At 49.3% G+C, this 72,089-nt stretch overlaps 1 protein-coding gene and 1 long non-coding RNA gene across 3 annotated transcripts; one reads left to right on the top strand and one right to left on the bottom strand.

Annotated features, from left to right (window-relative positions):
* Positions 1-19,453: 19,453 nt before the first annotated feature.
* On the bottom strand, positions 19,454-31,597 carry LOC119951248 (gastrula zinc finger protein XlCGF71.1-like; the record flags this gene model as incomplete). Its single annotated transcript, XM_038774304.1, has 2 exons — positions 30,769-31,597; positions 19,454-20,350 (listed from the first exon to the last, which is right to left on the bottom strand). A coding segment is annotated over exon 2 (645 nt), but the record flags the coding sequence as incomplete, so codon positions are not given.
* A 22,822-nt stretch (positions 31,598-54,419) lies between these two features.
* Positions 54,420-70,970, top strand: LOC119951652. 2 transcript variants are annotated; one of them, XR_005457645.1, is made up of 3 exons: positions 54,456-54,529; positions 54,858-56,610; positions 70,889-70,970. It is a non-coding gene; the product is annotated as an uncharacterized LOC119951652 (long non-coding RNA). The 2 variants fall into 2 exon arrangements; XR_005457644.1 differs by lacking the exon at positions 70,889-70,970 and having other exon boundaries at positions 54,420-54,529; positions 54,858-56,479.
* The last annotated feature ends 1,119 nt before the right edge of the window (positions 70,971-72,089 follow it).

The following is a 72,089-nucleotide window of genomic DNA, read 5'->3' as shown; positions in this document are numbered from 1 at the left end:
TAGGTCAATTGGCCATGCTAAATTTCCCCTTAATTGGGGAAAGAACTGGGTTACTCTAAATTTATTTGAAAAAAGATTTAATTATGAGTAATAACCCTAATTCAGTTGGTAGCCTAACTGCACAAACATTGATCAAATAGTCATCACAACATGATTGAATTCAGTGTAGTGTTTGAAAGTGAAAAGCATGTTCCAGACAGTAGAATTTTAGACTTGGGTAAGGCTGACTTTAACAGGATGAGACGGAGACTGTCCACGGTAAACTGGGGAGATCTGTTAATGGGTCAAACAACTGAAGATCAGTGGAGAATATTTAAAGAAACATTTAACAATATTAGGAGAAAGTGGGGGAGTGGACTCCATGGTGACCGGACTCCTTTTTCTCCTTTGTGTTTTGTTTCCACCGTGGGAGGGTTTGTTTTATTGGATGCATATATTGACTGGTGGGCCGTTGTTTGGGGTGGTGGGAGGATGGGATCGTTGTTATTGTTAAGGGTATTGATTTTGTATTTGACCGTTCACTGTTTGTGGGTGGGGTGTAAATTTTGAAGGAAAATGTGAAAATGGAGAATAAAAACATTTAAAAAAAAACTTGCCAGAACTCCTGAAAAAAATTAATAGTCGATAGAGGACAAGGACTTAATACAATTTATGTAATATAGATTAGGTTTATATTTATTGTCACGTGTACAGAGGGAAAGTGAAAAGTATTGTTCTGCAGACAGTCCAGAGAGATTATTTATGAAAAAACATAAGACGCATAATAAATACACAATGCAAATACATAGACGTAGTGTGAAGCAAACAGAGTATAGTGCTAACAACAGTAGGGAAGATGCAGAGATCAGTTCAGTGCATAAGAGGGTCATTCAGGAGTTACCAACACAGGTGGAGAAGGAAGTCAAGAAGGCATACGGAATGCTTGCCTTCATTGGCCGGGGCATTGAGTATAAAAATTGGCAAGTCATTTTGCAGCTGTATAGAACCTTAGTGAGGCCACACTTGGAGTATAGTTTTCAATTCTGGTCACCACACTACCAGAAGGATGTGGAGGCTTTAGAGAGGGTGCAGAAGAGATTTACCAGCACGTTGCCTGGTATAGAGGGCATTAGCTATGAGGAGAGGTCGAATAAACTCGGTTTGTTCTCACTGGAATAGTGGAGGTTGAGGGGCGAACTGAAAGAGGTTGACAAAATTATGAGGGGCACAGACAGAGTGGATAATCAGAGACTTTTTCCCAAGGTTTAGAGGAGATGTACGAGGCAAGTTTTTTTACACAGAGGGTAGTGGGTGCCTGGAACTCGCTGCCAGAGGAGGTGGGGGAAGCAGGGACGGTAGTGATATTTAAGGGGCATCTTGACAAATACAGAATATGATGGGAATAGAGGGATACGGACCCTGGAAGTGTGGAAGATTTTAGTTTAGACGGGCAGCATGGTCGGCACAGGCTTGGAGGGCCGAGGGGCCTGTTCCTGTGCTGTACTTTTCTTTATTCTTTGGTTCTAATACTTTGGGGTGTGTGAGCTGCATTGTGATCCTCCTGTTTGTCTAGAATCGAACCCTCTTTCCCCACTCACTATGTGAAAATGTTGACTGGTTGTTGAATTGCTACCATTTGATCTGGAGGCTCTGCTCTCTCAGAGATCCTGTTCTGAATGAATTCTCAATGTGTTGTTGTATTTCTGCGGCAATATCTCTTGTTCTCTGGGCCCATTTCCCGCCAGTTTTTCTGCTGCTTTCAATGTTTGAAAAATGGTGAAAACAAAAGTAATAAAAATATTGACATTTGCGGGTGTCTGGCGGGAGGGGCGCGGCTTCCCTTCCGACAGGGAGTCAGGGAGCCGCTTCAGCTCTTTCCGTGCGGCCTGGTTAAGCTGCCGAGAGCCTCGGGACTCACTGCTAGGTGCCGCCAGTCGGTGCTGCAGGTCTGCCGGGGAAACAACCCAGTCAGTGACCTTCCTCTGACCACGGCCCGGGGCTGCGCATGTGCGGTGGAGCGCCCACCCCCTGACCTTCCTGCTGACGGATTGACCAATGGGAAGATTAGGAGGACCGGAAGGACTCTGGTCCTCCAGCCAATCAGCACGATGGCTTTGTGAGAATGAAGATTGAGCTTCACACCGACTGAAACGTCCTCCTGTCTCCAACATCTGTGAGTAAAACACTTTCTTTTCTGCCCCTTTCCATTTCTTTCTCATTCTCACCCTCAATTGGTCACTTGCAGCAACTGAAGGGAAAGGAAGTGAATCCAGGGAGGGTGCAGACTCTGGAAAGCTTGGCTCAGGTCTCTCTCTCTCTGAAAGACATTGACATCCTTTGCTCCCTCAGCTTGACATGGGGAGAACGTGCAGACGTCGCACAGACAGTGGGACCAGGCTTTTGGGCAGAATCCCTGGGTGGTTCCAATGTGCTTGGCCCGGCGGTCGCCTAAAGGATCTCTTGTCTCCGACCCACACTTGAGCCGAGATGATTATGTCACAAAGGCCCCTGGGTTAAGGGGGTAGGTCTGCCCGCCTCATCCAGGTAGATTGTACTCGGGTGAGGCCTGAGGGAATCTGAGGTTGCAGATCCCTTGGCCTCCTGTCGGGTTATAACCTGGGAAAATGGTGCTGAGGTAGTGGGGCCAATTATCTCAACGAAAGGTTGAGCCGTTGTGATGGGCCAAATGCAGCTCCTATTTATTCTGTCATGAAGCACATGGTAGCACAGTGGTTAGCGATGTTGTTTCACAGCTCCAGGGTCCCTGGTTCGATTCTCGGCTTTGGGTCACTGTCTGTACGGAGTCTGCACATTCACCCGTGCCTTTCCTCGGGATGCTCTGGTTTCCCCCCACAAGTCCCGAAAGACTTGCTGTTAGGTGAAATGAAAAATGAATTGAAAATAGCTTATTGTCACAAGTAGGCTTCAAATTAGGTTACTGTGAAAAGCCCCTAGTCACCACATTCCAGAGCCTGTTCAGAAAGGCTGGTACGGGAATCGAACCCACTTTACTGGCCTTGATCTGTTTTACAAGCCAGCTTTTTAGCCCTGTGCTAAACTAGCCCCTCAGTGATTTGGACATTCTGAATTCTCCCTCTGTGTACCTGAACAGGCGCCAGAATGTGGCGAATCGGGGCTTTTTACAGAAACCTCATTACAACATTAATGTAAGCCTACTTGTGACAATAAAGATTATTATTATTATAAAGCAGTGTGCAGGGATCTGTCACACAGCCTGAATCAGCACCTTCAGGAACATTGGGAGGGTGAATATTAGATACAGCAGAGTGAGAATGGAGGGAGAGGGTGTGGGATGGAGATTTACAACCTTTAGGAACACAGCAGGCCATTCAGCTCCTGGAGCCTGTCCCGCTATTCACTGAGATCATGGCTTATCTGTGACCGAACTCCATATACCTGCCTTTGGCCCATATCCCTTCATATCTTTGATTTACAAAAATCGGTCTATCTCATTTAAGAAAAATAAACATTTTATTGAGGTATTTTTTCGTTTTACAACAACAACAAAATACACAATATACATAAGTCTATAAACATAGTGCAAAAAAAAGCCAGTTACCTGGCTTTTACCGGGCAGCACGGCAGCATGGTGGTTAGCATAAATGCTTCACAGCTCCAGGGTCCCAGGTTCGATTCCCGGCTGGGTCACTGTCTGTGCGGAGTCTGCACGTCCTCCCCATGTGTGCGTGGGTTTCCTCCGGGTTCTCCGGTTTCCTCCCACAGTCCAAAGATGTGCGGGTTAGGTGGATTGGCCATGCTAAATTGCCCGTAGTGTCCTAAAATGTAAGGTTAAGGGGGGGTTGTTGGGTTACGGGTATAGGGTGGATACGTGGGTTTGAGTAGGGTGATCATTGCTCGGCACAACATCGAGGGCTGAAGGGCCTGTTCTGTGCTGTACTGTTCTATGTTTCTACCTCCCTTGCAGGTCCCGCCTTTATTAACTCAATACTCTAAGCTAAACTACCCCCCCCCCCCTTTGCTGATGATTAATTGTCTGCAAACAAGTCAACGAACAGTTGCCACCTCCGGGCGAACCCCAACAGTGACCCTCTCAAGGCGAACTTGATTTTCTCCAGACAGAGAAAGCTGGCCGATAGCCAGGTCTTCGACTTTGGGGGCTTTGAGTCCGTCCAAGCTAATAGTATCTGTCTCCGGGCTACCAGGGAAGCAAAGGCCAGAATGTCTGCCTCTTTCTCCTCCTGGATTCCCGCATCTTCCGACACCCCGAAAATTGCCATCTCCGGACTCAGTGCCACCCTTGTTTTTAACACCGTGGACATGACGTCTGCAAACCCCTGCCAGAATCCCCTGAGCTTTGGGCATGTCCAGAACATATGCACACCCCTCCCCCCTGCACACCTTGCACACCTGTCTTCTACTCTAAAGAACCTGCTCATCCGGGCCACTTTCATGTGAACCCGGTGAATGACCTTGAATTGTATCAGGCAGAGCCTGGCACATGTTGTGGATGCGTTGATTCTACTCAACGCATCTGCCCAGAGACCATCCTCTATCTCTCCTAACTCCTCCCATTTGCACTTCAGCTCCTCAGTCTGCGTGTCCTCTGACCCCATGACCTCCTTATAGATGTCAGAGACCTTCCCTTCTCCCACCCTCACTCTGGAAACTACCCTACCCTGAATCTCCCTTGGTGTTAGGAGCAGGAAGATTGAGACCTGTCTACGGAGGAAGTCCCGCACCTGCAGGTACCTAAATTTGTTTCCCCTCGCCAATCCAAATTTCTCCTCCAGCTGCCTCAAGCTCGGAAAGCTCCCTTCTATAAACATATTCCCCCATCCTCTCAATTCCTGCCCTCTGCCATCATTTTACTCGCCCTTAGTAAAGGAGGCTGGCGGGCTTCGCTCACTCACTGTGGATGTCTTCTCTGGGTTCGAAACCCAGGGTGCTCTTTGGTCTCAAATTCCAGCATACGTAGTAATTTGCTTTTTTCCTTTCTTCTTGTGATGGTTGTGCCTGGGGAACTCCCAGGTTATCGCTGAAGGGAGCATGGTAGCACAGTGGTTAGCACCGTTTCTCACAGCTCCAGGGTCCCAGGTTCGATTCCACGCTGGGTCACTGTCTGTGTGGAGTCTGCACATTCACCCCGTGTCTGCGTGGGTTTCCTCCGGGTGCTCCGGTTTCACCCACAGTCCAAAGATGTGTAGGTTAGGTGGATTGGCCATGCTAAATTGCCCTTAGTGCTAAAAAGGTTAGGTGTGGTTACTGGATTACGGAGATAGTGCGGGTTTGGGTAGGATGCTCTTTCCAAGGGCCAGGCCAGCGGAGACTCGATGGGCTGAATGGCCTCCTTCTGCACTGTAAATTCTATGAAAACAGATTCACAGTTTAGACCAATTTTATTCACAACTCAACAAAATCTGACTCAGACTCACTGCTGAGCTTTGGGTTTTGCCCACACTTAGTAACGGAGGCTGGCAGGCTACGGCCACTCCATCTGGATGCCTTCTCTGGGTTCCAAACCCAGGGTCCTTTCCTCTTGTGATGATTGTGCCTGGGGGTCTCCCAGGTTATCGCTGAAGATCTGTTTGATGTTCCTTTCTTTATACTGGTGAGCTAGGATTGAGTCATTGGTATACGCCCACCACTGGCCATTGTCCTAGCCAGACCCCAACCTGTTAATGGGAAAGACAGGATATTCCTGTTTATCCATGGTGATTCAATCAAGACGCATCGTCCTCTGAAACCCCCCTTGTCTGACCAGCCATCAGCTCATTATGGAGTCTGATGGCTTCTTTTGTCTGTTTTTGTCCTGCTGCAAAGCTGATCACCTGTGTCTGGAAGTTTGTTACATATTCATAGACTTGGAGTGGGTAATCATAAAGTCCATGTAACAGTAACAGGTCTGTGCCTTGACTTGGGTGCTTTTGCAGATGGTCAGTATCGATTCCAGCCAGGGTTTCATGAGATAGTTTCTGTTCCTGGCCTATGTGTATCTTCTCAGCCTGTTTTCAGTCCCACAATAAAATAACCCCAGAATCTAGGGTACGCAGGCGAGGTGAAAGGAGCACTTTAGGGGACATCGGAGGATTATTTGGTTGTGCAAACTCGGTCCTGAACTCGGTGCAGCTGGCGGAGACAAACAGTTATGCCTCCTGGGTAGCCGCGGATGTCGGAAAAGGGCTACAATATGGGGTATATGGGACGCACTGGCTTCCATACATTTACAGGGAGAAGAGCTTCTGTGAGTCCTGGACGAGGTATCTATGGTATAATTAACACCATTCAAGCACAAGCAAAGGGAAGGGCCTGTGACACTCTTGCAGGAGATTCAATTGAGAGTATCTGGGCCGACATAGAGGACTTTAGGTCTGGGACAATCCTGCCCCACTTATTCACCTCCCTATACAAAATAAACCTCCTTCACATCCACAGGGACAGGAACAAACTGGTGGTTACCAGGCCAGGCGGTGGACCCACTGAGGGAGGGATAAAGTTTAATCTAGCAGTCCCCCAGGAAAACCCATCCAAGGGAACCTTTAAGGACAGCTCTAGGTTTGAGTCATTGGGAACCGTGCAGGAGGGTTGGGTTTATTGGACCGGATCTAGAAGATACCGAGCACATCATAATGACCTGGCACATATGAGCACCGCAGAATGCTGTTCCAATTCAGCACATTACATAGTGTGTACCTGTCGGACTCTCGAACCCTTGTCAATCCACAGCAACGTTACGGTCAATGTTACGCCACTGAAAGAAGCTTTTAAGCCCATACAGGTCGGTCCCACACAGCCATGTTTCATCACACCAGAGGCGGGGATAATCGCGGGTCGCCTCCTATGTGGTATGTAGCCATCTAAGATGGACACCAGTCTACAAAATGGAGAACCGCAAAGAATACAGGGAAAAACAGCCATAGTAAGGACACACAGCTTGCAGAAGCATTTAGCATTTAGCACGTACAAAACCGGTTTCAAGGCAGTTGCAGAAACTCAGCCAAAGATGCAAATAGGAAAGCGATCTGCATACTAATGAGGTGATACCGGCCCAGTCCCAGATACAATAGAAACATTTTAAGTATCGATTGATACTTTTCTATAGCTACCCAGCCAGGATAGCGCCAGAGAAACCAGAACAATGAGCCCTAGGAACCGCCCCAGCCATCGAGAAACGACCCCAGGATAGGGGAGTTCAAAACGTATCGATTAGGAAAGACCCAATCGATGAGGGAACCGCCCCAAGGGGGCCTGGACCTCCTGGGACCTATAAAAAGGTCCCGCACATGATTCGGTCTGTTGCATCCTGACTCCGGCCTAGGTCTGTTGCATCCTGACTCCAGCCTACAAATCCAGCATCCAGACTCCAGTCTTTACCCCGGCCGTCGAGCATCAGCCATCGACTAGTAAGTGCCGAAACAACGATCGCTACGTGACCCAGGCATTGCTTATACTCTTGCCGACTTTTAATACCCAGAAGTTGCAGACCAAGAATGGGACAAAGGCCTTGTTCCCTGACCTTGCATGTTCCTTTCTAGATAAGTATTTAGTCGTTTTAATAGTAGAAGTAAGTTAGCCTTTTAGCGTGTGCATGAGTATTTATTATATTTGTTATAATAAACACTAATTGTTTGGACTTACTAATCGGTGTATAGATTTATTGCTTTGAACTTGACCTTGATAACTTGTGACGGTGTCTCTTACGGCACCTGGCGACTCCAGAGCATAGATACAGATACAGAGCCAAGCCAGTGTTAAGCACACGTCCCTTACTGGAGGCGTGTTAATCACGCTAACAGTAAAACGAGCAACAGGTAGCGGCCACAGCTTCTGCCTGCAGGTAACGGACTCTTTAACACTGAGGGAATTTCACCTCCCCCGACGTACATCAGGCTACCTATTTGGGGCCTGGTGGGATGACTAACTTTACATGGACAAGACACCAGGCAGCACAATCCGATAGGCTATGCACGGAGCAACAGAGCTCACTCAGGAGAATGTCAGGGCAGTCGACAAATCAGATAAGGAAAGGAAAGATCCAGGTAGGCTCAGCTACCCAGACCATCATTCAGGTGGGACTCTCCGGAACACAACATTGGTGGGACATATGTGTTCCCGGGGCTGCAGGCAACTGACTTACAGATGGGTGGGAGCTATTCCGAATAGGAATGACTGTTGGTACAGGCATAATGCTGGTATGGGCAACGGTTATGTGCTGTCTACAGCGTAAGTGGAGAAAACCTTAGACTGTCCTCCAGCAAATCCCACTAGTCGCCCTCGGGGAGCGGTGTTATGGGCCAGTGTTTAGAGAACCCCAAAGTGTATCATGGAGTTCACTTGACCCACAACTTTTAACAGAGTGTGGTTATGGGGAACACAAGGGCCCACTTTACAGGTGTGGTGCAACAGAGAACTAAGAGTATTTTTAAACAAAAACTATGTTTATTCTATGAATCCAATTAACATTTTTAAACACAGACAATAAACATCTTAGCAACCATCAACTAAAATACTCCCCACAAAGAATACAGTACTCTATAAGTAACCCTTAATCTTTCCTTACAACATCTATAAGACAAAAGACCCTTTTTAACACAGAGATCAGATTTAAATTCACTACTGAGAGCAGTTATCACTTTGAAATCCTCAAATGATCTGGAGACAGTCTTTAGATTGTAGCGAGAGATCCTTATACAGCTGTTTGCTTTTTCTGCGGCTATCCAGCTTTCAAAACAAAACTAAAATATACGGTGTACGGTAGCTGCCTGCTCAAAAACGAAAGTGTAAGACAGACAGCCCAGCTCCACCCACACTCTGACATCACTGCAGCTATCTGACAAACACCCATTTCATAAAGGTACACCTAATACAGCTATTCGAGAAACACCCATTTCTTACTCGCACATGACACCTCCCCCAAGAAAAAAAAACCCATCAACTTCAACATGGTTTCAATTTTCACCTTTTCACTTTCCTTTAAGAAATATGGACAATGAATATACGTTTTTTTTTAACAAAATACACAAACATTTAATAATAAGGTAGTCCATTTCAGTTCTTCTTCCTCCAACTGGAATCCTTCTTGATTGACAGTCTCTCTGGACAAGAAGGTCTCTGCACGATCCATCGATTTCTCTACGCCTTTGCATTTCTCTTTAAAGTCAGATAAATTAGTTCAATCTGATCACAGAGCCCCTTGTAATTCTCCAACACAGGAGCATTGGTTATCACAGCTTTCAGACAGTCAAATGCCTGTTGAAACTCCGCTGTTCATTTAAATTTGCTACGCTTCTTTAGCAAGTCTGTCAGTGGAGCAACCGCACTACTAAAATTTCGCACAAATTTCTGGTAGAATCCACTCATGCCAAGAAACTGCATTATTTCCCTTCTTGTCGAGGGTATTGGAAACTCCCCAATAACTTTTGTTTTCACATCCAGTGGGATCATTGGACCCTGTCCGATTGTATGGCCCAGGAAAGTGACTTCGGCTTTTCCAAATTCATTTTTGGCTAGGTTTACCACCAAACCCGTCTCCTGAAGGCGATGGAGTAACTCCATCAGATGCTACAAATGTTCTTTGCATGTCAGGCTGAAAATTACCAGATCGTCGCTGTATACCACATAATTGAGTAGTCATAAATGACATTGTTAGTTAACCGTTGAAATATGGCTGGGGTGTTTTTCATGCCAAATGGCATAACTTTGATTTGGTATATACAATCTGGAGTCTCCTTCATCCTTTCGGATAAAGGTACCTGCCAGTAACCTTTAAGTAAATCCAGTTTGGAAATAGAAGCCGATTGTCCCACTTTCTTAATGCAATCCTCCAAACGTGGGATAGGATAATTGCACTAACACTTCTATAGTCCACATACAACCGTTGGGTACCGTCTGGTTCAGGTACCATCACTATGGGTGAGCTCCATTGGCTGCAACCCACTTGAATTATGCCATTTTAAAGCATACTTTCAATCTCTTTGTTAACCTGTGCCAATTTTAAAGCATTAAGGCTATATGGATGTTGTTTAATTGGAACAGCATTTCCCACATCTACATCACCTATAGCCATTTTAGTACTTCACAATTTATATCCACAAACTTGCCCATGTGATATCAATAACTCTTTCAGGTTAGTAAATTTTTCCTCTGGAAGGTAACTGAACAATTTATCCCATTTTAAAAAAAATTCCTAATTTTCTAATTTAATTTGAGGTATGTCAAATTCACAGTCATCTGGATTTGGTTTGTCACTTTAAGCCTCCTCCTTTTGCTCTCCTGCCCTTTCAAAGTACCTTGAAAGAATATTCACATGACACACGCGGTGAGTTTTCCTTCTATCCAGCGTTCTTACCACACAATTCACCTTACTTAATTTCCTTTCAATCAGATAAGGTCCACAAAACATTGCTTTTAAAGGTTCACCTGCCACTGGTAACAATACTAAACTTTATCTCCACTGGCAAAATTACAAACTTTGGATTTCTTGTCCACTGCCCGTTTCATCAAATGTTGTGCAACCTTTAACCGTTGTCTAGCCAATTCCCCAGATCTATTTAATCATTCCCTAAAATCTGACACGTAATCCAATAATGTAAGTTCCGATTTCTCACTCACCAATTTTTCCTTAATCAATTTAAGTGGTCCTCTTACCTCATAACCAAAATTAGTTCAAAAGGACTGAATTTGGTTGACTCATTAGGTGCGTCCCTAATTGCAAATAGTACGAATGGAATTCCTTTATCCCAATCCTCTGGATAATAGTGACAATAAGCCCTCAATATTGTCTGTAATGTCTGATGCCACTTTTCCAATGCTCCCTGCGATTCTGGATGGTACGCAGTTGATTTAAATTGTTTTATTCCTAAGATATCCAAAACTTCTTTGAATAACCTTGAGGTAAAATTTGATCCTTGATGCGATTGTATTTCAGTGGGTAGTCCATATTGAGCAAAACATTTAAGTAACTCCTCCACAATCTTTTTAACTATAACAATACGTACTGGAATGGCCTCTGGAAACCTAGTAGACACATCCATTATAGTCAAAAGATATTGATTCCCACTTTCTTTTTAGGAAGCTGTCCCATGCAATCAATTAAGGCCCTTGAAAAAAGTTCTTCAAATGCTGGAATGGATATTAAGGGCGCTGGTTTTATCACTGCTTGACGTTTCCCTATCACTTGACATGTGTGACATGATCGATAAAATTTAACTATATCTTTATGTAGTCCAGGCCAATAAAAATGTTTTGGATTTTAGACTGAGTTTTCCTTACTCCCAAATGACCTCTCACTGGTACCTCATGTGCTACTCGTAACACCCCCTTTCTATATCCTACTGGCAATATCACTTGATGAACTTGTGCCCACTTTTCTCCACCTGCATATGTAACGGTCTCCATTTTCTCATCAAGACATCATTTTTACAGTAATAACACTCCAGTATGCACTCAGATTCCTCTTCTGTGTATGCTTTCTGATACTTCCATTTTATTTCTATATCTTTCTGTTGTAACTCCGCCAATTTTCCTGAACTAAAAATAGCCGCCTCATCCTCCACCTTTCTTGTTCTTTTCCAACAATCTGATCAAAAATGTGTCTGATAATTGAACTTCAACTTTATCTTCACTCTGATTTCTCCTCTTGTCTTAACCTGTGACTTTATGACCTTGTTACTACAGAATCTGGAAAAATCCCAGGATATTCTTCCTTCAACACTTCAGTTGTCTGATTTTCCACTGGCTTATCGACCACAGTAGACATCACTCCCACCTGTGATCCAGCTATATCATTACCCAAGATAAACTGTATTCCTGGACAAAATAGTTTCTCTATTACTCCTACTACCACTTCACTACTCTTCACTGGACTTTGCAACCTTACCTTATATAATGGAACACTACTCTTCTCACCCTGAATTCCACATATTACCATCTTTACTGGCAATATTTTTCCTAAACTACATAACTCCTCATCCCTTACCATTAGAGATTGACTAGCCCTCGTAACTCTTAAAATTGCGACTTCTTTATCTGCTCCTTCTGATACATACGAGTAAACTTTACCCACACAAGTAAATTCATTAAAGAGATCTGGCACCTTCTTATCAATCACCTCTTGATCAGGCTGTACAATCTTTTGTACCTCCTTCACTTCACTTGGGCTTTCTTTCACCACTTTAACAACCCCCACTGTCTTCTCCTGTTTTACCACATCAGCCTTCCCAGTGCTTTTCTTCAACCACCAGCACTGTGACTTTACATGGCCTAGTTTATTACAGTGAAAACATTTGAAACTTTACATTTCTCTTCCACCCTCCTGGATTTCTTTTTTAATCTGAGGTGCACTCTCCTTATTTTCTCCTATCAGATCTCCTTTACCTCTAACATTGAGTATTTCTCTTTTCCCCAGTTTCTATCCCTCACCGGCTGAAACTGATGTCGGAAACCAAGCTTTGATTTATGAACTGATCCATAATCATCTGCCATTTCTGCTGCTAACCTCGCAGTTTTAACCCTCTGCTCTTCCACGAGTTCTCACTACATCAGGAATTGAATTTTTAAACTTCTCCAAAAGTCTAATTTCTCTGAGAGCTTCATACGTTTGGTCTATTTTCAAAGCCCTCAGCCACCAATCAAAGTTACTCTGTTTGATCCTTTCAAACTCCATGTGTGTTTGACCAGGTTCTTTCCTTAAATTTCTAAACCTTTGTCTGTACGCTTCAGACACTAGTTCATACGCACCTAAGATAGATTTTTTCACCTCCTCATACGTCCCAGATACCTTCTCCGGTAGTGATGCAAACACTTTACTAGCCCTACCTACCAGCTTTGTTCGAATCAGTAATGCCCACATTATCGGTAGCCATTTAATTTGTTCAGCCACCTTCTCACACAAAATGAAAAAGGCTTCTACCTCCTTCTCATCAAACCGTGGCAATGCTTGGATGTATTTAAATAGATCCCCACCAAGCCTTCGACTATGACGCTCTTTCTCTTCATCCTCATCACTATCCTTCAACTGTACGTTTCCCTTTACATCCGCCAATTTTAACTGACTGTCATGTTTCATGGCCTTTTTCTGAAGTTCAAACTCTCTCTCTTTTTCCCTTTCCTCTCTCTCTTTGTTTTTCCATGATCTGTATCTCCCTTTCCCTTTCTTTTTCTCTCATTGCGTATTCAAGCTGCTTTAATTCTTTTTCATGTTGAAGTTGCTTGATTTGGAACTGAAGTTTTGCCATTTCTAATGAGTCAGACTGTATCTCAGGCAATTTTAAATGCTCAGTTAGCACCGTACGTACCTCTTCTTTTTGTATTCTGTCAGGTAATGTTAACTGCAATGTTTTGGGCAAATCTAAAAGCCTGTTTTTAGTCTCTTTTCGTAAGATACTGCGTGTGACCGTCTCCACCTCCAAAAACTTCAGAGCCTCTGAAAGAGCCATTGTGCACAACACACTACTACTTAAACTGGTATACCACACCTGAAAAGCAACCACAATATGCTCACCCCTCACTGTCTTTAAGTTCACAAAACCAACCCAATAGATAGACTTTTATCCCCGTCGAGCTCCCAATTTGTTATGGGCCAGGGTTTAGAGAACCCCAAAGTGTATCATGGAGTTCACCTGACCCACAACTTTTAACAGAGTGTGGTTATGGGGAACACAAGGGCCCACTTTACAGGTGTGGTGCAACAGAGAACGAAGAGTATTTTTAAACAAAAGCAATGTTTATTCTATGAATCCCACTAACCTTTTTAAACACAGACAATAAACATCTTAGCAACCATCAACTAAAATACTCCCCCCAAAGAATACAGTACTCTATAAGTAACCCTTAATCTTTCCTTACAACATCCAGAAGATAAAATATCCTTTTTAACACAGAGATCAGATTTAAATTCACTACTGAGAGACGTTATCACTTTGAAATCCTCCAATGATCTGGAGACAGTCTTTAGATTGCAGAGAGATCCTTATACAGATGTTTGCTTTTCCTGCGGCTATCCAACTCTCAAAACAAAACTAAAATATACTGTAGCTGCCTGCTCAAAAACGAAAGTGTAAGACAGACAGCCCAGCTCCACCCACACTCTGACATCACTGCAGCTATCTGACAAACACCCATTTCTTAAAGGTACACCTACTACAGCTATTCGATAAACACCCATTTCTTAAAGGTACACCCACCACAGCTGTTCGATAAACACCCATTTCTTAAAGGTACACCCACCACAGCTGTTCGATAAACACCCATTTCTTAAAGGTACTCGCACATGACAGTGGGAAGGGAAAAGGTTAATGGCTGTTACTCACAGCGAGTGGTTTAGGACACTTTCCGTGATCTGGAGGCCAGGCCTCCCGAAGGATTCAGCACCGTGTCCTCAACTATGATCGAGGAAGGAGAGCTTCCATGAGGATAGGCAACGATATCCACAAGGTATAGTTTATTTCACAAGCGGGGTGCACCACAACAGATATTGGTTCATGGCGATCTTGGGTCTATTTTTTACCCAAGAGCCATCAGGGGGGCTGTTGTGGGAAAATATCGGGGCCCATGTTTGTCTATATATATATTTATTCACATGTCCATTCACATCTCCGTTTAATCGCGGGATAAATGTACAAACGCACAAAGGCAAGTCATACCTCACTAGAAAATAGGGACGGGTTAATTCAGACATCCTGGCAGGCAGCAATCAACACAGGCCATCTACACCCACAATGGCAAAAGTCTGAAAAACCCATTTGAATTAGCAAAAGAATCAGGGAAACTGCACTGAGACAGACAGACTGCTCAGAAATCTAGAAAGGTGGTTATCTCCGGATGAACATAGATGGGAGGCTGTTAACACCACATCACAGTTAGAACAACCCTTTGAAATGCTAAATGGGGGCCAGGAATCAGCCGGAGATGCAATTATCAGGTCTGTTTCAAACAATTTCTGTACTTAATGTGATTATACGGACCATCCAGTATTCAGTAAAATAAATCAATGTTAATATTAAGTTTTACATTTATCCAACTATCTGTACTCTGTAAAAACAATTAACGTATCAATACGACATCGGACAATACAACTGGTCATTGCAATGTACAATGGGGGAAGCGACAAAGACTCGTTGGGACCTGCAGCATTCAGGCCCGAGCCTTTGTATGTCTCACATGCATGTGAAACAAAGACTTTTCCTTAAAGTTCACCACAATATCCAGGACTCAACTTTAATTCCCTCCAACACAACTGCTGGTAAGAAAGGGCTGGGTGGGACAAACCTACCATTCCTGCTATGGGACAAGGGCCGGGGGGTGGCGATCCTGATCGGCAAGAGGACAATGTTTAGGGTGACAAAGATGGTTATAGACCCAGGGGGGTGGAATGTCATGGTCAGCGGGGCCCTGGATGGAGCGCCGGTAGTCCTAGTCAACGTGTACGCGCCCAACTGGGACGACACGAGTTTCATCAAAAAGACCATGGCAGAAATCCCGGACATAGCGACGCATCGACTAATCATGGGGGGGGATTTCAACTGTGTACAGGATCCAAAGACGGACAGATCAAACTCCCAAAACGGGGAAAACCTCAAGCATGGCAAGGGAACTCAGTCACTTTATGGAGCAGATGGGAGCAGTGGACCCCTGGAGATTCGCCCACCCGGGGGAGAAAGAATTTTCCTTCTTCTCCCCAGTACACAACGTGTACACCAGAATTGACTTCTTTGTGGTGGGGAAAACAGTGCTTCCAGGGATAGACAAAGTGGAATACTCCGCAATTGTGATATCAGACCACGCTCCACACTACATGGACGTGCGGCTAGAGACGGGAAGGGCCCAGCGCCCCACATGGAGGTTGGACGGTGCCTTACTAGCTGACAAGGCCTTCAGCGAAAGGATAGCGCGGGCCATAGCAGAGTACACGGAGAACAACCAAAACGGGGAGGTCTCATCCTCCACGTTCTGGGAAGCGCTTAAGGCCGTACTAAGAGGGGAAATCATTGCCTTCAAAGCGCAAAGAGATAGGGAGGAAAGGGTGGCTAGGCAGAAGCTGGTCGACTCCATACTGGAGGTAGACCGTAAATACTCCGAGGCCCCGACCGTGGAGCTCCTGGTGGAGAGAAAAGAACTACAAAGGAACTTTGACCTGCTCTCCACCAGGAAAGCAGTGCACCAACTCCGCCAGGCGCGCAGGACCCTGTACGAACACGGAGACAAAGCCAGCCGCCTGTTGGCACACCAGCTGAGAAAGCAGGCAGCCACCAGAGAAATTGCGCAAATCAGCGGTACCAGAGGCACGTTGGAAACAGAACCAGAGAGGATTAACAAAACCTTCAAGGCCTTCTACCAAGAGCTGTACACCTCAGAGCCCCCAACGGGGAAGGCTGGGATGAACCGGTTCCTTGATGGACTGGACATACCAGTCGTGGGAGAGGGCAGGAAACGGGACCTGAAAGCACCACTAGCACTGGGAGAGATCATGGACAGCATTAGCTCCATGCAGACGGGGAAGGCGCCGGGACCGGACGGATTCCCGGCGGACTTCTACAAAAAATTTGCGACAGCGCTGGCCCCGCACCTGCGGGAGATGTTCACAGACTCGCTAGCTAGGGGCACACTGCCACCCACGTTAGCACAGGCCTCAATCTCGCTGATACCTAAGAAAGACAAAGACCCAACGGAATGTGGGTCATACAGACCCATATCTCTGCTGAACGCAGACGCCAAAATACTGGCCAAACTCCTAGCCAAAAGGCTAGAAGACTGTGTACCTGAGGTGGTCACAGAGGACCAGACGGGTTTCTTCAAAGGTAGACAGCTTACCTCAAACATCAGGCGCCTGCTGAACGTGATAATGACCCCCTCCGGGGAGAGAACACAAGGTGATCGTCTCCCTGGACGCAGAAAAGGCCTTCGACAGAGTCGAATGGAAATACCTCATGGAGGTACTGGAGCGGTTCGGGCTTGGGTAAAGCTCCTATGCAACGCTCCCATGGCGAGTGTACGGACCAACAATACCAACTCCCAATACTTCCAGCTGCACAGGGGCACCAGACAAGGATGCCCACTGTCCCCGCTGCTGTTCGCACTAGCAATCGAACCGCTAGCAATCGTGCTCAGGGCAGCAAAAAATTGGAGGGGGATCCGAAGGGGAGGCAGAGAGCACAGAGTCTCATTCTATGCAGATGATCTGCTCCTCTACATCTCGGACCCACAAAGCAGCATGGACGGAATCATCGTGCTCCTGAAAGAGTTTGGAGCCTTCTCGGGCTACAAACTCAACATGAGCAAAAGCGAGATCTTCCCAGTACACCAGCAAGGGGGGGGGGGGGGGCAGCACTAAAGGGGCTGCCGTTCAAACAAGTCCGACACAAATTCCGCTACCTGGGGATCCAAATAGCCCATGACTGGAAAGGGATCCACAAATGGAACCTCACCAGCCTGACGGAGGAAGTAAAAAAGGACCTGCAAAGATGGAACACACTCCCGCTCTCCCTCGCGGGGAGAGTCCAGGCGATCAAAATGAACGTATTGCCCAGGTTCCTCTTCCTGTTTAGATCCATTCCGATCTACATCCCCAAGGCCTTTTTCAAAGTGCTGGACAAACTTATCATGGCGTTCGTATGGGGGGGGGGGGAAATGCTAGGATCCCAAAGAAGGACCTACAAAAAACAAAATCCAGGGGGGGGCTAGCCCTCCCGAATCTACAATTCTACCACTGGGCGGCAACAGCCGAGCGAGTAAGGGGATGGATCCAGGAGCCAGAAGCCGAGTGGGTGCGCGCGGAGGAGGCCTCCTGCATGGGAACCTCCCTCCGGGCCCTCGCCACGGCAGCACTCCCATCCCCACCCAAAAAACACTCCAGCAGCCCAGTGGGGACAGCCACCCTCCAGTCCTGGAACCAACTGCGGCAGCAATTTGGCCTGACCAAAATGTCGGACAAGGCTCCCATCTGCAACAACCATAGGTTCACACCAGCACTGACTGATGCCACCTTCAAAAGGTGGAGGCAGGACGGGGGGGGACACTGATAGTCAGGGACCTATACACGGACGACAGGATCGCAACACTGGACAAACTGACAGAGAAATTTCGGCTAGCTGGGGGGAACGAGCGACGGTACCTGCAGCTCAAAAACTTCCTACGAAAGGAGACAAGGACGTACCCACAACCACCACGGCACACACTACTGGAAGACCTACTGGACGCAAGTATCCTAGAGAAAGGGAACTGTAGCGACATGTATGGCCGACTGGTAGAAAGGGACAACACCGTACTGGACGCAACAAGAATGAAATGGGAGGACGACCTGGGGATTGAGATAGGGTGGGGACTCTGGAGCGAAGCACTGCATAGGGTCAACTCCACCTCCACGTGCGCAAGGCTCAGCCTGACGCAACTAAAAGTGGTACATAGAGCCCATTTAACAAGAAACCGTATGAGTAGGTTCTTCCTGGAGGTGGAGGACAGATGTGAACGGTGCCAAAGTGGCCCGGCCAACCACGCCCACATGTTCTGGTCTTGCCCCAGACTTGTGGAGTACTGGACAGCCTTCTTCGAGGCTATGTCCAAAGTGGTGGGGGTGAGGGTGGAGCCATGCCCGATAGTGGCGGTCTTCGGGGTTTCAGACCAGCCAGATCTATTCCTGGGGAGGAGGGCGGACGCCCTTGCCTTTGCCTCCCTGATCGCCCACCGTAGAATCCTGTTTGGCTGGCGGTCAGCAGCACCGCCCAGAGCTGCAGACTGGCTGTCCGACCTCTCAGAATCTCTCCAAATGGAGAAAATCAAATTCGCCATCCGAGGGTCGGACGACGGCTTCCACAGAACGTGAGAGCCATTCATGCAATTGTTCCGGGGCCTGTTTGTGGCCAACGTACAAGAGGAAGAATAGTCGGGTGGCCAAGAATCAGGGGAAAATGGACGGGAATCGGGGGAAGGTAGCCGGGGGGGGGGGGGGGGGGGGGCGCTACGGGTTCGTTATGGGGGTTTGATGGCTAGCTAAGGTCCAAAACCAAACTGTAAATGAATCCCTATAAACATGTGCCTCGGCCATGTTGGGGAATGTAAAATATGTATGCCGGCTAAAGGGGGCGGCCACAGTTGTTATTACGAAGATGCTTACCTGTAAATATACATGTTAATTTTTGCATGTTTTTTTCTTTTCTCTCTCTAATAATTTGTAATTTGTTCAATATAAAATACGAAAACTCAATAAAAAACATAAAAAAAAAAAAATTCCCTCCAACACCAACTGTCAGAATGAACAAAATGTCGTCCTGGATGTAACTGAAGCAGAAACAGTAACAGCAACAGAATCCAACCCCTGGAATCACTTGTGAAGTTGTTCGTGTCTGAGTAAGTGCGAGGAAAGACAGAATTCCTTCCCACACACAGAGCAGGTGAACGGCCTCTTCCAAAAGTGAACTTGCTGGTGGATTTATCCCTTCCCACACTGAGAGCAGCTGAACGGACTCAGATTCCCAGTGTGAACTCGCCGGTGTCTCCGCAGGTTGGATAAGTCCGTGAATCCCTTCTCACACTGAGAGCAGGTGAACGGCCTCTCCCCAGTGTGAACCCGCTGGTGTATCCGCAGGTTGGATGATTGAGCGAATCCCTTCTCACACTGAGAGCAGGTGAACGGCCTCTCCCCAGTGTGACCTCGCTGGTGTTTCCGCAGGTTGGAGGAATCACCGAATACCTTCCCACACTGAGAGCAGGTGAACGGCCTTTCCCCAGTGTGAATTCGCTGATGTCTCTGCAGGCTGCATAACTGAACGAATCCCTTCTCACACACAGAGCAGCTGAACGGCCTCTCCCCAGTGTGAATTCGCTCGTGTGTCGTCAGGTTGGATAACGTAGTGAATCCCTTCCCACACTGAGAGCAGGTGAACGGCCTCGCCCCAGTGTGAACTCGCTGGTGTGTCTTCAGGCTGGATAACAGAACAAATCCCTTCTCACATACAGAGCAGGTGAACGGCCTTTCCCCAGTGTGAATTCGCTGATGTCTCTTCAGGACGGATAACTGAATGAATCCCTTCCCACACACAGGGCAGCTGAATGGCCTCTCCGCTGTGTGAATGCGTTGATGAAGCTCCAGCTTAGATCGGGCACTGAATCTCTTCCTACAATCCCCACATTTCCACGGTTTCTCCATGTTTTGGTTCTCCTTGTGTCACTCCAGGTTGGACAATTGAAACCTTACCCACACACAGAACACGTGTACAGTCCCTCCCCGCTGTGAATGGTGCAATGTTTTTTCAGGCTGTGTTACTGGTTGAAGCTCTTTCCACAGTCAGTGCTCTGGAACACTCTCACCTGTTTCTGTGTCCCAAGGAATCAAGTGATTCTGTCAGATCAAGACGTGACATTTGAGATTCCTGTCTGTAATTCCTCCTCTTCTAACATCCTGGAAAAACAATTTACAAAAGACATCACTGTCAGTACAGGACAGAAATTCAAAACAGACAATTCTGCTTCCTATGGAACATTCTTTCCTCTCTCATTCCCCAAACGCTGTAAATCTCCATCCCACACACTCTCCCTCCATTCTCACTCTGCTGTATCTAATATTCATCCTACCAATTCTCCTGAAAGTGCTGATTCAGGCTGATAGACAGATCCCTGCTCACTGCTTCCTGTCCTGGACACAGTGACCATAACAAATAGGAGATGCAGTCAGCCATTTGGCCCATTAAACTTGCTGAACCCTTTATTGAGCTCAATTGCCAATCTCCTCAACACCATTTTCCCACACTATCTCCCATATCCCTCGATATCTTCACTATCTCGAAACCTGTCAATCTCGAAATGGAAAATACTTGCTGACAGACGTCTGGAGTAGAGAATTCCAAAGCTTCACCGCATCCTCGAATGAAGAATTCACTCCTCATCTTCACTTTCACTTAATTTTCCGACCTGTTCCCCATGACACTCAACTCCCTCGTCAATCGGATGTCTGTCTAACTTCACGGCGCCGAGGACCCAGGTTTGATTCCGGCTCCAGCTCACAAATTTGCACATTCACCTCGTGTCTCCGTGGGTCTCATATTCACAACCCAAAGATGTGCCGTGTAGGTGGATCGGCCAAACTAAATTGCCCCTTAATTGGATAAAAAATGAATTGGGTACTTTTAAGTTAAAAAATGTTTTGGTCGGGGTGGGCAGTGGTGGACTGGCCAGGGTGTCAGTTTGCCCGATAGCAAGTGGGCCCCCTATATCAAATAAAAATGCAATAAAGAAGCAAACAGAGACAACTGTTTTAGTAATAAAAAGGAATAAGAAAAAAATGAGAACAGGACACAAATAAGCAGTGCATGAAAAGGAACGAAGCAGGGGAGGTAGTGGAAGGATGTGGAATAGGAGGGCCCGGGTCGGGCATAATTAAGGAAATTCCATGTTTTCAGCAAGAGTGTGTGAATTTAAAGATAAAGTTACAATTCGTGATTTGAGATGGTCGGCAACTTCAAAGGATATCAAGCAGTAGTCTTGGTTCAGCCGGTACATCGGTCCGGGGCCCGGAGAGCCAAGAAGGGGCCTGTGAATCTCTGAACGCCCCTTAAAAATTATAATTAATTAGATAAATAAATCTCCAACTTCTTTCCTGAGATTTGTATTCTAACTTAATAAAATAAAATTGTTTTTAAAAAGAGCAATACCAAATAAAAATGCAATAAAGAAACAAACAAATAATCACTCAGTGTATGAAGGAACGAAGCAGTGTTAAACGGATGTGAAAAGGTGTGGAGGGGGGGGGGGGGCTGGTTCACCTGGGTCAGACATAGTTGGAAATCCACGTTTTCAGCAAGAGCGTGTGAATTTAAAGATAAAGTTCCAGTTCGTGATTTGAGATGGTCGGCAACTTGAAAGGATTTTTGGCAGTACATAGGGTCGCGAGGTCACTGAAAAGGAGAAGCGGTACCTTTGACCGTGAATCATGAGGCCAAAGATATTGAAGTGATAAGCCATGATCGGTAAACTCAAACGGTTGCGACTTGTAACACCACACTAGTATCAAACTGGACATGTTAACTTTGGTCATGGGACCATTCTTAATGTCTTACTATAGTCGGACTTCTAAGTTTCAACAGTTGTCTCAGTTGCTTGCTGGTGTGAACACTGGACTGTGGATTGTCTCCTCTTCTGAAGCTGCATAGGCCACAGTAGTATTGACTAATGAACATATCCTATTGAAGTGTAAGTAAGTTATTTTATATTTTTTATCAAGTAGGGGTTTATCTGGCGTTCCTTCAAGTTATTCTTGCAATCATCAATATTCATTTTTCCCAATGTGGGCTATTTTTTATTAAGTTTTTATTTCAGGAATATTACCCCTACCAGCATGGAAAAGAAAAAGCATAAATCTGGGTCACTAAAACGCAAAGAACAAAAAGAAGCAGAAAGGAAGGAATCAGCCAAGCGATGCAGGCCTATTACAGAGTTTATAATACCACAAGCACAATCCACATCAATCTGTGAACCAACCCCAGACTGACCAGAGAAGGAAGGAGGGAGGAAGCTGCCAGCGAGACTAACTTAATGATGATGGACCAGAGAGGCTTGAGGATTGGATCTACAGTTCAATCCAATCACCTTTGGGGGTAGTAGAGCTGAATCCTGGCTATTTCTTGTATACAAACTTGGGTTAATTTACGGATTACCTTTGTTCAATAAAGATTGTTGAACTTGTATTTTGTCCTTTGTTCTCCTCACTATTAAAAGACACCTGGGTAGAACTTTGATTAAAATACTGGTTGACATATCTGAGGTTTTCCAGATACAAAAGGATGCCCTATTGTTATTGCTCTTCCTCTCTTTCCCCTCTCCTGTACAGACAGGCTGCTTGTGGTGCCAGAAACTTGCCTCTGTTCATACTCCCCGGAGGAACCAGCCTCATCAGCCTCCAAAATGGAATACCGATTAGCGAGCGGGACCCCAGGAGACTCCTGAAATACCCGCCTCTTTCTCTTGGACTGCCTGGCGGTCACCCATTCCCTTCCTTCCTCAGGTTCCTTCAGCTGCGGTGTGACCACCTCTCTAAACATGCTATCCATGATGCTCTCAGACTCGGGGATGCTCCACAGCCGCCGTTCGAGCTCTGAAACCTGAGCTTCCAGGAGCTGCAGCTGGACACACTTCCTGCACACAATGCTGGTCCCGGGAACTGGAAATGCACCTGGATTCCCACATGGAGCAAGAGGACCAAACCATGGCTTTGTGCTCTCCTGCCATGAGTAAACCCTTTAAATTAAAAAATTTAAAAGAATACTATATATTTAAACAATAAGTCAACAAAGTCCCTCCCCTTATTATGTGGAGACAGTGATGTAGTGGTATTGTTGCTGTATGAGTAATCCAGAGACCCAGGGTGATGCTGTAGCTATCTAAGATGGACACTGGGCTACAAAATGGAGAACTGCTAAGGCTGCAGGGAAAAACAGTCTTAGCAAGGACAAGCAGTTTGCAGAAGACTAATTTGCATTCTGCACATACAGAAACCAGTTTTTGGCCAGGTGCAGAGTTTCAGCCAAAGGTGCAAATGGGAACAGATCTGCATAGTGATGAGGTGATCCAGATCCAGACCCCGCACAATAGAAACATTTAAGTATCAATGGATACTTTTGCGTAGACGCCCAGATAGAATGGCGCCACAGTAACCAACACAAAGAACCGTAGGGACCGCCCCACCCATCGAGGAACGACCCTCAGATTGGGGGGTTTGGAAGATATCGATTGGGAAAGGCCCAATCGATACATGGCAGGTAAAAGAACTGCCCCAAGGGGGCACGGACTTCTAGGACCTATAAGAATAGACCCCGCATATGGTTCGGTCTGTTTTGTTGCTCCGGCTCTGCTTTGCTGCTACATCGCATCCTGACTCCAGTTCCATCACCGGCCGTTGAGCCACCAGCCATCGAACTGTAAGTGCCAATACAACGATCACTACGTGATCCAGACCTTGCTAGATCCTGACAATTTTAAGAATCTGAGAGTTGCAGACCAAGAACGGGACGAAGGCCTTGTCCCCTGACCTTGCCTGTTCCTGTCTAGATAAGTATTTTAGTTGTTTAGTACTAGAAGTAAGTTAGTCTCTTTAGCATATGCATGTGTATTTATTATATTTGTTATAATAAACACCAATCGTTTGGACTTACTAATCGGTGTACAGATTTATTACTTTGAACCTGACCTTGATATACTTGTGACAGTGTCTAAATACGGCACCTGGCGACTCCGAGCATAATTACATACACAGAGCCATAGTAGTGTTAAGCACACGGCCTTTAAACGGAGGCGTGTTAATCACACTCCAGTAAAACGAGCAACAATGCTCTGGCGACCTGGATTCGAATCACACCAGGGCAGATGGTGGAATTTGAATTAAATAAAAATCTGGAGTTAAAAGTCCAATGATGGACTTCCGGTGTGCACCATGGAGTGAGTGATCACACAGAGGCAGCTCCTGCCTAAGGTTGCAGAAAAGAGCTCTTTTTTGGGCAGCACGGGTTGGAATTTCGATGAAAAGGCGTGGGTGAATGTTCAAGGAGTATTTTCCCCCAGGAATAGGATGTTTCTTGGTTATCAGACCCTCAGAAACAGTGCAAGATTTGTCTGAAGCAGCAGCAAACAAAAGCCTCTGCAAGCATGCAAGCGGGGGAAGGGCCAGCTTATAGGTCTCAAGCTGACCTGAGGGCCTTTATGAAAGCTGAATTCTAGCAGCAGAGGGAAGAACTGTGAAAAGATCTCACCAAGGCCATTGAAGAAGCGGAGACGGACTTCCGGTAGCGGTGATGCGGAGCTAAGCCGCACATTCAGTGGCTCCCACTATTTTCGGACTTTGGGGCTCTTTTAAGGGCTTGTAGTGGTGCTGTTTGGACTTTTCCCCGTGTGGGAACACTCCTTCTCAGATTCTCCACCGGTGGATGGCCTGGACTAGGAGTGGAGCGGTCAGAAAATCGGCTTTGCAGTGCACCGCAACTCCCACTACTTAAGGACTTTTGGGCCGATTTGAGGGCCCCAAACGGCGCTGTCTCGACGAATCCCGGTGGGGGAAGGTGTCTAGAGGAGCATTCCCCATAATTTATGGTGCTCACCCGGAGTGGGGCAAAGGAAAAAGCTGCAGCAGCTCCCCAAGAAAAGCGGGGGAAGAAGGACAAAATGGCGGCCGGCAGAACACCCGAGGACTGGTGGAAGTGGGCGCAGGAGCAGCAAGCCTTTCTTCTGCGCTGTTTTGCGGAGCTGAAGGCTGAGTTGCTGGATTCCCTGAATGTGACTACCAACAAGCTGTTTGGGGCTCAGGCAGCCCAGGAGGTGTCCATTAGGGAGTTGCAGCAGCAGGCCGCTGAGCGGGAGGAGGAGTCCGTGGTCCTCGTGGGGAAAGTGGAGTTGCACGAGGCACTTCACAAAAAGTGGCAAGACCGCTTGGAGGAGCTGGACGTTCGCACGAGGCAAAAGAATTTGAGGATCCTGAGCCTGGCGGAGGGGCTGGAGGGGTCGGATCTCCCGACGTACGTGACCACGATGTTGAGCTTGTTGATGGGAGCGGGGTCCTTCCATTTGCCCCTGGAGCTTGAGGGAGCTCACAGAGTGCTGGCCAGGAGGCCTAAGGCAAATGAACCCCCGCGGGCGGTGCTGGTGCGGTTCCATCGATTTAGTGACCGGGAGTGTGTGCTGCGCTGCGCCAAGAAAGAGAGGAGCAGCAAGTGGGAGAATTCGGTGGTGCGAATCTACCAGGACTGCGGAGGTGGCAAAGCGGCGGGCCGGGTTCAACCGGACGAAGGCGGTGCTGCATGCCAAGCAGGTCAGATTTGGAATGCTGCAGCCTGCGCGTCTGTGGGTGACATATAAGGACCGGCACCACTACTTCGAGTCCCCGGAGGAGGCGTGGGCCTTTGTACAGGCAGAGAAGCTGGACTCGAACTAGGGTCTGGGGACACACTATGGCCGTTGCTGTTTTCGCTGTTGCTGTTCTTCAATTTTAACACGTGTTTTTTTTATGCTGGTTTTCTTTTGCTCTGTTTCCGGGTGGGTTTGTCTGTTGGGTATGGGTGTGGGGTATGTGGGGAACGTTGGGGATATGTGCTTTATATGTTCTCGTCTGTACGGGGCTGGGGGTTGGGGTGAAACTGGATTTTGAGGAGCTGCGTCAGAAGGGTGGGGTGTGGCAGTGTGAAAGCGCGGGCTTTCCTCTGGTTGTCCGCGCTGCGGGGCAGGGGGGGCGGAGCTGGAGGTGGGGGCGTGGCCTCTACTGGTTTTCTTTCCCGCGCTGAAGCGGTGCCAAGGAGGCGTGGCAAGAGGGGGATGACCCCATGCCGGGAGGAGATGGGTTTTGGCAGGAGCTGCCGGGTCAGCAGAAGTCAGCTGACTCACGGAAGTACCATGAAGGGTGCGTCGCGGCTAGGAGGGGTCCTAGCCTGGGGGGCTGGGGGGGGGATACCGGGTTGCTGCTGGAATGGCCAGGAAGGAGCTGGCGTGGGCCAGGGGGTAGAGGAGAGGCGTTATCGCCATGGGGAACGGGTCAGGCGGGGCGAGCTGGCCTGGGGCGAGCAGTTGATAAGCTATGGCTAGCCGGCGGGGGAGAGGGGCAGGTTGCTCTCTGATCCGGCTGATTACCTGGAACGTGAGGGGGCTGAATGGGCTGGTTAAGAGAACTAGGGTATTTTCTCATCTGAAGGGGCTGAAGGCGGACGTGGCTATGCTCCAGGAGACCCACTTGAAGGTGGCGGACCAGGTTCGTCTGAGGAAGGGGTGGGTGGGGCAGGTTTTTCACTCAGGATTGAACGCGAAGAACCGGGGGGGTGGCGATTCTGGTGGGGAAGAGGGTGGCGTTCGAGGCGGCTGAGGTGGTGTCGGACAAGGAGGGCAGATATATTATGGTGAAGGGTAGGCTGCAGGGAGAGAAGGTAGTGCTGGTTAATGTATATGCCCCGAATTGGGATGATGCCGGCTTCATGAGGCGCTTGTTGGGCCGCATTCCGGACCTGGAGGCAGGGGGCCTGATCATGGGGGGAGACTTTAACACAGTGCTGGATCCCCCACTGGACCGGTCCAGTTCAAGGACGGGTAGGAGACCGGCGGCGGCCAAAGTGCTGAGTGGGTTTATGGACCAGATGGGAGGGGTGGATCCCTGGAGGTTTGGGAGGCCGAGAGCGCGGGAGTATTCCTTTTTCTCCCATGTCCATAGGGTCTATTCCCGAATAGATTTTTTCATCCTGAGCAGGGGATTGATCCCGAAGGTGCAGGATGCAGAGTATTCGGCCATAGCGATTTCAGACCATGCTCCGCACTGGGTTGATCTGGAGATGGGGGAGGCGCGGGACCAGCGCCCACTCTGGTGCCTGGATGTGGGGCTGCTGGCTGATGAGGAGGTGTGTAGGAGGGTCCGGGGAAGTATTGAGGGGTATCTTGATACCAACGGCACGGGGGAGGTCCGGGTGGGAATGGTCTGGGAGGCTCTGAAAGCAGTGATCCGGGGGGAGCTGATCTCCATCCGGGCCCATAGGGAAAGGAGGGAGAGGAAGGAGAGGGAGAGACTGGTGGAGGAGCTCCTGGATGTGGACAGGAGATACGCGGAGGCACCGGAGGAGGGGTTGCTGGGGGAACGGCGTAGTTTGCAGGCCAAATTTGACTTGTTGACCACCAGAAAGGCGGGGACACAGTGGAGGAGGTCGCAGGGCACGGTATATGAGTATGGGGAGAAGGCGAGCAGGATGTTGGCGCATCAGCTCCGCAGGCGAGATGCAGCTAGGGAAATTGGTGGAGTGACGGACAGGGGTGGGAATGTAGTGCAGAAGGGGACAGAAGTAAATGGGGTCTTTAGGGACTTCTACGAGGAACTGTACCGGTCAGAACCTCCGATGGGGAGAGGGGGAATGGAGAGCTTCATGAACAGGCTATGGTTCCCAAGGGTTCAAGAGGAGCTGGTAGAGGGGCTGGGGGCGCCGATAGAGTTGGAGGAGTTAGTCAGGGTGATTGGACAAATGCAGTCAGGTAAGGCGCCAGGGCCGGATGGGTTCCCGGTGGAATTTTATAAAAAGTATGCGGATCTGGTGGGCCCCCTGTTGGTGCGAGCCTTCAATGAGGCATGGGAGGGGGGGGCTTTGCCCCCGACGATGTCGCGGGCACTGTTATCTCTGATCCTGAAGCGGGATAAGGACCCCTTGCAGTGTGGATCATACAGGCCTATCTCACTCCTCAATGTTGACGCTAAGTTGCTGGCGAAGATCCTGGCCACCAAGATAGAGGACTGTGCGCCTGGGGTGATACACGAGGATCAGACAGGATTTGTCAAGGGGCAGCAGCTCAACACGAATGTGCGGAGACTGCTAAATGTTATTATGATGCCGGCAGTGGAGGGGGAGGCGGAGATAGTGGTGGCGCTGGATGCGGAGAAAGCGTTTGATAGAGTTAAGTGGGGGTACCTGTGGGAGGTGCTGGAGCGGTTCGGATTCGGGGAGGGATTCATCAAATGGGTGAGGCTGCTCTACGCGGCTCCGATGGCAAGTGTAGTTACCAATGGAAGGAGATCGGAGTACTTTAGGCTCTACCGTGGGACCAGGCAGGGGTGCCCCCTGTACCCCTTGCTCTTTGCACTGGCGATTGAACCTTTGGCTATGGCGTTGAGGGAGTCAGGGAGATGGAGGGGTCTGGTGCGGGGTGGGGAGGAACATCGTGTATCGCTGTATGCGGACGACCTGCTGTTGTATGTGGCGGATCCAGAAGGGGGAATGCCAGGGGTGATGGAGCTGTTAGCGGAATTTGGGGGCTTCGCGGGCTATAAGTTAAATTTAGGCAAGAGTGAGGTATAGAACATAGAACAGTACAGCACAGAACAGGCCCTTCGGCCCTCGATGTTGTGCCGAGCCATGATCACCCTACTCAAACCCACGTATCCACCCTATACCCGTAACCCAACAACCCCCCACCCCTTAACCTTACTTTTTAGGACACTACGGGCAATTTAGCATGGCCAATCCACCTAACCCGCACATCTTTGGACTGTGGGAGGAAACCTGAGCACCCGGAGGAAACCCACGCACACACGGGGAGGACGTGCAGACTCCGCACAGACAGTGACCCAGCCGGGAATTGAACCTGGGACCCTGGAGCTGTGAAGCATTTATGCTAACCACCATGCTACCGTGCTACACCCGGGTGATCAGGAGGAGGGAATTGGGAGACTCCCATTTAAGAGGGCAGTGAAGAGTTTCAGATACCTGGGGGTGCAAGTGGCCAGGAGTTGGGGGACTCTCCATAAGCTTAATTTTACCAGGCTGGTGGAACAGATGAAGGAGGAATTTAAAAGGTGGGACATGGTGCCGCTATCGTTGGCGGGTAGAGTGCAGTCCGTCAAAATGACAGTTCTCCCGAGGTTCTTGTTCCTTTTTCAGTGTTTGCCCATCTTTATCCCTAGGGCCTTTTTTAGAAGGGTGACTAGCAGCATCATGAGCTTTGTTTGGGTGCATGGGACCCCGAGGGTGAAGAGGGTCTTCTTGGAGCGGGGTAGAGATGGGGGGGGGGGCTGGCGTTACCCAATCTCTCGGGGTATTATTGGGCGGCCAATGTGTCGATGGTGCGCAAGTGGGTAATGGAGGGGGAGGGGGCAGCATGGAAACAGATGGAGAGGGTGTCCTGTGGAGATACAAGCCTGGGGGCCCTGGTAACGGCGCCGTGGCCGCTCCCTTCTACGAGGTATACCACGAGTCCGGTGGTGGCGGCTACCCTCAAGATTTGGGGGCAGTGGAGGCGACATAGGGGAGAAGTGGGGGGCTTGATGCAAGGCTCCGTTAAGGGGGAACCATAGGTTCGTCCCGGGGAACATTGATGGGGGATTTCAGGGTTGGCACAGAGCGGGCATCAGACAGCTGAGGGACCTGTTTATTGATGGGAGGTTTGAGAGCCTGGGGGAGTTGGAGGAGAAACTTGGGCTCCCCCCGGGGAACATGTTCAGGTATCTGCAGGTAAAGGCATTTGCTAGGCGGCAGGTGGAGGGATTCCCTTCGCTTCCCACGAGCAGGGGTGAGTGACAGGGTGCTTTCGGGGGGGGGGAAAGGGGGGGAAAGGTGGGGGGGGGGAAAGGGGGGGGAAAGGTGGGGGGGGGGAAAGGTGGGGGGGGGAAAGGTGGGGGGGGGGGAAAGGTGGGGGGGGGGGGGAAAGGTGGGGGGGGGGGAAAGGTGGGGGGGGGGGAAAGGTGGGGGGGGGGAAAGGTGGGGGGGGGAAGGGGGGGGGGGGGTAAGGTGGGGGGGGGAAAGGTGGGGGGGGGAAAGGTGGGGGGGGGAAAGGTGGGGGGGGGAAGGTGGGGGGGGGAAAGGTGGGGGGGGGAGGGGAAAGGTGGGGGGGGAGGGGAAAGGTGGGGGGGGGCGGACGATGACTATGTTTGTTTATTTAATTTAAATTTATTTTTAAGTTCTTTTGTTGTTCATTGGGGTTGGGAGGGTGGGGGATGGGATACATGCGTCGATACGGTCTGGGGGTGTTACAGTTATTATGGGTTATTTTGTTGCATTTCATTGTTTGTCATTATGTTTTATATTTTCTGTAAAAAATTCCAATAAAAATTATATTAAAAAAAAAGTCCAATGATGACCATGTAGCCATTGTCAATTGTTGTAAAAACCCATCTGGTTCACTCATGTCCTTTAGGGAAGGAAATCTGTCATTCTTACCTGGTCTGGCGATCATGTGACTCCAGCCCCACAGTAATGTGGTTGTCTCTTACATGTCCTCAAGGATGGGCAATAAATGCTGGCCAAGCCAGCGACGCCCAGAACGAATAAAGTAAATACAAAACAATGACTTACAATTTAATATAGGATGAAAAATACCCACCAGGAATGGTGAATTTCCAGCTTCAGTGGGGGATATGAATCCTTTCCCACATTTCCATTGTTTCTCCTTGCAGGTGTCTTTCTGCCTCTCAACATTCAATTCATTTGTTGAAGCCTCGTGTTGGGTCTTTCCCTGCACCAATTCTTTATATTTTCTTCAAGCTATATAACTGATTAAAGCTCTTTCCCCATTCTGTGCACTGGAACACTATTACTCAGATGTGTGTGTATCTCTGTACTTTTCCAGTCAAATTGATTCATAACATTTTCTGCAGCAGACAGAATAGACAAACGTTTATCCAATGATGAAAGGCTAATGAATAGAGCAGATCTGCAGCTGATGTTTGGTGTGAGGTTTCTGTCTGCAAATCCTCTCCTTCTGATATCCTGGAAAAGGAGTTTCAAAAATGTATCACTGTCAGTACAGGATAGAAATTCAGAACAGACAATTGTAGTTTCTCAGGAACATTCTTTCCTCTCTCATTCCCCAAAAGGTGTAAATCTCCATCCCACACACTCTCCCTCCATTCTCACTCTACTGTATCTAATATTCACTCTCCCAATTCTCCTGAAGGTGCTGATTCAGGCTGATTGACAGATCCCTGCTCACTGCTTCCTGGCCGATATTAATTTACTGTCTCCTTAAACGTCAGCCACCTGATGGGGAAACCAGAACCTTTCATTGTGTGAGAGCCTGAATCAGCCAATAGGAATCATTCTGCTCTGCGATGACGTCTCTGCATTGCAGTGCGCAGGCTCGGCGCGGGAGCCCCGCTGGGTCCCCACTCATTGTTGTGCCTCCTCCAGACAACGTTTCCAGGCAACCGGCTGACGTCTCCGGCCAGGGCGAGAAGCCGCTCGCCGGCCTCCCCTCCCCTCCCCCCCCCCCCCCCCCAACTGGCCAGCGACTACGCATGTCCATGGGAGAGGGGGGGACTGAGCATGTGCGAGGTTGTGCCCACCACCTGACCGTCCAGCATTGGTGTTGACCAATGGGAAGAGTTGGACGACCAGAAGGACTCTGGTTCTGTAACCAATGAGAGTGATTGAAGATTGAGCTTCACACAGACGGAAACCTCCTCCTGTTTCCAACATCTGTGAGTAAAACACTTTCCTTTCTCCCCCTTCCCATTTCTTTTCTCATTCTCACCTTCAATTAGTCACTTGCAGCAACTGAAGGTAAAGGAAGTGAATCCAGGGAGGGTGCAGACTCTGGAAAGGCAGACTCTGGAAAGGCAGACTCTGGAAAGATTGGCCCAGGTCTCTCTCTCTTGAAGACATTGACATCGACATCCTTTGCTCCCTCAGCTTGACACATTTATTTGTTTAGCTAAAAGATGGGCTCTTTCCTAATGTTCACAATTAAAGTTCTGATTTCCCCAACATGGCTGACATTTAAGGTGACAGTAAATTAATATCGGACAGAGATAATCATAATAATAATCTTTATTATTGTCACAAGTAGGCTTACACTATCACTGCAATGAAGTTACTGTGAAAAGCCCCTAGTCGCCACAGTCCGGTGCCTGTTCGGGTACACTGAGGGTGAATTCAGAATGTCCAATTCACCTAACAAGCACGTCTTTCGGGACTGGTGAGAGGAAACTGGAGCACCCGGAGGAAACCCACACAGACATGGGGACAAGAAAATTAGGGAAGTAAACACGTGGCTAAGGGATTGGTGTGGGAAAGAGGGATTCCACTTCATGGGACATTGGCATCAGTTTTTGAACCGGGGGGGTCTGTACCGTTGGGACGGTCTCCACCTGAACCAATCTGGAACCAGTGTTCTAGCGAAGAGGATAAATAGGGTGGTCAGTAGGACTTTAAACTTCTGAGTTGGGGGGAAGGGAAAGTGAAAGCGACAGGGAGCATGGAGTTAAATGGCAAGATACGCAGGAGGATAACATGTAGGCAGGTGGATTTAAGCTTGAGGCACACTAGGAATTCAACAAAAAGGAAGGATAACTTTGGACATCTTAGGACTTCCAATATCTGTAATGATAAGAAAGTTAGCATTAAGGCACTTTACCTGAATGCTCGTAGCATTTGTAACAAAGTAGACGAACTAATGGCACAGATCATCGTGAATGATTATGATGTGGTAGGCATCACAGAGACATTGCTGCAGGGGGTTCAGGACTGGCAGTTAACCATCCAAGGATATACAACCTATCGAAAAGACAGGGAGGTGGGCCGAGGGGGTGGGGTTGCCTTGTTAGTTAAGAACAAAATTAAATCTATGGCACTAAACGGCATAGGGTTGGATGATGTGGAGTCTGTGTGGGTAGAATTGAGGAACCACAAAGGCAAAAAAACCATAATGGGAGTTATGTACAGACCTCGTAACAGTGGTCAGCACCAGGGGCGCAACATGTACCGGGAAATAGAAAAGGCATGTCAGAAAGGCAAGGTCACGGTGATCATGGGGGACTTCAATATGCAGGTGGATTGGGTAAATAACGTAGCCAGTGGATCCAAAGAAAAGGAATTCATGGAATGCTTACAAGATGGCTTTTTGGAACAGCTTGTCATGGAGCCCACAAGGGAGCAGGCTATTCTGGACCTAGTGCTATGTAATGAACCAGACTTTATAAAAGATCTTAAAGTAAGGGAACACTTAGAAAGCAGCGATCATAATATGGTTGAGTTCAGTCTGCAGTTTGAAAGAGAGAAGGCAAAATCGGATGTAATGGTGTTACAGTTAAATAAAGGTAATTACGAGGGCATGAGAGATGAACTGGCGAAAATCGACTGGAAGCAGACCCTAGTGGGGAAGACAGTAGAGCAAAAATGGCAGGAGTTTGTATGCATAATTGAGGACACTGTACAGAGGTTCATCCCCAAGAAAGAAAGATTATCCGGGGAGGGATTAGACAGCCATGGCTGACAAAGGAGGTCAGGAAATGTATCAAAGAAAAAGAGAGATCCTATAAAGTGGCCAAAAGCACTGGGAAATCAGAAGATTGGGAAGGTTATAAAAACAAACAGAGGTTAACAAAGAGACAAATAAGGAAGGAGAGGATCAAATATGAAGGCAGGCTAGCCAGTAATATAAGAAATGATAGTAAAAGTTTCTTTCAATACATAAGAAACAAACGACAGGCCAAAGTAGACATTGGGCCAATTCAAACTGATTCCGGAAGGCTAGTGATGGGAGACGAGGAAATGGCTGGAGAACTTAATAAGTACTTTGCGTCTGTCTTCACAGTGGAAGACATGAGTAATATCCCAAAAATTATAGAGGGTCAGGGGGCTGAGTTGAGTATGGTTGCCATTACAAAAGAGATGGTGCTAAAAAAGCTAAAAGGTCTTAAAATTGACAAATCTCCTGGCCCCGATGGGCTACACCCTAGAGTTCTGAGGGAGGTGGCTGAAGAAATAGCGGAAGCGTTGGTTGAGATCTTTCAAAAATCACTGGAGTCAGGGAAAGTCCCGGATGATTGGAAGATCGCTGTTGTAACCCCCTTGTTCAAGAAAGGATCAAGACAAAAGATGGAAAATTATAGGCCAATTAGCCTAACCTTGGTTGTTGGTAAAATTCTAGAATCGATCGTTAAGGATGAGATTTCTAAATTCTTGGAAGAGCAGGGTCGGATTAGAACAAGTCAACATGGATTTAGTAAGGGGAGGTCGTGCCTGACGAACCTGTTAGAATTCTTTGAGGAGGTGACAAGTAGGTTAGACCAGGGAAACCCAGTGGATGTCATCTATCTGGATTTCCAAAAGGCCTTTGATAAGGTGCCACACAGGAGGCTGCTGAGTAAGGTGAGGGCCCATGGTGTTCGAGGTGAGCTACTGGCATGGGTTGAGGATTGGCTGTCTGACAGAAGGCAGAGAGTTGGGATAAAAGGTTATTTTTCGGAATGGCAGCCGGTGACCAGTGGTGTCCCACAGGGTTCAGTGTTGGGGCCGCAGCTGTTCACCATATATATTAATGATCTGGATGAAGGGACTGGGGGCATTCTAGCGAAGTTTGCCGATGATACGAAGTTAGGTGGTCAGGCAGGTAGTGCTGAGGAAGTGGGGAGGCTGCAGAAGGATCTAGACAGTTTGGGAGAGTGGTGCAGGAAATGGCTGATGCAATTCAACGTGAAAAAATGTGAGGTCTTGCACTTTGGAAAAAAGAATCCAAGCATAGACTACTTTCTAAACGGTGAGAAAATTCATAATGCCAAAGTACAAAGGGATCTGGGAGTGCTAGTCGAGGATTCCCTAAAGGTAAACATGCAGGTTGAATCTGTGATTAAGAAAGCAAATGCAATGTTGTCATTTATCTCAAGAGGGTTGGAATATAAAAGCAGCGATGTGCTACTGAGCCTTTATAAGGCTCTGGTTAGGCCCCATTTGGAGTACTGTGTCCAGTTTTGGGCCCCACATCTCAGGAAGGACATACTGGCACTGGAGCGTGTCCAACGGAGATTCACACGGATGATCCCTGGAATGGCGGGTCTAACATATGATGAACGGCTGAGGATCCTGGGATTGTATTCATTGGAGTTTAGAAGGTTAAGGGGAGATCTAATAGAAACTTACAAGATAATACATGGCTTAGAAAGGGTGGACGCAAAGAAACTGTTTCCGTTAGGCGAGGAGACGAGGACCCGTGGGCACAGCCTTAGAATTAGAGGGGGTAAATTCAGAACAGAAATGCGGAGACATTTCTTCAGCCAGAGAGTGGTGGGCCTGTGGAATTCATTGCCGCGGAGTGCAGTGGAGGCCGGGACGCTAAATGGCTTCAAGGCAGAGATAGATAAATTCTTGACGTTGCGAGGAATTAAGGGCTACGGGGAGAATGCTGGTAGGTGGAGTTGAAATGCCCATCAGCCATGATTGAATGGCGGAGTGGACTCGATGGGCCGAATGGCCTTACTTCCACTCCTATTACTTATGGTCTTATGGGGAGCACGCGCAGACTCCACACAGTGACCCAAGCTGGGAATCGAACCTGGGACCCTGGAGCTGTGAAGCAACAGTGCCAAACACTGTGCCGCCCCGTAGGATATGTCTAGTGTTATTATATGGTATGCATTCGATATAGAACATAGAACAGTACAGCACAGAACAGGCCCTTCGGCCCTCGATGTTGTGCCGAGCAATGATCACCCTACTCAAACCCACGTATCCACCCTATACCCGTAACCCAACAACCCCCCCCCCCCCCCCCCCCAACCTTACTTTTTAGGGCACTACGGGCAATTTAGCATGGCCAATCCACCTAACCCGCACATCTTTAGACTGTGGGAGGAAACCGGAGCACCCGGAGGAAACCCACACACACACGGCGAGGACGTGCAGTCTCCGCACAGATATATTATTCAGAGTTCTGTAATAAAGCACATTTGTTATTATTTCTAGCTGTTTAATATAGTATAATAACTCTGTTATATATTTCCAATGATGTCTTCCATCAGATGGTTGTTAGTCTCTGGATTTCTCTTCCACAGGGACCACTATAGGGCGAGGGTCATTGAATATTTTTATGGATTAGTTGGATAGATTTCTGATTGAAGGTTATGGGGAACAGGTGGGAAAATGGAAAGAAAGCTGAGATGAGGAGGGATTTCTTCACTCGAGGATGTTGTGAAGCTTTGGAATTCTATACCCCAGAGGACTGTGGAGCCTCAGTCATCAAGTCTTTCCAAGACAAAGATACATAGGTTTCTAGATATTGAAGATATCGATGGATATGGGGGATAGTGTGGGAAAATGGTGCTGAGGTAGATCGGCCAATGATCTTATTGAATGGTTAGCAGGCTCGATGGGCCGAATGGCCGACTGCAACTCCGATTTGTTATGGTTTCTGTGTCCTGGACAGGAAAAAGTGAGCATGGATCTGTTAATCAGCCTGAATCAGCACCTTCAGGAGAATTGGGAGGGTGAATATTAGATACAGCAGAGTGAGAATGGAGGGAGAGTGTGTGGGATGGAGATTTACAGCTTTGGGGGGAATGGGCGAGGAAAGAATGTTCCATTGTAAGTAGAATTGTCTGTTCTGAATTTCGATCTTATGCTGACTGTAATGTCTTTTCCAAACAGTTTTACAGGATATTAGAAGAGGAGGAATTACAGACAGAAATCTGAAACATCATGTCTCGGTCTCACAGACTCACTCAATTCATCGGGACCTAAATGTCATTGGTCTTTGAATCTAGAGGGAGAATGGTTTCCCGATCTGTTGATTTCAAAAGATTTTAAACATCAGTGTGACTGGAAAAGCACCGAGACACACACACACCCGAATGAGAGTGTTCCAGAGCACTGACTGTGGAAAGAGCTTTAACCAGTTACACAGCCTGAAAAAATATCACACCATTCACAGCAGGGAGAGACTGTACACATGTTCTGTGTATGGACGAGGCTTCAACTGACCAGCAAACCTGGAGAGACACAAGGAGTAACAAAACATGGAGAAACCTTGGAAATGTGGGGACTGTGGGAATGGGTACAGAGTCCCATCTGCCCGAGAAACTCATTGATGCAGTCACACTGGGGAGAGGCCGTTCACCTGCTCTGTGTGTGGGAAGGGATTCAGTCATTTAGTCTGTCTGCAGTCACACCAGCGAGTTCACACAGGGGAAACACTATTCACCTGCTCTCAGTGTGGGAAAGGATTCAGTGATTCAGCCAACCTCCAGAGACATCAGCGACTTCACACTGGGGTGAAGCCGTTCATCTGCCCTCAGTGTGGGAAGGGATTCACGCGGTTATCCAGCCTGCAGTCACACCTGCGAATTCACACTGGGGAGAAACCGTTCACCTGTGTTCAGTGTGGGAAGGGATTCAGTGATTCATCCACCCTGCAGACACACCAGCGAGTTCACACTGGGGAGAGGCCGTTCACCTGCTCTCAGTGTGGGAAGCGATTTATTCAGTCGTCTAATCTGCAGAGACATCAACGAGTTCACACTGGGGAGAGGCCATTCACCTCCTCTCAGTGTGAGAAGGGATTCAGTGATTCCTCCACCCTGCAGACACACCAGCGGGTTCACACCAGCGAGAGGCCATTTACCTGATCTCAGTGTGGGAAGAGATTCCGTGATTCATCCACCCTGCAGATACACCAGCGAGTTCACATGGGGAGAGGCCGGTCACCTGCTCTCATTTTGGGAAAGGATTCACTCATTTTTCCAATCTGCAGATACACCAGCGAGTTCACACAGGGGAGAGGCCGCTCAGCCCTGCCTTCATTTTACACAACGATCCTCTGCAAACCACCAATACCCGAATAAACGGTTCTTAAAACACTGGTCTGGGTATTAAAGGCACGGGTTTAATCCTGTGCTGTGGTTTACTGACAGGTACAACCAATTCGAGAGAATCGCACTACATTCTTTGCCGTCCTGGCCAGGAAGAATGCCTGTTGACTGATGCCTGGGTTTTCCGAATTTCCACAAGTCCTGCCATTCGTATCTCGTGCTACCCGCAGTATTTCCCTACGATATTTGGGATATCTGGTGAACAAACATCCACTCCTCATCCACAGGTATATGAGGCTGTCTCCACTTCCTCCTCAGAACTTGGTTCTCAATGTAGTAACACTTTGGAACGATTTCAGCCTCAACCTTCATGAGACCTAACTATGCTAATCTACATAACTCTGTGTCTGCCTCCTGGGCCTCAGTTAATGAAGTCCCAGCAAACACTTCCTCACAATTATCCTCATTCTCAAGGACAGTTTTGGCTGCTCTACCATCTGATTGTGGCGTGACTTTTATCTCTGGCGATGAACTTTGTTTAGCCATTGCCCTGGTCACCACACATGACGGAAAAATATCTGGAAACTGTTCCTGGAACTGTTTTGTCTCCTTTTCTTCCCTCAGACTCTCTGTAATCATGGGTGAAGCTACAACCTTCACAACTGCCAAATCATTCCCCAAAAGTAAGTCTACTCTGTCTACAGGAAACTTCTTAACCACTCTAACAACCAGAAGTCCTGACAATAAATCACACTCCAATTGTACTTTATATAATGGAACTGGGATATAATCTCCACTTATCCCATTCACCAATACCTTGGGCGGGATTCTCCGTCCCGCCTCACCAGAAATCTGTTGCAGGGGGCCCCCGGGATTCTTCATCTCACCAGCTGGCCAATGGGGTTTCCCATTGTGGGCAGCCCCATGCCATCGGGAATTCCCCGGGCTGCCGGTGAAACTGAGAATCCCGACAGCGGAGAATCCAATCCCGTAGCTTTCATTGAACTCTCCAGAGGAAAAAACAAATCCCTCTCCAGCGAGAGAGTTTGTGTAGGACCTGTGACCCTTGAAATAATTTTGGGTTTGGCTCCATCATTTGATGAAAATGGGGTGATCTTCCTCTCAAATCAAAGCCCTGCATATCTCTCATCGACCTCATTCACCACACCTGCTTCCACAGCAGAGTTTACCTCAGGTCTCCTAATTCCACTTAGAGCTACTGTCCGCTCTGTGCTATTCTCCACTTTTGATCCCTTTTCAGAATCCTCCTTATGAATCTCAACAAGTCCCATGGGCTTTCCTCACAACGTCCAACAGGCTGTACGAATGCTTCCCACTTTATTGGAACGGTAACACTGAGACCTTTGAGTCTCACCTACACGCTCAGCACCTTCCTTCCTGGTCTGAGGAGACGACCTCCGAGCATTCCCAGCTATCTATTCCTTACCTTGGCTACCTCTCTTCCTTTCACTCTCCAGCTTCCTATCCTTAACCAAATTATGGGGGTGACGGAACAAAGATTTAAATGTATGGATCAGCTCATAATGGTCAGCCATTATTGCTGCTTGTCTAGCGGTCATCCCCCTTTGGTCTTCAATGTAGATTCTTATCACAGAAGGTATTGAATTCTTAAATTCTTCTGGGAGAATGATTTTACTGAGAGCACCATAGTTGGTTTCAACACCCAATGCTCATACCCACTGATTAAAATTGTCCTGTTTAACCTTTTCAAATTCAGTTTCAGTCTGTCCTTGTTGTTTCCTTAAATTCCAAAGCTTTTGCCTCAATGCCTCCAAAACTAATTGAAATACACCCAGAATAGTCTTTATCTTGTTGTAACTGTGAGACAGCCCCTCTGACAGGGAAGTATAAACTTCCTGCACTTCCCCATCAGTTTACTTTGCATGAGGAATGCTCTCTCTTCCTTCATCAACTCTATTTGAGTTGCTATTTTCTCAAATGCCATGAAGAATATTTCTACATCTTTCCCCTCAAATTTTGGTAGGGCCTGTATAAATTTAAAAATATCCCCATTAGGATTTGGACTGGGAAGGGTTACTCCTCCTTTTTAACTTTCCTCACTTCTGCCTTTAACTCCAACCGTAATTCTCTCTCTCTCTCTCTTCTCCCTCCCTCACTTCTCCTCTCCCTCTCTATCTTTTCTTCCCTTTCCCACATCTTCATGTTTTTAAGTCCCTCTCATGCTCAAACTGCAACCAAATCCTCTCCAGACCGGTGTCCCCACCAGAATGTGCTACACGTCCTGGACTACTTGCTCATGAGCTCTCCTGTGTTTTAAAAATTTTTTTAGAACACCCAATTCATTTTTTCCAATTAAGGGGCAATTTATCCTGGCCAATCCACCTACCCTGCACATCTTTGGGTTGTGGGGGCGAAACCCACACAAACACAGGGAGAATGTGCAAACACCACACAGACAGTGACCCAGGGCTGGGATCAAACCTGGAACCACAGCGCCATGAGGCAGCAGGGCTAACCCACTGCACAACCGTGCTGCCCGCTGTCCTATGTTTATAACAGACCCAGGCACTCAACTAATATATAATATATATGTCCTTTCCTAAATTTAACCGACACCTCTACTTTTAATTGACTTGCCAATTCAATCACAATACTCAACCAAGGCAGTGGATCAGTCCTTTCACTCTGGATCACCAGCTCGTGACTTCTGGGTGACTGTGGCGATATCTCTTGTTCTGTTGACTGAAGTCCATCCTCTTACTTCATGTTGTGTTCCGTGTCGAGCTCCAGAGAATTGTAGCTCATTAACCCTTTCCAGCAATTACCTCTACACATGGTCTGATGGTAGTGAACCTGTGGTTCTGATTGGCCCAAGCAGCTCATGATCAGTTCCTGATTGGTTAAATGGGGCACAATCAATGTCTGATTGGACTCTGAAGGTCACCTTGCTGATGTGTGATGTCACTTTCTCATTGTGGTGTCACTTCCTCATGATTAATATTCGTCAGGCTCATCATCCTAACTGATACCATAGAACTACTGAATCCCTACAGTGCATAAATAGGCCGTTCAGCCCATCAAGTCTGCACCGACCCTCTGAAAGAACACCTTATCTAGGCCCAGTCCGCACCCTAACCCCACCTAACCGGCACATCTTTGGACTGTTGGAGGAAACTGGAGCACCCAGAAGAAACCCACGCAGACACAGGGACAACGTGCAAACTCCACACAGACAGTGACACAAGGCCAGAATTGAACCCGGGTCCCTGACGCTGTGAAGAGGCTGTGCTAACCATTGTGCCACCGTGCTGAGATGATACATCTTCAGGTGTCATGTGTAACTTCTTAGTGACTGCTGATGACTGAAGCAAGTTACTTAAATATAAATAACTGAAATTACACAAGATACACAAACCTAAACTAATACAGCAATTCCTACTGAACACAGAAAATAAATCCATAAAGGTGATTGGTATGTTAAAGTTCAAGTAACAAGACACACATTACAAAATACCATTTTCATTCATAAATGACATATTTCTAAGAAATAAGTCACAGAAATGACATAACCACAACACCATTACAGAAACTGAGAATAAAACCCACACTAGTGGAGAAAATCTGTTGCAGAATTTGAAGGAAAGTGACAACTTTGCTGCAAGTTGAAAAGTGAACACAATTTAAGACACAGAATTTCTCCAGCATTGACAGAATTAAACTACAAGAAACGTGTATCCCCAAATCCTGCAATAAAATGTAACAGAGATTTTCATTCAGCATTAGTCCTGTGGTAAAACCATAAAATTTAACCTACTTTGGCCCAAGACAATATGGCACAAGTCACTTGTCAAGGACGACTGCACCTGAAGACAGAGACTCACATTGTGCAATTTTGGATTGAGTGAATTGTTTCATATACCATGATTCTGTGATAACTGAACATAACTAACAAAAGCTATTAAAATGAATAAACATTGACTTCCCTATAATATTATGATCACTGTTACCTATATGGTCATCTAAAATGCCGCAAAGAGTGATGGGAAATGTGGCTAGGCTTGGGACACAGACAAGCTGCAGTTTGTATATTTGCAAACGGCAGCCCAGACTTATGCAGAAACTCACAGCTGCAAATGGGCCATTGAAAGGCAATTAAAGGAACAATGGACAATCTTGTCCATCACATCATCTTCCAGACGGAAAGGCACCAAGGCCCTGCTCGGAGCCCTCCCAGGATTAGCCACTGACTGCCACCCCAGAAGTGATGTGGTAGCCCCTGATTGGATGTGACCGATCAGAGGGTGGAACCCTGAGGAATTGATGGACAGTGACCCAGAAACCACTCACAAAAGGGCGGCGAAAACTTAAGCCGGTTAAAAGGCAGTGCGGCCATCATTTCTCTCTCTTTTGGACCGGCTCTTCACCTGACCTCTGACTGCAGCACAGCTACTTACATCAGCCAAGTTCATGGACCCGTGACATCTACCGAAGGACAACCTACTCGAACTCCAGCTGCCATAAGTGAGGAAACAGATAAGGCCATATCTACCCTACACGAGCCGGTCATTTGGAAGTTAAGTCAAGGTCGTTTAAATTGATAGTTATAGTCTTAGTGTACATGAACGCGTGATTACTTAAGTATATAACCTTATGTCTAATAAACAAACTGTGATTGAACTGAAATACTTGTGTGATCATTTGTCCACCAGACGGGGTAAGCACACTCTGCGGTTATAAAAGAGCAACACCGAGATGCTCCAGCACCACGTGTTTATTGGAGCTGATATAAATACTGACAGAGACCAATTGAGCCGCCTGGCCTGGCCCTGTGCTGTAGACTCAATGGAACAGAGACAAATGTATTTATTTTAGATCTACCTGTCATGGTCGGATAAAATATTATTTCTTGGGATGTGGGTATCGCTGGCTGGGCCAGCATTTGTTGCCCATTCATAATTGCCCTGAAACTTGCTGGGTCATTTCAGTGGGGGACAGTTAAGAGTCAACTGCATCTGTGTGTGGGTCTGGAGTCACATGTGGGCCAGACTGGGTAAGGATGGCAGATTTCCTTCCCTGAGGGACATCAGTGAACCAGATGCATTCAAAATGGTTTCATGGTCATCGTTAGGCTTTTAATTCCAAATTTTTATTGAATTCAAATTTCACCATCTGCCCCGACGGGGTTTGAACCTGGGACCCCAGAGCATTACCCTGGGTCTCTGGATTACTAATCCAGCAACAATACCACGAGGTCACCGCCTCCCCCATACTATCCAGGACAAAATAAATGTTCTTCATTATCTCTTGTGGATCATTTCAGCAGCAACATTCACACCAAAGCTCAAAGAGCATCAGCCCCACTGGAAGCAAAGTGGTGAGACCGACCAGAATGTACCTGTTGTGCAGAACCTTGGTCAGACCGCAGCTGGAGGACTGTGTACAGTTTTACTGCCCTGATCGGCAGAGTGGGAGCGCAACAAACATTCACCAGACTTGTTCCGGGGATGGCAGGGCTGCCCTTTGAGGAGAGATTGGGGAAACCTGACCTGTGTTCTCTAGAGTTTCAAATAATGAGAAGTGATCTCATTGAAACTTACAAAATCCATAAAGGAATAGACAGGGGAGGTGCAAGTGAGATGTTTCCCCGGGTTGGAGAGTCTGGAACCAGGGGACACAATTTCAAAATAAGGAAGAAGCCACTTAGGACTGGTCTCAGAGGAGACATTTCTTTACTCAGAGGGTTGTGAATCTTTGGAATTCTCTACCCCAGAGGGCTGTGGGAGCTCAGTCACTGAGTGTGTTTAAAGATGAGACTGACAGATTTCTAAATACCAATAATACAAAAGGAGATGGGGATAGTGTGGGGAAAAAGGCATTGAAGTGGATGATCAGCCATGATCGTATTGAATGATGGAGTGGGCTTAATGGCCAACCCCTGCTCCTCTGATACAAAGATAGAACATACAGTGCAGGAGGCCATTCGGCCCATTGAGTCTGCACCGACCCAGTTAAGCCCTCACTTTCACCCTATCCCTGTAACCCCATCTAACCTTTTTTTGGTCACTAAGGGCAATTTATCATGGCCAATCCACCTAACCACCATGTCTTTGCACTGTGGGAGGAAACCAGAGCACCTGGAGGAAACTCACGCAGACACGGGGAGAACGTAAAGACTCCGCAGAGACAGTGACGCAGCGTGGAATCGAACCTGGGACCCTGGCACTGTAAAGCCACAGTGCTATCCACTTGTGCTACCGTGCTGCCCCATAGGTAGGAAAGTAAATTGTGAAGAGGAAATAAGGAGATTACAAAGGGATATAGATAGGTTAAGTGAGTGGGAAAAGATCCGTCAAATGGAGAATAATGTGGGAAAATGTGGAAATGTCCACTTTGGCAGGAAGAATAAAAAAGCTTATTATCTAAATGGTGAGAGATTGCAGAGCTCTGAGATTCAGAGGGATCTGGGTGTCCAAGAGCATGAATCACAAAAGGCGAGTATACAGGTACAGCAAGTAATTAGGAAAGCTAATAGAATGTTATTGTTTATTGTGGGGGAATTGAATACAAATGTAGGTTTTGCTTTTGTGAGCAGGAACGAATCCAAGCTGACTGGTGATGATTTAATCTGAAGGTCACCACACCTCAGACGAGTGGCAATGTTGAAGAGGCTGGGCCTTCATGGATGATCTCAGCCGGTACGGCAGTTGAACCCACGCTGTTGGTGTCGCTCAGTATCACAAACCAGCCATCCAGCCAACTGAGCTAACCAATCCCCTGAAATATTAGTTATTGCCCATCTCCCATCACACCATTTAATGTTGTTTCTCTGTCCATGTCAGACAACCTGCCCCCATACCTTGATAATGTTCTTCTGCAAGAAACACAGAGATAAATTAAACAAAAGAACCATGTACCCTCCATGGCCCATCTCCATGGCAAGGTGGCATGCTTTAGGAGGATCCAAACAGAAATGAGAAGGAAACATCTTCCAACTTACAAACCAACTTTCAATCTGTGATCCTTGTGAAATTCGAAACCAGGTATTCGCAACAAGGCTCAAAGAGCATCAGCCCACTGGAGTCAAAGTCGTGAGACCAGCCAGTCCAGCAGAGGAAACTCTCCAACCATCCCCATTGACCAACTGTCAGAATTAACAAAATGCAGTCCTGGATTAATTGAGAACAGAAACAATAACAGTAAAATCCAACCCCTGTAATCACTTGTGAACTTGTTGGTGTCTCAGCAGGTACGATGAATCACGGAATCCCTTTCCACATTCAGAGCAGGTGAACAAACTCTCCCTCGTGTGAACTCGCTGATGTGCCTGCAAATGGCATAACTGAGTGAATCCCTTCCCACACTGAGAGCAGGTGAATGGCCTCTCCCAGTGTGAACTCGCTTGTGTGTCTGCAGGTGGGATAACTGAGTGAATCCCTTCCCACACTGAGAGCAGGCGAATGGCCTCTCCCCAGTGTGAACGCGTTGGTGTGACTGCAGGTTATCTAACTGAGCGAATCCCTTCCCACACTGAGAGCAGGTGAACGGCCTCTCCCGGTGTGAGTTCGCTGGTGTATCTGCAGGCTGATCAACTAAGTGAATTCCTTCCCACACTGGGAGCAGGTAAACGGCCTCTCCCCAGTGTGAACTCGCTGGTGTATCTGCAGGTTGGATGTGGAAATGAATCCCTTCCCACACTGAGAGCAGGTGAATGGTCTCTCCCCAGTGTGAATGCGTCGATGAAACTCCAGCGCAGATGGGACTGTGAATCCCTTCCCACAGTCCCCACATTGCCATCGTTTCTCCATATTTTGGGTTTCCTCGTATCTCTCCAGGTTGGACAATCAGTTCACACAGAACACGTGTATGGTCTCTCCCTGCTGTGAATGGTGTGATGTTTTTTCAGGCTGTGTAACTGGTTAAAGCTCTTTCCACAGTCAGTGCTCTGGAACACTCTCACTCGGGTGTGTGTGTGTCGGTGCTTTTCCAGTCACACTGATGTTTAAAATCTTCTCAAGCTGACAGATGAGACAAACATTTCTCCTTCTAGATTCAAAGTCCGATGATGTTCAGGCCCTGATGAATCGACTCAGTCTGATCGAGACGTTTAGTTTGAGATATCTGTCTGTAATACCTCCTTTTCTAATATCCTGTAAAAATAATTTACAAAAGACATCAGTGTCAGTACAGGACAAAAATTCAGAACACACGGGCCTCCGGTTGCTTCATGTCGGGAGCGGCCGCATATGAGGCAGCTCTCATCCGGGGACTTTGTTTTCCATCTTTTTCACCAGGTATTTGAGGGGGTTTGGGGATATTTCAAATTTGTCAATGGGATAAAGCTCCCATACTGTGGAAATGTCCAAGAAACCAAGTTTGAAGAAGCCAGCGAGCAAAGAATCGTCATCCGATTCAGATTCTTTTCCAGGCTCATTGGAAACAAAATGGCGGCGGCTGCTGCGAAGCGAAAGTTATAGTGTTGTCAGTTGAGATGCTCATGGGCATCTTAGGAACAGCCGAATATCTCCGAGGATCTCCCAATATCAATTGAGGAGCCCCCAGCTCCTATTCGACTGTTATTGGCAAAAATGGACAAAACGGTAAAGGTTGCAGGGCACGGGGCGGCTCTTTCGATGAAGAGTGAGCGGATTGTCTCTTTAGAGGCTGAGATGGTCTGTTGGTTAGAACATAGAACAGTACAGCACAGAACAGGCCCTTCGGCCCTCGATGTTGTGCCGAGCAATGATCACCCTACTTAAACCCACGTAACCCGTATACCCGTAACCCAACAATCCCCCATTAACCTTACACTACGGGCAATTTAGCATGGCCAATCCACCTAACCTGCACATCTTTGGACTGTGGGAGGAAACCGGAGCACCCGGAGGAAACCCACGCACACACAGGGAGGACGTGCAGACTCCACACAGACAGTGACCCAGCCGGGAATCGAACCTGGGACCCTGGAGCTGTGAAGCATTGATGCTAACCACCATGCTACCGTGATAATAACAAATCTCTGCCAAAGTAGACGACTTAGAGAATCGCTCCAGGAGACAAACTATTCGCGTTATGGGGCTGCCGGAGGGATTGGAGGGCCTGCACCCGACTGAATACACGTCCAGGATGTTTGGGAAGATGGTGGGGAGGGTGGACAGTTGTTCCCTCCCGAGGTGGATCGGGCCCATCACTCGCTCTGTCAGACACCTCACCCAGGAGAGCCACCTCGGGCAATAACCGTCAGGTTCCACAGTTGGAACAAGTCCTGAGGTGAGCGAATGATCACCGTAACTACAAATGGGAGAGCCGTGCCATCAGGCCCCATCAGGGGGGCGGAGCCGCCAAAAAAGAGGGCGGCATTTATCAAGGCCAAGGCTGCACTTTTCATACGTGGAGTTCGGTTTGGGGTGGTTTACCCGCACACCTTCGAGTGAGTTTTAATTCAAAAGATCACTACTTCTGAGGTGCTGGATGATGCCAACGCTTTTTTGAGGAAGCTCAGGCTGGGTATATTTTGTATTATATATGGGGTCTTGTTGTTATTGGAGAGGGATTGTGGTTTTGGGGTCTTGTTGGGGTTTCTTGTACCAGTTTGTATTTTACTGTTTTTGAGTGTGTGTGGGGGGGGGGTTCCTTTATTTAAAGTTGGGTGCAGGCGGGGGGGAGTTGTTGGTTGGTTACTCAGTTTTATATGCCCCGGGAGGGAGTTGCCCTGCGAGCTGATGAAGGTAGTTAATGGGAGCGAAGTGGTGGGGGTAACGGCAGCTCATTAACACAGTATAGGTTTTAGATAATGGGCTGAGTGCGTTAGTTCTGTTTGGGGTTAAGGATTATTGAGTTAAGGGTCTGGGGCTGTTCTACGGGCTTTTGGTTGTGGTTTTAATGAGGCGGGGAGCTGGGGTATAGGGAAGGTTTATCGACGGTGACTACAGCTTGTTGTTTGGTCTGTTTTGTTGGGGTGTATGGTGGCCACGGACCCAGTCTCCATGATGGATGAAATATTGTTCTTCGCCCCTCTCTGTGGACTCACCGCTTTGTGCCTACGGATTTCCATTTAGGTCCTGGAGAAGGGAAGGGCTGGAGAGGTTTGGTGACATGTTTGTGAACGGCAGATTTATTGGTTTTGATGAACTGGTAGAAAAAATTACAACTCGCGATCTCTAATTTTCTCAGATGTGTGATTTCCTACGTAAGGTGGTCTTGGCATTTCCTTTAGCTCCCCCCGCCCCCCTGATGATTAGGATTCTATCTCTTGCTGAAGTGGGTGAGAGTAGGATTTCAGATCTACAGTTGGATCCTGTCTGCAAAGCAAGCTCCACTGAATGAGGTGAGGAGGAAGTGGGAGGGGGAATTGGATCTGGTTTCTGTGGAGGGGGTGTGGAGTGAGACTGCACAGGGTCAACTCGACCTCCTCCTGTGTTCGGTGCAGCTTGACTCAGTTCAAGGTGGTGAACAGGGCACATCTGACTAGGACTAGGTTGTGTGGTTTTCTTCTTGGGTGTGGCAGACAGGTGAGCTTGGTGTTCTCGGGTCTGGTGAATCATAAAAGATTCCATTCTTTTAACCAGACAAATAAATGTGTCAAAGCTGAGGGAGCAAAGGATGTCAATGTGTTTAAGAGAGAGAGAGACCTGGGCCAAGCTTTGCAGAGTCTGCACCCTCCCTGAATTCACTTTGTTTCCCTTCAGTTGCTGCAAGTGACCAATTGGAGGTGAGAAAGAGAAAAGAAATGGAAAGGGGGAGAAAAGAAAGGGCGAAATTCTCCGCACCCGCGGAAAGTCGGCAAACGGTCGTAAAAATCGGGACCGTTTTACGACGGTCGCGAAGGCTTCATTTCCCGACCGATTCACTTCCTGGAAATGGGCTAGCAGCGCGGCCGCGTCAATTACGTGCGTGATGACGACGGAACGCGACGACGACACAAACCCGCCCATGTGACGCCGCCCGACGCCGTAAAAAGGCGCGGGCGACCACAGAATCTGTCGGGCAGGATGTCGGAGCCTAGGCGAGCTGCACCTCGCTTTATTGATGCAGACGTCGAGGCGCTGCTCGATGCCGTGGAGCAGAGGAGGGGCATCATCCGCCCGCGGAGAGGGCATCGCCAACCTGCCAGCACGGTACGCCAGGCCTGGCGTGACGTGGCTGCTGCCGTCAGTGCTGTGGGGCAGACCCCTCGCTCAGCAGAGCAGTGCCGAAAGAAGCTACATGACCTCACCAGGTCTGCCAGGGTAAGTGCCATGAGGGTGCCCCCTAGTCACAACCATCCCTCCCCCTTAACTGCCCGGGGGGGGGGGGGGGGGGGGGGGGGGGAGAGGGATTGGGGCAGAGTTATTTGAGGGTGGTTCACAAAGTTGTCACAGACCCAGCGCTCTGGCCCCGAGGAGAGATGCAATCATCTGATGACAACTTGCCCCCCCCCCCAAACTGTGCCAGTATCAGAACGGACTTCTGATACCTACCGTTTTGTAATGATCTACCTATGTTTCCTCCCCCAACAGGCCAAGGCCGGTCATAACCACCGTGAGCGGCACAAGACTGGAGGGGGTTCGCCCAACATGCACCCCCTCAGCACCTTTGAACAGAGGGCACTGGACCTTGTTGGGGGGTCTGCCACCCGCGATATCGCGCAATGCGAGGTTGGCGGAACTGCAGCAAGTGAGACAACCCTCCCTGACAAACACCCTCCCCCCCCCCATCCTCTGTCCCTTCACACACCCTGCCCACTGGGACACCTCCCCATCCTCTGTCCCTTCACACACCCTGCCCACTGGGACCGTCCAGCGGCCTGCCGAGCAAATCGAAATAACCCGTCTCATTCTCTTCCCTAGGACGTGATGCCGAACGACCAGGGCCGTCTGGCTGCAGACGGAGACAGGAATCTGCCGCCACCTCACCCGGGGCCTCACAACAGAGGGTGCCCGATCAGCGGGCAGCCCTATCTGCCCCAACCCAATCTGCGGACCAGGACGCACAGAGGGTTCGAGGTCCACCACCACCACCAGAAATGGCCAGGGACAACCCTCCTGTCGCTGAGCGGCCCCACACCCTGGACGAGGACCTAACCATTGAGAGCGTCGGGCTTGCGGCACTGCTTTCTCCCACCACTTCCATCATCCCAGAGATACACACCCCGGCGGGCCTATTTAGTGATGAGTCTCCTGGGGCACAGTCTGGTTGGCACATCACAGATGAGCAGGTACATCAGGTGGAGGTCGGAGCAACAGAGGGCCCGGACTCGCGGAGGCCAGACCAGGCCCAGGATGCAGCTGGCTCCCAGACGTTTTCGGAGTTCCTGGAGTTTCTCAACCCACCCGCACAGCCGATGCCTCAGGAAACCCAGGGAAACAATGACGGGATGAGGGCTTCCTTCCAGACTCTGCAGACGCTGTTAGAGGAGTCGATCCGCGTCCAAGAGCAGGGAGTGGTGCCGCTCATGGCAGAGACCCAGTCCGACACCGCACGGGTGGCATCCGCGGTGGAGGCAATGGGTCAGGTTATGCAAGACGTTGGGATTAATGTGCACGCGTCATCCTCGGCCCTGGACAGGGTTGACCTCTCACAGGCAGCAATGTGCCAGAGCCAAACCGACATTGCCGGCGCCCTGCGGGCCATGGCCGAGTCTCAGCAGGTCATTGGCCAGTCGCAGCAGTCAGTCGCCGAGAGCATCAACCGCCTGACACATGTGCTGGATGGCGTCGTGCACAATCAGGTTGAGATCGCACAGTCCCTGGCGGGAATGTCTAACTCCCTGGACTCCGTCTCTGCAAACCTTCGGATCCTGGTGGATACCGTTGCAGGCCTCCAGGACTGGCAGCGCCAGGTGTCGGTGGTGCGACGGGGAACCTCCCCGCTCGCACCTCTGTCCCAAAATGAGGCCCGGGGGCCACCGGGCTCCCCGAGGGAGGAGGAGGTTTCGGGGTCCATCACGGGACGTCCCGGAATTCTCGGCCTCCCCCCGTCCCATCCCTGGTGCATCGGGTGGGCAGCAGGCAGAGCAGGGTGGCACAATGTCACCCGAGACGCCCGCAGAGCAGCCTGGCCCATCAAGGCTGGGTCGCCCCAGGAAACGCTTGGCCAAGGAGAAACGAGTCGAGGGGGGCGATTCGCAGCAATCCTCCTCCACTCCTGCTGTATCATCTGGGGATTCACTTAGACGTAGTGGTAGGGCCCGTAAGGCAACTAAGATAGACACTGAGTAAGTTGGCACGGGTGAAGGGCACAGTTTAGTTGTAGGGGCTAGGGCACCTGTAAATAATTGTTAATATTAAACACACTGTTCCACCTTACTTGTAATACCGTGTGATTGTTCCACAGCCACAGGAATCGTGATGGTGACCGAGTGTCGCTGGGGGTGACGGGTGGTGAAACCTCGGTGCCGGGTGTGCAGTCCCTGCCCCTACCCCCCTCCCACAGCTAGCCCACGCGGGCACGTGATGGAGTGTCAGTGACGAACTCAGCGGCCACCAAGGTGGATGGTTCAGCTATTGCCATGGGTCAGACTCTCTCTAACGATTCTGAGCTCACAGCTCTTCGCAGAGCGGGCTGTCATCATTCCACATGGCACTGATCACACCCGCTGACACAGCCATCAATGTTGTGCCATTCCGTCTGGACCCAGTGATAAGCGTCATGTCGAAGTGGAGCAGTGTACACTGAGGGGGGGGGGGGGGGGTTTGGTGGTGGCAGTTGTGTGGTGACCCTCTGCATGACTAGCGATGCAGGTGGTGGTTTGGTGTTCATCGGGGACGTCACATGCGATGCGTGAACCGTGCTGCCACCATGGCGTCGCGTGCCCGCCGTCCTTGCCGGGTCCGTCGTGCCGCCTCCTGGACATCACCAGCACCTGGGTCGTGTCTGCGTGCTGCGCCCGCCACTCCGCCAGCGTCCTCCTCCTCCTCCTCCTCCTCCTCCTCCTCCTCCTCTGTGCTGGCACCACTGCCACTAGCTTCTCCCTCCGCCTCCTGCAACAGGTCATCTCCCCTCTGCATCGCGATGTTGTGCAGCGCACAGCAGACCACTACAATGCGAGCGACCCTGTCGGCCTGGTACTGCAGGGCCCCTCCGGAGCGGTCCAGGCACCTGAATCTCATCTTCAGGAGGCCAAGGCAGCGCTCCACCACACCCCTGGTTGCTGCATGGGCCTCGTTGTATCGTGTTTCCGCATTGGTCTGAGGCCTCCGTATCGGCGTCATCAGCCAAGACCTCAGCGGATAACCCCTGTCACCTAGCAACCAGCCCCTCAGCCGGGGGGGACGTCCCTCAAACATCGCAAGGATGAACGACTGCGCTAGTATGTAGGAGTCATGCACACTCCCTGGGAACCTTGCACAGACGTTCATGAACCTCATGTGGGGGTCGCATACCACCTGGACATTAATGGAGTATGTCCCCCTCCTGTTTGTGAACACGTCCCTGTCCACAGCAGGCGGGCGCATGGGGACGTGAACACAGTCGATTGACCCCTGAACCCTCGGTATCCCGGCCACACTGGCAAATCCACGGGCTCGTGAGTCTTGACTTGCTCGGTCCTCGGGAAAGGTGATGTAGCGATCGGCGATGGCATAGAGGGCGTCGGTCACATCCCGGATGCACCTGTGCACCGATGACTGGGAGATCCCAGAGACGTCCCCGCTCGGAGACTGGAAGGAGCCGGTAGCATAGAAGTTCAGAGCGACCGTCACCTTGATGGCTACCGGGATCGCGTGTCCTCCCCCCGTTCCACGTGGGGCGAGGTGCGACAGGAATTCGCAGATATGTATCACCGTCTGCCTACTCAGCCGGAGTCTTCTCCTGCAGGTGATGTCCGGCATTGTTAGGAAAGAGACCCGGACACGGTACACCCTCGGCTTTGGTCGTCGCCTCTGACGCCGTGGCTGCACCCTCACTCTCTCCTCTTCCTCTTCCTCCTCCTCCTCCTCCTCCCCCCCCCATGCTGCTCGACGACTGGCAACTCCTCGGCCCTTCCCTCTGCTGCTGCAGCTGGCCCTGCAGCCACTGCGGGTTGTGGGTGTGGATGCTGCTGCATCTCCAAATCCAGTAGAGCTGCCCCAACCACTGCGCAGAACATAGCCGTTCTGTTCCCATGCATCGTGCTAACCTACAGAAGGGTGGTGGGGGGCAGAGAAACGGGACATGTTAGACGGACGTTAGTCGACACCTCGGCAGCCGCCAGCCATGGGATACCAGTGTGTCCCGGTGGCCTGGTCGCGCTGCTGACACGCGGTCAGCCTAACCCCTGGTCACTTCCTGCATCCAACGGCCAGTAAACTATGTCCTCCTCACGGGTGCGTCAGTGGCCTGTGGCCGGAAGCCACAGGGGAACCAGCGGCCGTGTCCTCGTCACCTGCACACCATGGCATGGTGGCAGACATTTTGTTACGGGGTTGGACGGCTCACTCTCTACCTAATCCCCCCCCCCTCCGTCGCCCCCCACTGCTCCCTCCGTCTCCCCCACTGCCCCCTCCGTCTCCCCCACTGCCCCCTCCGTCTCCCCCACTGCCCCCTCCGTCTCCCCCACTGCCCCCTCCGTCTCCCCCACTGCCCCCTCCGTCCCCCCCACCGCCCCCGTTCTGGACCCCCTCCCGTTCCCAGGGATGCCTTCCCCGTTGTGGCCAGACTCGAGCGGTGCGCTGAGCGGTGCGCTGAGCGGTGCGCAGAGTGGTGCCCTGACCTCCTCCAAGCAGTCGTCAGCCAGGCCGACTGGTTGACGAATTTAAAAAGCAGGTGTGTTTCACGACGTCCAAACAGGGCGCCATGACGTCGGGACTTCGGCCCATCCGGGCCGGTGAATAGCGGGGGGGCTCTCAGTGGCGATTCTGGTCGTGTCAGGGGCGGGAAGGAGGCGTTTGTCGGGAAACGCGACTCCGACAATTTGCGGGGTTCGGAGAATAGCGGGAGGGCTTCGGAACAGCGTCGCCGTAAAAATTTCCGACGCCCGCTATTCTCCGACCCGTCGTGAGTCCGGAGAATCTCGCCCAAAGTGTTTTACTCACAGATGCTGGAGACAGGAGGAGATTTCACTCTGTATGAAGCTAAATCACCAGTCACACAAAGCAAGCGCTCTGATTGGCTGAAGGACCAGTGACCTTTCAGTGGGTCCACTCTTTTCATTGGTCAATACCTCAGCAGGAAGTCGGCGGGTGGGCTCTTCATTGCACATGCGCATTACCGGTCGACGCTGGGACGCATTGTCGGTGTTTGGAGCATGCGCTTTCCGATTAATGGAACTTCGTTTTGGAAAGCCGAGCGAAACTGAGCAGGTAGGTGGGAGGATTTGGAAATATTCTGTGGAGCCGCAAACTCTGATGAATAGTTGTCAACTTCCGGATTCTGGTTCGGGAAATTCTTTCCCAGGACCAGGCTCAAGTTAATGCCCAAAATATTTGTTGAGTGAGTGGAGGATGGGGAGGGGAACACAATAAGGTTAGACCCCGCCCCTCATTCACTATGATTGGCTGGAGGACCAGGCGACTGCCTCAGTCATCCAGCCCCGCCCCTCATTCTCTCTGATTGGCTGGAGGACCAGGCGGCTCAGTCCTCCAGCTCCGATTCCGTTGCCTGGAGAGTCGGCCGCAGATCCCCGGGGTAAGGTATTAAATTTCCGGCTCCTAATCCACACCCTGGCGAGTAGGCCGTGAATCCCCGAGGAAAGGTTTCTTTATTCAGCTCCGAAAATCCGGACCCCTCAGTCCACTCCCTGGAAACTAGGCCGTGAATCCCCGAGGAAAGGTCTTTATACTGACTGCTCCCAGACTCTGCCCCTCCAAGGCTGCTCCCTGAAGACGGAGAAATAGGCATTAGAGACTCGGTATTGGGGAATGAGAGAGGAAAGAATGTTCTCCAGAAACTAGAATTGTCTGTTCTGAATTTCTATCCTGTACTGACTGATGTCTTTTGTAAACTCCTTTTACAGGATATGAGAAGAGGAGGAATTACAGACAGAAATCTAAAACGTAACGTCTCGATCTGACAGAGTCACCAGATTCCTTGGGATCTGACTATCATCGGCCTTTGAATCCAGAAGGGAAGGAGAAATGTTTGCCCGATCTGACAGCCTCAAAAGATTTTAAACATCATTGTGACTGGGAAAGCACTGAGACCCCCCCGCCGCCCCCAAATGAATCAACAGTGTGCCAATCACAGCGGGGAGTGACACGCGTGAACGAGACTTCCAACTAATTTTCTGACCTGGAGAGACACAAGGAGACACAAAACATGGAGGAACCGTGGATATGTGGGGACTGTGGGAAGGGATTCAATGCACCATCTCAACTTGAGATTCATCAACGCAGTCACACAGGGGAGAGGCCGTTCACCTGTGCTCAGTGTGGGAAGGGATTCACTGTGTTATCCTACAGGCACACCAGCGAGTTCACACTGGGGAGAGGCCGTTCAACTTCTCCAGTGTGGGAAGGGATTCACTCCGTTATCCCATCTAAAGACACACCAGTGAGTTCACACTGGGGATAAGCCGTTCACGTACTCTGTGTGGGAAAGGGATTCACTCACTTATCCCATTGACAGATACATCAGTGGGTTCACACTGGGAATTAGCCGTTCACCTGCTCTCTGTGTGGGAAGGGATTCTGTCAATTATCCAGCCTGTGGAAACACCAAAGAGTTGACACTGAGGAGAGGCCGTTCACCTGCTCTGTGTGAAAAGGCCATCACTACGTTATCCAACCTGCGGAAACACCAATGGGTTCACACCAGGGAGAGTTAGCTCAGTTGGCTGGATGGCTGGTTTGTGATGCAAAGCGGCTCCAACATCAGGGGGTTCAACTCCCGTACCCCCTGAGGTTATCCATGAAGGTCCCACCTTTTCAACATTGCCCGTTGCCTGAGGTGTGGTGACTGTCAAATTCAATCACCACCAGTCAGCTCTCTCTCTCTCTCTCTCTCTCAGAAGGCAAAGCAGACTCTGGTCCACTGGGACTTTGATGACTCTTACTTCACACAAATACAAAAAACGTAGATTCCTTTATGGAGCAAAAATCCAACAGGAAAGATTGCATTCGATCAATGGAGGAGACTCAAAAAGTAGTCAAAATAGTCGTAAGCCTGAGAATTGAGAACTTGTTTTAGAATTCTGCAAAGGAGGATCAAGAAACTGAGAAAGAGAAAATAGAATATGACAGCAAACTGGCGATAAACAAAAAGACGACTGGAAAAGCTCCCATAAGTGTGTGAAAAGAAAAAGATTAGCAAAGACCAATGTGGGTCTATTCCAGGCAGAGATGGGAGTGTTTTCTTTTAATTTAGAGTACCCAATTCATTCTTTCCAATTAAGGGGCAATGTAGAGTGGCCAATTCACCTACCCTGGACTTCCGGTGGCGGCTATGGAAGGAGACTTCCCGTGGCGGCTATGAAGGAGTAAGTCGCACATTTGGTGGCTCCCGCTCCGGTCGGACTTTTGGACCTTTCCCACTGACTTTTTTCTGGTTTTAAACGGTGAATTCAAAGGCTGAGGCAATTGGGCACCGTTTCAATGTATTAGTGTATGGAGCAAAGAACCAGAAGCGCACGAAAAGAAAGAAATAAAAAGTTAGCCAAGAACTGTGTTGAAGCTGCAGCAGGAGTCAGCATGGCCGAGGACCGGACCCCTGGGGTGGCGGCGCTGCGACCATCGGAGCAGTTGATGCAGGTCATCCAGGACGGTTTGAAGGTATAAGCTCAATGTGGGGAAGAGCGAGATGTTTGTGGTCGAGGCGAGAGGTCAGGAGAGGCGACTGAGGGATCTGAGAGTGGTCGGGGACAGTTTCAGGGACCGAGGTATCCAAGTGGTGAGGGATTGCGACAGGCTTCATGAATTGAATTTGGCCCGTTGTCTCTGGCGGGCAGAGTCCAAGCGGTGAAAATGATGGTCCTCCCAAGATTCCTATTCGTTTTTCAATGTCTCCCCATCTTCATCCCGCGGTCCTTTTTTAAGCGGGTCAATAAAGTTATTGTGGGCTTTGTATGGGAGGGCAAGTCCCCGCGAGTGAAGAGGGCAATACTTGAGCGGAGTCGGGCGGGATGGTGGGCTGGCGCTGCCGAAATTCAGCAATTATTACTGGGCGGCTAATATAGCCATGGTGAGGAGGTGGCTGGTGGGGGGTGGGGTGGGGTGGGGTGGGGGGGTGGGGTGGTGGGGTGGGGGGGGTGGGGTGGTGGGGGGGGGGGGGGGGAGAGCCGGTGTGGGTGAGCATGGAGGCAGCTCCCTGCAAGGGTACAAGTCGGGGGGGGGGGCATTGGTAACGGTGCCTCAGCCGTTCCCGCCGGTACGGTACTCTACCAGTCCAGTGGTGGTGGCAGCCCTGAGAGTCTAGGGGCAGTGGAGGAGACATGTGGGAGCAGAGGGGCATCGGTGTGGTCCCCAATCTGCGATAATCACCGCTTTGCCCCAGGGAGGATGGACGGGGGGGTTCCTAATTTGGCAGAGAGCGGGGATTGAGAGGATGGGGGACTTGTTCATAGAAGGAAGCTTCCCGAGTATGAGGGCGCTGGAGGAGAAGTTTGCATTGGCGGGGGGGAAATGAATTTCGATATCTGCAGGTGCGGGACCTTTTGCGGAAGCAGGTACCAACCTTCCCACTCCTGCCGTTGAGGCGGATTCAGAATAGGGTGGTTTCTCGAGGATGGATAGGAGAGGGGAGCGTCTCAGACATATATAAAGAGTTTATGGGTTCGGGTGAGATGCAGACCGAGGAGCCAAAGCAAAAGTGGGAGGAGGAGCTGGGGGGAGAGTTAGAGGAGAGCCTTTGGGCGGACGTGCTGAGTAGGGTCAACGCGACCGCAACATGTGCCAGGCTCAGCTTGATCCAATTTAAGGTTGTTCATCGGGCTCACATGACAGTGGCCCGGATGAGCAGATTCTTTGGGGTGGAAGACAGGTGTGTTAAATATGGGGGGGGGGGGGCAGTGCACCATATCCACGTGTTCTGGACATGTCCAAGGCTGAGGGGATTTTGGCTGGGGTTTTCTGACGCCATGTCCACAGTATTAAATACAAGGATGGCAATGAGTCCAGGGGTAGCGATTTTTGGAGTGTCACAGGATCTGGGAATCCAGGAGGAGAGAGAGGCGGATGTTCTGGCCTTTGCTTCCCTGGTAGCCCGGAGGTGGATATTGTTGGCATGGAGGGACTCAAAGGCCCCAAAATCGGAGACCTGGCTTTCAGACATGGCTGGCTTCCTCTGCCTGGAGAACATTAAGTTCACCATGAGAGGGTCTCTGCTGGGGTTCGCCCGGAGGTGACAACCGTTCATCGACTTCCTCGCGGAAAATTAATCGTCAGCAGAAGAGGGGAGGGGATTAGGCTGGCATAGATTAGGGGGGTACGGAATTGTCGGACCTGTGGGAGATGGAGGTGGTATTTGCACTAGGTTAATATTTTCCTTGTTATGAACATTGTTTATTTTGTTGCTGTTACAATGCCAAAGAAATACCTCAATCAAATGTTTATTTTAAAAAAAGGGGGGGAGGCCCCGGGGTGGCACCAAGTTGAGGGGGGGTGGGGGGTCGAGGGGGGAGATCTCTGAGTGGGGGGAGGTGTGTAAGGATGGTGTGACTGTTCGCTGTAGCCATGGTTATTTTTTGGAGTTTTTTTTTGTTAAGTATATATTTGAAAATGCCCCCAATAAAATATTTCAACAAAAAGAATCCCACCGCCGGCGAATGGCGCGTCGCCGAGAACCACACGGCTGGGGAACCGCAGAACCCCACGCCTGATCTCTCTTGGTACATCCAGACCATCTAACTCTCCCTGTCTCTGTTACCAATTCCAATCTCTGCAACGCTCCCCATCAATCTAACATTTTCCTCCCACTAGAACCCTCCAGTTCTCTTTACCATCCACTAAACCTTCACCCCTTCCGATCTGAGTTTGTCATTCAGAGGCTCCATCCGATATCCTCCAGCTCCCAAAACCCTTCCTATCTCTGTAACATCCTCCAATCCCAAAACTATCCCTATTTCTCTAACCTCATTAAGAGGTATAACCCTGTTTATCATTGTAATATTCTACAGTTCCTGCATCCCTTCCACCCTCCATAACACCCGTTAGCTCAACTCTTAGATAGCAAATCAAATCACAGCAATCTCCTCCAGATGCTGCAACCCTCCAGCCCCTGCAACCCTCCCTTATCCCTGGAACCTCTTCAAGCCCCTCCAACCTCTTCTTTCTGTGAAATCCTCGATGCCCCCACAATGCACACAGTGCTGTAATCTTCCCCGGCCTCTAAAAATACCCACTATTGCTGTATCTCCTCAATGCTCCCTTGTCTGACAATCCCAATAGCCATAAAACTCTCTCCATCCCAGTTACTGTGTTGAGACTCTTAATATCCCCCAAGCCTGTTACCTTCTCATCTGTACAATTCTCCCTCTCTCTGTAACATCCTCCAGCCCCTACAACACTCTTTATCTCTGTAACATCCTCCAGCCCCGACAACACTCTCTATCTCTGTCACATCCTCCAGCCCCTACAATACTCTCTATCTCTGTAACATCCTCCAGCCCCTACAACACTCTATATCTCTGTAACATCCTCCAGCCCCTACAACACTCTATATCTCTGTAACATCCTCCAGCCCCTACAACACTCTCTATCTCTGTAACATCCTCCAGCCCCTACAACACTCTCTATCTCTGTAACATCTTCCAGCCCCGACAACACTCTACCTCTGTAACGTCCTCCAGCCCTTACAACACTCTCTATCTCTGTAACATCCTCCAGCTCCTACAACACTCTCTATCTCTGTCACATCCTCCAGCCCCGACAACACTCTACCTCTGTAACATCCTCCAGCCCTTACAACACTCTCTATCTCTGTAACATCCTCCAGCCCCTACAACACTCTCTATCTCTGTAACATCCTCCAGCCCCTACAAGACACTCTATCTCTGTAACATCCTCCAGCCCCTACAACACACTCTATCTCTGTAGCTTCCTCCCATCCCTACAACACTTCCTATCTTTGAAACCTCCTATCGATGTTACACCCCACCTGAACTTTCATACATCCTACAGCCCCAACAACCTTCCCTATCTCTATAATAGTTCCCTCCCCTACAGTAAAGTAAGTAAGTTGCAATAGTTGCAGATAACTATAGGCTGCTTTCCCCTGAGAGGGGGAGCGCTAACTTGTGGTGATTTAACCTGAGGATCACCATACCTCAGGTGAGGGGCAACATTGAGAAGGAGGGACCTTCATGCATAACCCTACATCCCCCACAGCCCTCCCTCTGTCCCCGGCATCCTGCTATCCATGTAGGTTTCCCTCTCTGTGTAAAAATTATTTTAGCCCCGACAACCCTCTCTATCTCTGTAACATTGTCTACCCCTACAACACTCCTGAATTCTGAAACCTCCTTCAGCACCTGTGACCCTCTCTATCTCTGTAACCTCTGCTGTTCTCCTGCTGTGTTCTTCCCCTTTGTAGTTAATATAAACTCCGTATCCTTAAATCTGTCTCATCCGGTTCTGGTAACTTACCGATTTTCAGTAAATTCAGCCTATCAAATACCTCGCTGTCAACGTTTAACCCATCAGTGTCTCGACTCCCTCCTTTTTCACTCTGGCTTGGACACCAAGTTCTTTTTAAAATAAATTTAGAGTAGCCAATTTTTTTTTATAATTAAGGGACAATTTAGCACGGCCAATCCAACTACCCTGCACATCTGTTTTTGGGTTGTGGGGGTGGGACCCACACAGTCACTGCGAGAATGTGCAAACTCCACACGGACAGTGACCCGGGGCCGGGATCGAACCAGGGTCCTCGGTGCCATGAGGCAGCAATGCCTTGGACACCAAGTTCTGTGGTAAAGGCAGATACTCATTCGGTACCAGTCTGCCTCCCTTCATATCCAAATCCCCTTTCAGTTCCAGATTCAGCTCCATGCTCCTTTTACAGCTTTGGCAGCAAAAATAGTCAAGCAGATTATTATTTGAATGGGTGTAAGTTGTGAGAGGTGGATACTCAGCGAGAACTTGGAGTCCTCGTGCATCAGTCGCTGAAAGTAAACGCACAGATACAGAAGGCAGTAAAGAAGGCAAATAGTATGTTGGCCTCCGTTATCCTCCTCGCTGATCTAGCGATCGCTGCTCTCACCTCTCCGTTATCCTCCTCGCTGATCTAGCAATCGCTGTCTCACCGCTCCGTTATCCTCCTCGCTGATCTAGCGATCGCTGCTCTCACCGCTCTGTTATCCTCCTCGCTGATCTAGCGATCGCTGTCTCACCGCTCCGTTATCCTCCTCGCTGATCTAGCGATCGCTGTCTCACCGCTCCGTTATCCTCCTCGCTGATCTAGCGATCGCTGCTCTCACCGCTCCGTTATCCTCCTCGCTGATCTAGCGATCGCTGTCTCACCGCTCCGTTATCCTCCTCGCTGATCTAGCAATCGCTGTCTCACCGCTCCGTTATCCTCCTCGCTGATCTAGCGATCGCTGCTCTCACCGCTCCGTTATCCTCCTTGCTGATCTAGCGATCGCTGCTCTCATCGCTCCGTTATCCTCCTCGGTGATCTAGCGATCGCTGTCTCACCGCTCCGTTATCCTCCTCGCTGATCTAGCGATCGCTGCTCTCATCGCTCCGTTATCCTCCTCGCTGATCTAGCGATCGCTGCTCTCACCGCTCCGTTATCCTCCTCGCTGATCTAGCGATCGCTGCTCTCATCGCTCCGTTATCCTCCTCTCTGATCTAGCGATCGCTGCTCTCACCGCTCCGTTATCCTCCTCGGTGATCTAGCGATCGCTGTCTCACCGCTCCGTTATCCTCCTCGCTGATCTAGCGATCGCTGTCTCACCGCTCCGTTATCCTCCTCGCTGATCTAGCGATCGCTGTCTCACCGCTCCGTTATCCTCCTCGCTGATCTAGCGATCGCTGCTCTCACCGCTCCGTTATCCTCCTCGCTGATCTAGCGATTGCTGCTCTCACCGCTCCGTTATCCTCCTCGGTGATCTAGCGATCGCTGTCTCACCGCTCCGTTATCCTCCTCGCTGATCTAGCGATCGCTGTCTCACAGCTCCGTTATCCTCCTCTCTGATCTAGCGATCGCTGCTCTCATCGCTCCGTTATCCTCCTCGCTGATCTAGCGATCGCTGCTCTCATCGCTCCGTTATCCTCCTTGCTGATCTAGCGATCGCTGCTCCGTTATCCTCCTCGCTGATCTAGCGATCGCTGCTCTCACCGCTCTGTTATCCTCCTCGCTGATCTAGCGATCGCTGCTCTCACCGCTCCGTTATCCTCCTCGCTGATCTAGCGATCGCTGCTCTCACAGCTCCGTTATCCTCCTCTCTGATCTAGCGATCGCTGCTCTCATCGCTCCGTTATCCTCCTCGCTGATCTAGCGATCGCTGTCTCACCGCTCCGTTATCCTCCTCGCTGATCTAGCGATCGCTGCTCTCACCGCTCCGTTATCCTCCTCGCTGATCTAGCGATCGCTGCTCTCACCGCTCCGTTATCCTCCTCGCTGATCTAGCGATCGCTGCTCTCATCGCTCCGTTATCCTCCTCGGTGATCTAGCAATCGCTGTCTCACCGCTCCGTTATCCTCCTCGGTGATCTAGCAATCGCTGTCTCACCGCTCCGTTATCCTCCTCGGTGATCTAGCGATCGCTGCTCTCACCGCTCTGTTATCCTCCTCGCTGATCTAGCGATCGCTGCTCTCACCGCTCTGTTATCCTCCTCGCTGATCTAGCGATCGCTGCTCTCATCGCTCCGTTATCCTCCTCGCTGATCTAGCGATCGCTGCTCTCACTGCTCCGTTATCCTCCTCACTGATCTAGCGATCGCTGCTCTCACCGCTCCGTTATCCTCCTCGCTGATCTAGCGATCGCTGCTCTCACCGCTCCGTTATCCTCCTCGCTGATCTAGCGATCGCTGCTCTCACCGCTCCGTTATCCTCCTCGCTGATCTAGCGATCGCTGCTCTCACCGCTCCGTTATCCTCCTCGCTGATCTAGCGATCGCTGCTCTCACCGCTCCATTATCCTCCTCTCTGATCTAGCGATCGCTGTCTCACTGCTCCGTTATCCTCCTCGGTGATCTAGCGATCGCTGCTCCCACCGCTCCGTTATCCTCCTCGCTGATCTAGCGATCGCTGTCTCACCGCTCCGTTATCCTCCTCGCTGATCTAGCGATCGCTGCTCTCACAGCTCCGTTATCCTCCTCGCTGATCTAGCGATCCCTGCTCTCACCGCTCCGTTATCCTCCTCGCTGATCTAGCGATCGCTGCTCTCACCGCTCCGTTATCCTCCTCGCTGATCTAGCGATCGCTGCTCTCACCGCTCCGTTATCCTCCTCGCTGATCTAGCGATCGCTGCTCTCATCGCTCCGTTATCCTCCTTGCTGATCTAGCGATCGCTGCTCTCACAGCTCCGTTATCCTCCTCGCTGATCTAGCGATCGCTGCTCTCATCGCTCCGTTATCCTCCTCGCTGATCTAGCGATCGCTGCTCTCACAGCTCCGTTATCCTCCTCTCTGATCTAGCGATCGCTGCTCTCACCGCTCCGTTACCCTCCTCACTGATCTAGCAATCGCTGTCTCACCGCTCCGTTATCCTCCTTGCTGATCTAGCGATCGCTGCTCCCACCGCTCCGTTATCCTCCTCGCTGATCTAGCGATCGCTGTCTCACCGCTCCGTTATCCTCCTCGCTGATCTAGCGATCGCTGCTCTCACCGCTCCGTTATCCTCCTCGCTGATCTAGCGATCGCTGTCTCACCGCTCCGTTATCCTCCTCGCTGATCTAGCGATCGCTGTCTCACCGCTCCGTTATCCTCCTCGGTGATCTAGCGATCGCTGCTCTCACCGCTCTGTTATCCTCGCTGATCTAGCGATCGCTGCTCTCATCGCTCCGTTATCCTCCTCGCTGATCTAGCGATCGCTGCTCTCACAGCTCCGTTATCCTCCTCTCTGATCTAGCGATCGCTGCTCTCACCGCTCCGTTATCCTCCTCGCTGATCTAGCAATAGCTGCCTCACCGCTCCGTTATCCTCCTCGCTGATCTAGCGATCGCTGCTCTCACCGCTCCGTTATCCTCCTCGCTGATCTAGCGATCGCTGCTCTCACCGCTCCGTTATCCTCCTCGCTGATCTCGCGATCGCTGCTCTAGCCGCACTTTTTCTGCTTCCTGTTGGTCTCTGCAACGTTTAGGGAAAAGGGAAAATAAGAACATGCAAGAATTAGATAAGCTCTGGAAAAGAACAGGAAACTATCGAGAATAAAAACACTTGGGTCCAATTTCAAGGGATTTCGAGCCTATTCCGGATTAATTGCCACCAACGATTGGCAGCAAAACTGTAAGAGAACAGTGTTCCCCTTTTAGAGATTAAATACTTCAGGGACCGTCAATGTTTATTGGGACAAGAAGGAAAAGCAGGACAACTCGTTGAGCTCCCAGGATGATAAAGGAACTGAAGTGTAAGATGAGGCAGAAATAAGGTGGCTAACGTCAGTTTAAGAATCAGGTGAAAAGCAAGATCATGGCTGATCTGATTGTAACCTCAACACCACATTCCCAGCTGCCCCCAACAACCATTCATGTTCCTACTTGTCAAGAATCTATCCAGTTAGCTGTAAATATATTCAACGACTGCTTCTGCTGCCTTTTGAGGAAGAGTGTTCCAATGATACATCCCGCTCTGAGAGAAAATACCTCTTCTCAAATCTTCCTTAAATGGGCAACCCCTAAAGTTACTTGTATCCTTTCTGATGAACAATGATACAATTCTGTTCAATTCATCAGCCAGCTCCTTATTTTCCATTATCAATTCTTCACTCATTTTCTAGAGGACAAAAGCTCACGACGTTCACACATTTCACAGAGCAAACCCCAGACAGCATGCAGCCAAGGAGACCTGCACAGCGATTCAGGGATGCCGACCTCACCAGACTATTGAACATGGTGGAGTCCACACAGGATAGATTGTTCCTCCAAGTGGTTGGAGGGTTAGCCAAAGGTCAGCCAGTGCCGCCTGGGAGGCAGTGGCAGCGGCCATCAGCTCGGGGAGTGTCACCAGGAGGACCGACACCCAATGCCGCAAGAAGATCAGCGACTTCCATCGGGCAGCAGGGGTGAGTTAGCATCCACCACCTCGCTCCAGTCTCACACGACACCGCAGCTGCACCCCCTTATCTCCACGGCCCTGTGGTTTGCACAGCACCCCCACCCCCAGCACACCCTGGCACCAACCTGCGCACCCCACCCATCACCAGCAGCGGTGCCCATGCCTGTCACCCGCAACAGCGCCCCCTTCCGCCGCACTGAAGCTTTTATGTGGCTCACATTGTCCTCTCTGTCCCCACAGGAGAAGGTGGCCCATAACAGGCGAGAAAGGGCCCAGACGTTCAACGATCTTGTGGATTTAGGAAAGAAACATTACGACCCTAAACTGTCCGTAAACCTGCAGCGTTACCAATTCAACACGGTTGGGATGATCCCTGGGAATACCAGGATAGAATTCCCAATGAAAGCTCTCATGCGCCACACTCACCATCAACTCAACATTCAGCAAGGACATTCTGGCATCTCAAAAGACAGACACAAAACCCTAGAAGTACTGGGCAAACCTTCTGGGAGGACGCCAAATGTCAGCCGCAAGATTGCTTTAAGTGTGGCCAAAAAACATGAGCCAGTCAAAGCTGTCAGAATAAGCAATACTAAACTGCATCATCCTCCCTACGTTTTCCCTGTTAAAGATAACACTCTTGGTCAATGGCCATTCCCTAGAAATAGAGGCGGATATGGGAGCTGACGTCTCCATCGTCAGGGAATAAACATTCCGGCATCTCCGGATGGGCATCTTGCCCCGGGCCCTGCCAGACACCAGGGCCACGTTGGCCATATATACAGGGGAACCGTTGAAGATTCTCCGAGCGGCCTGTCGCAAAACACGACACGCCATTTTGGGGGGGGGGGGGGTTGGGAGAATCGCGGGGGGTGCTAGAGCGGCCCTCCCGCGATTCTCCCACCCGGCGTCTCTTGTGAGAACCCCTTCAGGCTCTATCTGAATGTCTTCAAATGGCTGCTTCAACTGGGTTGTTCCAGCATTTTCCTTGTCTCGAGACAAGGCTGCTCTGCTTTTAACTATTATCACTTATTAAGCTCTCCCACTTGGAAAGAAAACTGAGTCTCTTGTTGTCCCCGACCCCCCCGGCCAAGCACTGGGGTGGCAAAGCAAGCACCCCCGGTCCCTTTGCCTTGACACAAAGATTGCTACTCCCCTCCTCGGCTCCCCACGGAAGCCCTTCCATCAGGTTCCCATTTTTAAAAAGGAGTACCAATCGGCGCCAGCGTGACCACTTGCCGGTGAATGACAGGAGGACGTTGGATGACAGGTGGCTCTGGTTAATTGTGTGGAAATGGGCCTTAAGTGGTGATAATTGGTTTCTGCCACTACGGTGAGATTCTAAATCCACCTACGGGAGCCGGCCGGTTACATCACAAACTGTTTGGTGCCTGGCGTGGTTCCCCTTTTTGGCCTCACCCGCTATTCTCCGGCCATGTTATGCTTGAGCGAGAGCATAACGAGGCCGGAATATCATGCCCTAAGTTAATTTGTGGCACGTTTTTCAGGGAATTTCCCTCCGGCTCTGCCAGCGAGCTCCCCACTGATATTCAATGTCACTTCGCCACTGTTTCGTGCCCCGGGGAGTTTCTCACCGGTTTAGCCCACACTGAGGGCCACGAATGCCACGGTCGGGCCGGGTACAATGGAAAAGTCCATTGTCCTCAGGCGGGATGCTCCAGTCGCCAGGCGGACGTAGCCAGAGAGTCCTGCCCTTAGGGGGTGGGATTCTCCGTTGCAAGGATTCTCCGTAACGCCGGAAGCGCTCTCGCGCCCGGGCATTTTCCGACGGCGTGGGGTTGCCCACACTGGGAAACCCCATTGACTGGCTGGCGGATGTAGAATCCTGTGCAGAATGTTTTTAGCACTGGGGAGCTGAACTCCGAGATCAGGCTGCCATTTTAAAGGGGTGCCCTGATCTCTCAGACAGCTGTGGGTCCCCCATACCCTCCACTCATGGGCAATGTCAACCCCACACACATGGACAGTACCCCAAACTCCCACAAGTGAAAACACCCACTCTGGGGTGCTGGGGTCCCCCTGCTCAGGTTCCCCCCCAAACCCCCTTACAACATATATGTATATAACAGACGCGCAAATATCAAGGGCAGCAGTTGACATGGTTAAATCCAAGGCTCACACAATCACAAGTCAAATTGGGTAAAATAATTGCTAAAAATATTCGTCTAAGAAAAATACAGATCACTTTTTAAATGAAAAAGGATCGACGAACCCTTTAAACTGTTTTTGTACCCGAATAAAAATCCCGTCATGCTGCTGACAGCTTCCAATTCAATTAAAAAGCCGTTTGATTTCTTGTGTCCTCCATCTAGTCCAGTGCAGTGCTCGACTCATTGCCACCATACAACTTTTTAACCCTTTCCAGTTCGAGCGACAGCTCTCAGCAGACCAGCGACCACGTTCTCTTCCTTTGCCACATGCACTCTCTTCCCTGGCTACATTTCAAACCTTTTTTTTCTTCTCCGTGATAATTTTTGCAGCAAGGTATTATTTAAAAAAAGAGAAAGAGAAACTTGCTCTCCGAAGCTGGTTTCCTTATATTTCTTCCCGACTCTGTCCGCTTTTCCTTATTCCTTCCTCAGGTTTTGTTTGGCACCGTAGCTCGTCAGCGACCTCCTTTATTTTTTTACCAAAAAAAAATATTCCCCCCTCTCGCCCAGAGAGAGGGGAAAAAAATCACCTCACTGTTCATTTTTGTTTTTCCTTTTTAGTTGCTTATTGTTGCGGCTGCCACTGGCCAAGTTGTCTGTTCCTCCTGCCTCCTCAACCGGCTCATAGTGAAGATCCCAGCTGCTTGACCTGAAAGCAACAGCTGATTTGTGTGCTTTGATACCAGAAAAATAATTAATTTATTATATAGTTCACAGTGCCTCCATTTTGTTAGGTACCCAGAGGAAGATTTGAAATGCTTCCTTCATCTTCTACAAGACTTTGTGCTGTGAGTTGCCTGGATTCGTCCAAAGTGTCCATAAAACCATAAGACATAGGAGTGGAAGTAAGGCCATTCGGCCCATCGAGTCCACTCCGCCATTCAATCATGGCTGATGGGCATTTCAACTCCACCTACCAGCATTCTCCCCGTAGCCCTTAATTCCTCGCGACATCAAGAATTTATCTATCTCTGCCTTGAAGCCATTTAGCGTCCCGGCCTCCACTGCACTCCGCGGCAATGAATTCCACAGGCCCACCACTCTCTGGCTGAAGAAATGTCTCCGCATTTCTGTTCTGAATTTACCCCCTCTAATTCTAAGGCTGTGCCCACGGGTCCTCGTCTCCTCGCCTAACGGAAACAGTTTCTTTGCGTCCACCCTTTCTAAGCCATGTATTATCTTGTAAGTTTCTATTAGATCTTCCCTTAACCTTCTAAACTCCAATGAATACAATCCCAGGATCCTCAGCCGTTCCTCATATGTTAGACCCGCCATTCCAGGGATCATCCGTGTGAATCTCCGCTGGACACGCTCCAGTGCCAGTATGTCCTTCCTGAGATGTGGGGCCCAAAACTGGACACAGTACTCCAAATGGGGCCTAACCAGAGCCTTATAAAGGCTCAGTAGCACATCGCTGCTTTTATATTCCAACCCTCTTGAGATAAATGACAACATTGCATTTGCTTTCTTAATCACGGATTCAACCTGCATGTTTACCTTTAGGGAATCCTCGACTAGCACTCCCAGATCCCTTTGTACTTTGGCATTATGAATTTTCTCACCGTTTAGAAAGTAGTCTATGCTTGGATTCTTTTTTCCAAAGTGCAAGACCTCAAATTTTCTCACATTGAATTGCATCAGCCATTTCCTGCACCACTCTCCCAAACTGTCTAGATCCTTCTGCAGCCTCCCCACTTCCTCAGCACTACCTGCCTGACCACCTAACTTCGTATCATCGGCAAACTTCGCTAGAATGCCCCCAGTCCCTTCATCCAGATCATTAATATATATGGTGAACAGCTGCGGCCCCAACACTGAACCCTGTGGGACACCACTGGTCACCGGCTGCCATTCCGAAAAATAACCTTTTATCCCAACTCTCTGCCTTCTGTCAGACAGCCAATCCTCAACCCATGCCAGTAGCTCACCTCGAACACCATGGGCCCTCACCTTACTCAGCAGCCTCCTGTGTGGCACCTTATCAAAGGCCTTTTGGAAATCCAGATAGACCACATCCACTGGGTTTCCCTGGTCTAACCTACTTGTCACCTCCTCAAAGAATTCTAACAGGTTCGTCAGGCACGACCTCCCCTTACTAAATCCATGTTGACTTGTTCTAATCTGACCCTGCTCTTCCAAGAATTTAGAAATCTCATCCTTAACGATCGATTCTAGAATTTTACCAACAACTGAGGTGAGGCTAATTGGCCTATAATTTTCCATCTTTTGTCTTGATTCTTTCTTGAACAAGGGGGTTACAACAGCGATCTTCCAATCGTACGGGACTTTCCCTGACTCCAGTGATTTTTGAAAGATCTCAACCAACGCTTCCACTATTTCTTCAGCCACCTCCCTCAGAACTCTAGGATGTAGCCCATTGGGGCCAGGAGATTTGTCAATTTTAAGACCTTTTAGCTTTTTTAGCACCATCTCTTTTGTAATGGCAACCATACTCAACTCAGCCCCCTGACCCTTTATAATTTTTGGGATATTACTCATGTCTTCCACTGTGAAGACAGACGCAAAGTACTTATTAAGTTCTCCAGCCATTTCCTCTTCTCCCATCACTAGCCTTCCAGAATCAGTTTGAATTGGCCCAATGTCTACTTTGGCCTGTCGTTTGTTTCTTATGTATTGAAAGAAACTTTTACTATCATTTCTTGTATTACTGGCTAGCCTGCCTTCATATTTGATCCTCTCCTTCCTTATTTGTCTCTTTGTTCACCTCTGTTTGTTTTTGTAGCCTTCCCAATCTTCTGATTTCCCAGTGCTTTTGGCAACTTTATAGGATCTCTCTTTTTCTTTGATACATTTCCTGACCTCCTTTGTCAGCCATGGCTGTCTAATCCCTCCCCGGATAATCTTTCTTTTCTTGGGGATGAACCTCTATACAGTGTCCTCAATTATGCATACAAACTCCTGCCATTTTTGCTCTACTGTCTTCCCCACTAGGGTCTGCTTCCAGTCGATTTTCGCCAGTTCATCTCTCATGCCCTCGTAATTACCTTTATTTAACTGTAACACCATTACATCCGATTTTGCCTTCTCTGTTTCAAACTGCAGACTGAACTCAACCATATTATGATCGCTGCTTCCTAAGTGTTCCCTTACTTTAAGATCTTTTATAAAGTCTGGTTCATTACATAGCACTAGGTCCAGAATAGCCTGCTCCCTTGTGGGCTCCATGACAAGCTGTTCCAAAAAGCCATCTTGTAAGCATTCCATGAATTCCTTTTCTTTGGATCCACTGGCTACGTTATTTACCCAATCCACCTGCATATTGAAGTCCCCCATGATCACCGTGACCTTGCCTTTCTGACATGCCTTTTCTATTTCCCGGTACATGTTGCGCCCCTGGTGCTGACCACTGTTACGAGGTCTGTACATAACTCCCATTATGGTTTTGTTGCCTTTGTGGTTCCTCAATTCTACCCACACAGACTCCACATCATCCAACCCTATGCCGTTTAGTGCCATAGATTTAATTTTGTTCTTAACTAACAAGGCAACCCCACCCCCTCGGCCCACCTCCCTGTCTTTTCGATAGGTTGTATATCCTTGTATGGTTAACTGCCAGTCCTGAACCCCCTGCAGCAATGTCTCTGTGATGCCTACCACATCATAATCATTCACGATGATCTGTGCCATTAGTTCGTCTACTTTGTTACAAATGCTACGAGCATTCAGGTAAAGTGCCTTAATGCTAACTTTCTTATCATTACAGATATTGGAAGTCCTAAGATGTCCAAAGTTATCCTTCCTTTTTGTTGAATTCCTAGTCTGCCTCAAGCTTAAATCCACCTGCCTACATGTTATCCTCCTGCGTATCTTGCCATTTAACTCCATGCTCCCTGTCGCTTTCACTTTCCCTTCCCCCCAACTCAGAAGTTTAAAGTCCTACTGACTTATCCTCTTCGCTAGAACACTGGTTCCAGATCGGTTCAGGTGGAGACCGTCCCAACGGTACAGATCCCCCCGGTTCAAAAACTGATGCCAATGTCCCATGAAGTGGAATCCCTCTTTCCCACACCAATCCCTTAGCCACGTGTTTACTTCCCTAATTTTCTTATCCCTATGCCAATTGGCACGTGGCTCGGGCAGTAATCCGGAGATTATGACCCTTGAGGACCTGTATTTCAATTTTCTTCCTAGTGCTTGATAGTCCCCGAACAGGTCCTCCACCCTAGCTTTACCTATGTTGTTAGTCCCAACGTGAACCACAACAACTGGATCCTCCCCCTCCCGCTCCAATATCCTTTCAAGCCGGTCAGAGATGTCCCGCACCCTGGCATCGGGCAGGCAACACACCATGCGAGACTCCCGATCCGGCTTGCATAGGATACTATCTGTCCCCCTAATTATAGAATCCCCTATAACAACTACCTGTCTTTTTACTCCCCCCTCTTGAATGGCCTTCTGCACCATGGTACCGTGGTCAGCTGGCTCATCCTGTCCAGAGCCCTTTTCCTCATCCATACAGGGAGCAAGAGTCTCATACCTGTTGGACAAGGTCAAGGGCTGAGGCTCCTGAACTCAGGTTCCCCCTGCCTGCCTCACTTACAGTCACACTCTGAAGTCCCTGATCACTTACTGAATGTGAATTACTTAATCTCCCAGGTGTGACTGCCTCCTGAAACAAAGTGTCCAGGTAACTCTCCCCCTCCCGGATGTGCCGCAGTGTTTGAAGCTCAGATTCCAGATCATCAACTCTGAGCCGGAGTTCTTCCAGCAACCAACACTTGCTGCAGATGTGGTCATTGCCATTCACAAGGGGAACAGCCAGCTCCCACATCATACAGCTACAGCACATCACCTGCCCAGCCATCTCTGATTAGTTAATTACTTTATTACTTTGTATAAATTTCAGTTAAAAAAAAACTTGGATACCTCTGCTATAGTCTTTTCCAACCTAATTCTGGTTAACA

Source organism: Scyliorhinus canicula, chromosome 17 (genome assembly GCF_902713615.1).
Source record: "Scyliorhinus canicula chromosome 17, sScyCan1.1, whole genome shotgun sequence".
Taxonomy (NCBI): Eukaryota; Metazoa; Chordata; class Chondrichthyes; order Carcharhiniformes; family Scyliorhinidae; genus Scyliorhinus; species Scyliorhinus canicula.
This window is presented reverse-complemented; position numbering and strand designations above follow the sequence as displayed.